The sequence below is a fragment of the Eumetopias jubatus genome, unplaced genomic scaffold (genome assembly GCF_037043125.1).
Source record: "Eumetopias jubatus isolate StellerSeaLion01/CBP00866 unplaced genomic scaffold, mEumJub1_p1.0 scaffold_7, whole genome shotgun sequence".
Classification (NCBI taxonomy): domain Eukaryota; kingdom Metazoa; phylum Chordata; class Mammalia; order Carnivora; family Otariidae; genus Eumetopias; species Eumetopias jubatus.
Genome location: NW_028274813.1, coordinates 4661823 through 4730656, shown reverse-complemented (window position 1 = coordinate 4730656; position 68834 = coordinate 4661823). Strand labels below are relative to the sequence as shown.

The 68834-nt window shown below is 59.0% G+C and overlaps 1 protein-coding gene and 1 long non-coding RNA gene across 3 annotated transcripts; both read left to right on the top strand.

Annotated features, from left to right (window-relative positions):
• The first annotated feature begins 27175 nt into the window (after positions 1-27175).
• LOC114204887 (uncharacterized) lies at positions 27176-30920 on the top strand. Of its 2 annotated transcripts, XR_003608260.2 has the most exons (4): positions 27176-27321; positions 28416-28762; positions 28856-29190; positions 30541-30920. It is a non-coding gene; the product is annotated as an uncharacterized LOC114204887 (long non-coding RNA). The 2 variants fall into 2 exon arrangements; XR_003608258.2 differs by having other exon boundaries at positions 28416-29190.
• A 26642-nt stretch (positions 30921-57562) lies between these two features.
• DLK1 (delta like non-canonical Notch ligand 1) lies at positions 57563-65486 on the top strand. The gene is made up of 5 exons (XM_028101826.1): positions 57563-57633; positions 58929-58992; positions 59474-59604; positions 62577-62718; positions 64553-65486. The coding sequence occupies exons 1-5, from the start codon at positions 57567-57569 to the stop codon at positions 65298-65300; spliced, it is 1152 nt and encodes a 383-aa protein (XP_027957627.1). The 5' UTR covers positions 57563-57566; the 3' UTR covers positions 65301-65486.
• The last annotated feature ends 3348 nt before the right edge of the window (positions 65487-68834 follow it).

Here is a 68834-nt window from a genome sequence, read left to right as displayed (position 1 = left end):
CACATAAGCCACTTTACTTCTCTGAGCCTCAGGCTCCACATCTGGAGAATGGGCACAAAAAGCCCTACTTAGCAGGACAGTGGTGAGGGAGAACGCAGATGAAGTGTGTAAAGGGCAGGTGCACAGTAGGTGCGGGGTAAGGGATAAGCTCCCTGTTCTTCCTTCTTTCAAATCAGTGCCCCCCCCCCCCCGGCCTCTGTTCCACTCGGGACACACAGGCAAAGTCCGTTCCCGCCCGAAACTCTCTCAGGAGGCACGCAGCTCCTTACTGCGCCAGCCCCACGATTTCTCTGCCCCGTCCAAGGCTGAATGAGGCCTCCTGCTCGCTGCCCCTCCGACAGCAACCCCTTCAAGGCCAAGGATGGCCTCCTCCCTCAGCAGGCTAACACCATAGCCCTATCGTCTTGGGCTCCCCTGGCAGGCATGCCACTGCCGGCTCTAGGAGGGGCCTCCACACCTATCAGACAGTTGATGGAGTTGAGCCACTCTGTCAGCCCCGTGTTTTTTTAATTATTCCCTCCCGGCCACTGTAGACAAGGACGTCGTCTTCCAGGCTCCCTGTAGGACGCTGGCTCTCCTCCAGCCGAGCGTGCAGCAGTCTCCCGTGGCCTGCATGAGTTAACACCTCTCTCAAGGCGCTCTGGGTTCTCTTCTGGGGAGGAATTTACATCCAGCAACATCTGGCGGAGAACGAACGGGACATGGCGAACGCGCCGGCGAGGCAGCGGCTCCAATTAGGAAACAACTAGCTTTCTCTAAGTATGACGGGGAAAGTAATTCTCTGGCCAACGGAGTTTAATCAAAATGTTTTATGCAAGACGTATCCCTGACCCTGACAAATCATCCCCCTCTTGCTGGAAATTAAACAAATATATTGTCAGCACGGATTCCAATGAGCGCATAAACAGATGCAGGGCTGGTGGAGTCATGAGGTTATGGGTTTCTGCGACCTGGGGTGGGAAAGGACCAGGCGCGCAGCGTTTGTATGGCCCGCTGGGCTTTTAGCAGCTCCTGCGAGCCTTTCTGCCTCTTTGGTGGCATCTGCCTCCCCCACCCCCCTGGAGCAGTGCCCCGTCTTCTGAATCCTATCCTGAATTCCTGCGGTCTCTACTCCTGCCCCACCCTGTCCTGCGAGCATGTGCTCGGGCATCTGTCTCCCCTGGCAGACTGTGTTTGATTGTCTTCACACCCCTGGCACCGAGGACAATGCCTGGCACGCAGAGGACCTTGAACAACTGTTTGTGGGAGGAAGAGGGGGGGAGGAGGGGGGCGGGCGGTGTGGCACAGGGACCTTCCCTCAAGGGGTGGCATGGTCTACACCGCCCGGTGTCGGTCTGGGGAGCAAAGCTATAACCCTGCCAGGTTTTGACCCGGAAAAGTTCAGTTGTACCAACCAGGAGAGTGGGCGTGACGGCGGACGGCCTCAGCTCGGGTGGCAGTGGGAGTAAAGGGGGTGGTAGACACGTCTGGGGCAGACAAGCCTGGAGTTGGCGGTGATGGGAACAGAGGGAGGGGCAGAAGAAAGATGGAACGGCTTCATCCCAGAGAGGGTGCTGCTCGGCTGGCTCTTGAAGGCAGAGGGGCCAAGGCCCAGAGCAGTGACTTGCCTAAGGTCTCCCAGCAAGGATGTTAGTGGGGTAGCCTCCTGTGCAGGAGCTCTGAGTTGAACGCCTGCGGGTTCCCTGTTACACTTCCCCAGGTGTTCTGGTAGAGTGTAGACTCCTGGGTCCTCGCGTGGGTCTTTCCAGGGACCGGAGAAGGATCAGCCGGGGAATGTGAACAATTCCAGTCCTCCAGCCCCGCGCCTGGCCCTGGGGAGCTGTGGTTTCAGGGAGGCAGGAGGGCCTTGCTTCCGGGGCTGGGACAAACTTCCCAGGCAAGTCGGATGCCTGGACAGCCTGGGGGCAGCGGTGTGGACCATCCATTTATAAATGACTGTAAATATTAGTGCTTTCGTGACATGAGCGCTCACTTGTGTCAAGATGGGACAGCCGGCGGGGAAGTGGGGGGAGGGGATGAACGAGATCAATCCTGCCTGGCCCAGCCCTTGCCACCCCCTCCTCCTGGGGGGCCAGGGATTCCCACTGCTCACGGAGCATCTGAGGCCTGGGGGGAATGTGTGGTGCCCGAGGAGCCCGCGAACCCCCTTCCAGCTGCCCCCCACATCCTACCACCGAGATGCCTGTGTGTTCTTCTCTCTTTAAGTTGGTCTTGTTATCTCAACAGCTCTGACTTTCGGGGTGAAATGCAGCAGCCGCCCAGGCGGGCACTGCAGAGTGATGGATTCTGGGGTCAGACAGGCTGGCGTCCTCCTTACGTTATTGGTGGAGAAAAAGAGCTTGAGGTCACAATGACCCTCATCAATGTTCTGGCTTGGGGTATGAGACTGAACTGCTTGGGTTGAGCTTTTCCTCATGAGACACCAGGGAGAATTGGGGAGTGTAGGCAGAGACCGTGCCGGTGGCTGACACACAGTCGTGGCTTGGGTCTGGAGGGGCCTGAGGGGCGGTGGCGGGAGTGGGGTGGTGGAAGGTGCTGAGGTTGCTTCACACCCCCCAAGCCCACCTCCTTCCCCCCCGCCTCTCCCTGGCTCACGGCGCCCTGTCTTCAGCAGCCTGCATGGACAGTGACCACCATCACAGCGCGGTGGGAGGGCGGTGGGCGGTGGGTAGGGTGTTGAGGCTCTCCATTCTCCAGATGGGGAAAGTGAGCTCATGGAGCCGAGGACACGAACGAGCCTGTGAGACACCAGAGAAGGGGACATGTGTGCGGCATCTACCAGGAGGAAGATCTCATACCTGTTTCTCAGATGAGGAGACTGAGGCTCAGAGATGCAGCAGCTTCCCCGAGGTTGGCGGCAGGAGCCCCGGACCCCCTGCGTGGCCCCAGCCCGCCCCTGAGCCACTTTGATCTGTTCTGTGCATTTGGGGCACGTGTGTGAGAGCACGTTTCAAGAATCATGCTTCAAAGCAAAAGTGTGTCAAGGCACCAGACTCAGTCTTTCCCCGTTGGAGGGAGACCGAGGGTGAGCGTGGCCCATAGTGGGGCAGGGAGCCTCCCTGGGCCGTGAACAGGGTGCAGCTGACCCTCTCCGCCTGGGCTGGACATGGACACCCGCACGGTTGTTTAGGAGGGGTGGCTGGGCGCCCTGCCTGAGAAGTCCCCAGTCACCCCTTCACGTTCCAGGAGGCAGCCGGCCCCAGGGACCGGAATCTCCAGGCCTTCCCCGAGGCGCATCCATTAGCCACGGGCACAGCTGGAGATCCGCCGTGCGCTAGGAGGCAGGAAGCGTACCCACGCTCCTCGCCAACAGATCAAATGTTCCCTGGCTGGGCGGACATGGGGATTAGTTCTCTCTTGTCCCCTGAACCCTGATGCTTGGTCTCGTCTCTCAAACACTCTCTCCGTGGCAATGCCAGGCAGCTGGGCTCCCACGGATGGGGCAGCTTGGCCTGCAGCACCCGGAGTGCTGTGGCCAGATCTTCCCATGGCCTGTCCAGCCTGACCACCTGGCCAGTCGTGTCCACACCCGGGCCTCATCCACAGGGGGGCTGGGACAGGGGGCTCATCCAGAGGCTAAGGCGCAGCTGGCCTGGCCCAGGGGGTGGCCGGGGACAGCAGGGTGCAGAGGGCATTGCTCGGGGCAAGGGGGTGACCAGGAGGCGGACTGACCAGCGGGCATGAAGGAAACCGTCAGGATCAGGCTTCAGGAGACCGTGCTGTGATGGCAGCACCAAGGGACATCCCGAAAGCTGTGGGTTCGCGACACCCCCCCCCCATCCTTGCTCTGTCTCTCCGTCACACGCACAGGCCTGGGCTGTACCCTGGGAAGAAGGGGCCTGGCCCTGCGTCCAGCACCCTTGTCAGGTGGCTAGGGTGGGAGATGGTGCCGTCAGCACGTGTGATGGGAGGTGGGTGGTCCCCTGGTGCACAGCCCAGCATGAGGGCCAGACCCCGCCCCGGAAGCCCCTTCCCCGGGTGCAGGGTGGTGGGGGCTTCCCAGCTGTGGGGCAGCAACCCAGAGACGCGCTGGAACAGCGGCACCAGCTCCTACCATCTACTTGGTTAGTCTGCATGGGGCCTCCCGGCCCCAGAGTCGGGCCCTGTGGCCCAGGACACCCGGGTTTTGGGTTCTCTGCCCCTTGGCATGCCCATCGGCCTTCGGAATGGTCTCCGCCACAAGAAGCAGCTCCTCCCTCTTGCCCCACCTGGGGTCAGCCACCCCAGCGGGTGGCTGGGGCTGGCTGGGAGGCTCAGAGTCCTTCCCACCCAGACTCCTCCTACCCTGGCTCCTTCTCCCCGTGACTCCCTGGCCGTGGGATGCAGACCTTTCCTCAGATTCTCCGAGGGGCTTGGGGAGGGGGGCCTGCTGTCTGTCTGCGTGAAAGCCTTTGATTGGCTCCATTTCTGGGCTGCAGTGGCGCCGGTAAAACCCAGGTCGCTCTGGGCAGAACCTGGGCAGAGCGGCTGGGGGGGCCCCAGTGCTCCACGGGCCCTTCCCCAGGGGTTCTCAGTGGGTGCGCCTACCACAGGATGAGAGCTTTTCTAGAAGGCTGCCCTTGAGGGCAAGTGGCTTGCACACACATGGATTCCTCCCCCTGACCCCTGAGCTCTCTGTGCCTGGGGGGTGTCCTTGGGGCTGATCTTGCACGGTTCGGGGAGGGGGCTACGTGGGCACAGCAGCTTGTGGTCATTTCCCAGTGCTGGGGCTCCCAGGAGCTGGCGCCCCCGACTCCTGCATGAACTCAGGGGGACGCAGTGGCCCGGTGAGGAAGCGGCTTTGCTGGGGGTCAGGGGGTCTGGCTCGGTCCCGAAGTGAGGAGGGAGTGATGGACATGAGCTTGCCCCCCCCCCCCAGCCTGCCCCCGGTTCCTGGAATTTCGGTCCTGCCTCGTCATGGGCCACATCAGCGCTTCGGCGTCTGTCTTCAGGCCTCTCTTTAAGGAGGTCCGCCTGCTGCAAAGCCCCATGTGGGAGAGAATCATTTCAGCAGGAGGTCCCTGAGGCAGAGCGAAGTGTTTGGGGGTGGATGTGTCTTCCCAGGGTCTTCATTCACATGTGTGCCCCGTCCCCAGTGACAGCAAGTACTGAAGACCTACCAGGTGTTAGAGCGATTGTACAGACGAGTGAGACTGGGTCCCTCTGACACACACCCCCTTACCTGGGCGTGAGCCGCGTCCTTGCTGTGTCCTCGCCGTTCTACCTGACACACGGTTTCATCCTATCGTTCCGAGGGAGGAAGCCCTGTAAACATCCCACCCAGCTGGAGCAGACCGAGGAGGAGCAAGTACTTGGGCTGGGTGGTTGAAGGAGGGCTTCTCAGAGGAGGTGATGTTGGAGTTGGGTTCTGAGGGGTGAAGAGGAGTTTGATGGCCAGACACAATGAAAAAGAGCAGTCTGGACAGAGGAGCCTGCAGGTTGGGGTGAGGAGGAAGCCAGACCCACAGGCCTGGAGCTGTGGGAATGAGGCTCTTTCTGGGAGGCCCACTGCAGACCTTTCTGCCTGATTAAAACTAAGATTCAGGAGGGTGGCCTGGAAGCACTTTTCAGGTGTTCCCTGCCATATCCCCCTCCCTAGCCTAGGACCTGCACACAGTGGAGCTCTCTAAATTGTTGAATGGTGGCTGACACGTAGCAAGAGACAACTGGGGGGAAAAAATACTCCTTCCAGCCTCAGGATCTTTGCATATGCTGTTCCGTCTGCCTGTAATACGGTTCCACACCCTGCGTCCACTGCCATTTTCTCGTAGTGTACTATGTCTTGCTCCCATTGGATTCCCCTTGCCAAGCACAGGGCTGTCTGTCAGTAACTATTTGTTTCCCAAGTTCACATGCCCAACAGCCAGAAGTAGACATTTATTAAACGTACCATTTATTCAGTGAAGTTCTGGAAATGTAGAGGTGTGTGAGTACTCACACAGAGATCCTGGCTGATGTCAAAAGATTGAAGGGCATCCAGCAAGGAAAGGGGAAAACCAGGGAGAAAAATGCACCATGTTTCTGGTTTGCACACCGTTTCCAGGGCTAACCGAGAAATTGATAGGGAAGTGACTGCCTCTGTGTGCCGAGCCCAGGGAGGTCCCTGCTTCTGGGCACTAACGAAGCAGTCCTCCAGCCTGGGCCCCCATCTGCAGTTTGGCGGCAGTGGCCGCCCCGGGCGTCATCGTGAGGATTACTGATGATAACTCGGACAAAACCCCCACTTAGGCTGGTGCCTGGCGCGGGGCTGAGGCCCTAGAGGTGGCATGGTTACCGTGGCAGGAGGGAGGGGACACCTACCTGGACTCGGGAATGCCATTCTTTTCCTAGACATAGTGGCAGACCTGCAATAGGACACCTTGGCAGTTCGACAACACTGGCCTTGGGTCCTGAGCCCAAATCTGCCCCCTTGGGGACGCCCCCTTTCTCCTCTGCCTGGTGCCTAGCATCCCGATCTCGCTCCCTGGCCACTTGGAACCAACCCAACCCCCTCTTACCCAACCCAGACTCAGTTTCCTCACGCAGCAAATTGGGGCCGATTGAACGGGCTGACATTTGCCAGCAAACAGCGTGCCATTCTCTTGCCATCTGTTACAAGCGCATCTTTCACTTTCTGCAAAGAAGAAATCAATCTCCACGGCTTGCTGGCATTCTCCGGCTTGCTCATCGAGGGCAGATGCGGGCAGGACCCAGGGCTGAGCCTCTCCCCGCAGGGTGCCAGCCCCGCGACCTCCCCTGGGGCCCATCTCCGCGGGGGCGGCTAGAAAGGGAGAAGCAGCCTGACTCTCCCTTGCCCACTGTGCCCACTTCCAGCCCAGAAGCAATTTGCTTTCATTATGAAGGTCACGCGGAGTGTGTTTGCAGAAGGACTCGGCTTCCTAGCCGCCTGTACTGCAGGGAAAATTTTCCTTAATTATTTTTTTATAGCCTAACTTTTGTGTGAGAGGGTTTGTTATTATCCCTGCTTCGCTTGAGAGTGATAAGCCCGCAAGAAGAACCATAAATAAAACTTTACTTAATATTCAAAGTCTGCAAGATGGGATGATGGATGTGGGGAGGGGAGACACCTCCCCTCGGTGGTGGAGCATCCCCAGCTTTCTGCGGGAAGGCAATTACTTGGAGCTCCTGTAATCAGACCCGCTTCCTACCTCTGCATTTTGTTTTTCTAACTTTCTCATTTAAAACCCGGATGGGCTACGTTGTACCCCATTTGTATCGTGTCTAGCGAGATTACCCTGGGAGCCACTGTGCGGCAGGCCCCTGGGAATCCGCCTTTGAAACATGGAAGTGTGTCAACTGCAAAGACAGGGCCATGATTTGATCCCCAGATTCCGAAGCTTTGGGGACAAATTCCTGGCAGTGGAATTAATTTTTCTTGAGGAATAGGAGAGCTGTAACTTTTCCCTCTATTATTTCAAAACCGCCAGCCTGACTCTCCCCGGGCCTGAGCTGCAGCCAGTAAAGTAGAAACAGAGAAGGCTGCAGCGGTGGAGACCTGGGTCCTCTTGGCCAGGGGCTGCTGTGTGACCTTCTGCTAGTTCCTGCCCCTCTCTGGGCTGCAGTCACCTTACCCACAAAATGGAGGGACTGGACAAGAAAACGATACTAATATCACTCTTTTCTGAATCAACATTTTATTGAGCACCTACTGTGTGCCAGGCACCACGCTAGGCCCTCAGTGAGCATTATCTCAAGAAAGCCACAACAACCCGAGAGACAGGTCCAGGAACAATTCATTCAACAAATATTACGGAGGCCCTACTGTGGGCTCAGCATGGCTGTAGGTACTGGTGTACATGATCAGCCAGAGAGGGAAGGATCTGGCTCTCCTAGAGGTTCTGTTCTAGAAGGGGAGACAGAGAACAAACATGTAAACAAACAAGATCATTCCAGACAATGAGGGGGTGGGGTGCTCTGGAGAAAATAAAACTGGATGATATGGGGCATGGTGGCCAGACAGAGGTAAAATGAGAGAGATTATTGTGACAGCCTGTCTCAGGAGGTGATATCCAATCAGGGGTCAAAAGAGAAGGAGCTACCCAGACACAGGAAAATTGGGGAAAGTATTCGGGTAGCGGGCATAGCGTGTGCAGAGGCCCTGAGGTGAGTGTAGTAAACACCACCGATTTGCTCACTCAACACCACTCCAAGCCCCCACCCCCTTGCCGTCTTGTCCTATAGAGCCTGAAAAGCTAGAGCAATGCTTCTCAGAGGTCCCGTGGTTAAGATCCCACATGAGGGGCCCCACAGGGGACACCTCAGCACTAGGCTGAGGAGGGAAAGGCAGACAACATCAAAACAACTTGCTGGTGAGCATGGAGGCAGGCAGGTCTCCTCCTGGCTTCGCGGATGCTGAGCAGAGAGAGGTGATAGCAAAGGAGTTCTGCTAGAGCAGTAGGGGTCAGGGCTGCCTGTAGCCCCTGGCTCTAGCCTTGCCCTGCCCTTGGCCCTGACTTCCCACTGGCATCGCCCGCTGTGCTTCCCTGAGCACTCCCGTGCGCAGGGCAGGTGCAAGTGCCAGAGACTTGTGCCCTCTCCTTGGGCGCAGCCCTCGGCCGGCGATGGCCTCCACGGTTCCCTTTGGTGGGACGCGAGTTCCCTGCTGGACCCAAAGCCGTTGCCCATAGCAATGTCGGTGTTGGAGGGTCCTGTGCTGTCTCCCGCCTCCCGCTCTCCTTCCCCACGCCCCGGGCGGGACTTGCTGCAGTCGCCTCCCAAAGAAGCCACTTGTCCTTGGATTCTGATTTCTGGTCTGCTGCTGGGAACCCCGAAGAGCTGTGCCTGGTTGTCTCTCTTCGCTGTGTTTCCACGCAGGTGGAATCAGCTTTCATTTCCCTGAGATTCCACGAGGCTTCTCATCTCCCCTAACAACCCCTCCTGATTAAATTAGCAAGAGTGGATCCTGACGCGGGTGATTTGAGAACCCTGACGGATGTTCTAGCCGTCGTCATTCTCAGCACCCCTTTTGTAGGTGAGAGCACAGAGGCTGGGGGTTGGGGAGGCGCTGTGGCCCAGGCAGGGCTTCGGGCACCGGCCTCCGTAATCGCCCTCCCGGGTGCTGTTCTGCCTCTAACAGAGATGGATTCTCGGGCCTTGGTTCTGGGCTGGCCCATCTGGAGCAGAGATCCGTCATCCTTTGGTAAATGTGCTCTTTGAAAGAACTGAAAAGGTTAATGGGGCTTCTGCAGGCTCCCAGCCAACTGCCAGGTAGCAGCTTGGGCGGCCAACGATATAGCTCATTAGGTGACAGATAGATGAGTATGCAGCATTATCTCGCTCCTCAGGCCGAGAAGCAGCCACGGGCCTCCCCTGCCAGCCCTCTGCGGGTCCTGCTGATAACTGTGCTGTTTGCTGTGCTCGGAAAACACGCACAACACCTGATCTGTTCCTGGCCTGGGGCCGGGCGGGGGCTCAGGAGCAGCTCAGCCTCTTCCCAGGAGCCCAGCAGACAGGGAAGGCACTGGCCGGGACCCCTAATGACAGGGGAGAGGCGAGCTGGCCTGGGCCTCCCACTGCCTCCTGCAGGCTCAGGGTGGGAGCCACCGTGGATGTCTCGTGGCACAGGCGGTGGGTTGAGTGACAGGGAGGGGACAGAAAGAGCCTGGGCCAAGCTGTGAAAGCAGTGCGAGCCCCGCCTACCTCTGGGCTTCTGGCTAAGCGAGAAACATGCCTCGTTCCTTGAAGCTCCTGTTGGCTGGTTTGCTGTAACTTGCCTCCTAGATCATTCCTAATTTATAAACCTGCGTCCTGGCCCACGGAGGAAATCTGAACACATTTTAGAAGTTTAAATGGTTTGAGTTACATTAAGATCATTGCAGGTGACTGCTTCCCCCTCCACACCCCCACCCCTAAATTGGGCCATCTCTTGGTCTGAGCACTTTCCCGCGCTTCCCGATCAGCCTGGGGCCCGGCGTGGAGCCCGACTTGGGGAAGAGGTCAGAGTGCTCTTTGTTGAATGACTGAGTGAGGCACATGGGGTCACAGGGACGGGAGGCTGATGCGGTGGACCCCACACTCTTCCAGAACCGTGGTTGGGAGTGGGGGTCGTGTGGGCATCCTTGGGAGTTCTGCTGGTGGTGAGCTGGTAGACTGGCTCTGTGAGGCATAAGGAGCCCCAACTTACAGCATTTGCCAATTTGCCTGGCGTAAACACTCCCACCATGGCGGGTTCCAGGCTGCCAGATGCTCAACAAGCAGCTCACGAAATCTCTTGAAAATGTAACAGTTAGTTGGTCCTTGTGAGTTAGTGCAAGCCATCTCCTGCACATCACTCATTTCCCCTTCTTTCCCCCCCTCCCCCTCCTTCCTTCCCTCGCTCCCCCTTCCCCCCCTCCCTCCCCCTTTTCCTCCCTTTCCTCCTTCCCTCCCCCTCCCTCCTCCCTCCCTCTCTCTTCATTTTCTCCTCCAGCATTGCCCGAACACCAGGACGCACCCGTGCACGCTGGCTCCTGCCTGGGTGCTGGGACCCTGGTGGAGGTAACTACTAGGAAGCTGCCGCTCTAACTACACTCCAGTGAAAAAGAATTCGTTAGAAGGAGGAGGAGGAGAGGCGGCAGCAGCTGTGGCCCTGCTGTCCCGTCAAGAGCTATGAAACACTGAGGGATTGTACTTGGGGAGGGAGGCGCGGCGCGGCAGAGGAGGGGCCTCTACGCTGACCCCCGGGGGGCCAGGCTCCCCGAAGGAAGAGGCTGCTCAGCCGAGACTCCAGGGGGCAGGAACGAGCAGGCTGGGCCAGGACCTGAGGAGCTGGGGAGGGGAGAGGCCAGACTGTGGGCAGTGTCCACGTGCTGAGGGGCTTGGACTTGGTCCCAAGGGCAATGTTAAGCTATTTATTTTTAAGTGGGGCACGATCAGATTGGCATTTTAATATGCTTCCCCTGAGTGCAGAGGGGAGCAGGCAGGCAGGGGGGCGGTTCTGGGTTGGGGGGTGCAGGAAGCTTTGATGGGAAGCCTGGCTGCAGCCACAGGACCATAACAGGCAATGGGCGGGGTGGGGGGGATGTTGTGGGAGGGCCACCCAGCTCTGCCACGGCCACAGGATGGGTACTGGGCCATCTTCCAAGATGGGGGCAAATGGGAGGAAGAGAGAGATCTGGGGGAAAGAAGAGAAACTCTTGCCTGCCTGCCCTCCTGCCCTCCTGGCTTCACCTCTGGGGCAGGGGTGGGGGGGGCAGGGGTCTCCCTTCCAGGCCAGGGGGCCCTTGCCTAAGGCATAGCCTGCCCTCTGCTTGAGGGAAGTGTTAGGGATATGAAGGAGAGGCTGATCAGATGGGCCCTCGCGTGAGGGATGCAGGGAGGACACCCCATGTATCTGGCTTGGGAAAACAGGAGGCCCGGTTTGAGATCTGGGACAGACGGAGGCTGAGAAGATCAGCCAGGATGCTAAAGGGGCCCTGAACACAAGCAACCTGGACCCCTCTGGCCGGCTCCCACATGCCTGCCGCTGGGTCGGGGGACCCACAGGGGCGGCAGGGGCCCTGCTCGGGCTGTTTCCTGGGCACGGGGGTGCAGCCGTTTCCCAGGCCAGACAGGTACACAGGATTAATAAGGCCGACCCGCTCTCCCGGGGGTGTGCAGCGAGCGAGCCAGCCGTGCTCTGAGTGAACCATCCATCACTGCCCCCCTAATAACTCTGCAGGCTGCTCCTCGCCCCACCGCATTGCAAGCGAGAATCCAGGCCGCCGGCAGGAAGATGCCGCAGCCCTTAACCACCGTAATTATGAAGTCTTGGTGGAAAGAGATGCTTATCGTTAATGTTAAGTGAGCGGAGCAGGAGACCAGATGCCCTGCCCGTGCGCACGCGGCCGTGTGCAGCAATGTCTGCCCGGAAACAGCGAGGCTGCCAACCAGCCACTTCCACGGCGGGCACGCGGTGGGGGGACGGTGGGGGGCTTTCCAAAATTCAAAAGCACAGTTAGCAATATAGACGTACCCTCTTTTTATGAAAATTTTTATCTCTTTTTCTGATCCATAAAAAGTCTCAGTTCACCGTGGAATAGGTGGGAAAAGGTGAGTAAAAAGGAGAAAATGACGGTCCTCGAAAGTCCCCACCCGGAGGCAGGTCCTCGGGGTGGATATGTTGCTGTGGGTTTTCTGCCCCGACCAGTGCTGTGCATATGCGTTTGCTTTGCGTTGTTGTTTTTACATAATGGAGATGATTCATTGTATTTTTAATACGTATTCTTAAGTAAACCACTAGTCTCAGGTGTGGGGCTAAATGGAGGATGTAAATCTTGTCAATTTGACCGGTAAATCCAATTTACAAGGGGAGAAAGGAGAATATTTCACTCACTCGAAATCATTAAAGACCCCCCCACCCCCCACCCCCACCCCACCCCACCAATGGAGCAGGATTGACCACGTACTCCTGCCAGTACTCCTGACCACTACTCCTTCTGGAAGGCCCTGGGAGTTCAGGGTCAATGCTGGAAGCGCCAAGTTGCCAGTCAACCCGGGAGGACCCCACACCACCTTCCCTGGCTCCTGAGGTCCGGTCCTTAGGATGAAGAGCTGCCCCCAGCCGCCGTAGGAAACACGGAGGGTCCCTGGGGCCTCCGAGGGCGCAGGTGGAGCCCCAGGAAGAGGAAGGAAGCTCCCCTCCAGCCCTGGTTCTCTGTGGCTTAGAAGGGCAGAGAAAGACCTGAGGGCAGTGAAGTCTCTGTTCTGGAAAGGCTTTCTGGGTGGGGGAGCAGCTCAAGTAGCTGCAGGGAGGCAGGACTGCAGAGGAAGAGGCGAGTAGCCCTTGGTTCAGCGGCAGGGAACGTGGTTTGCTTTTCTCTGGAGTCTGCTGTGCCGAGTCCGCTGTGCCCGGCTCATTCTTTCAAGAATAAAGATTTATTCCTCTCCATGGTCACTGTCTACTCTCCCTCCAAACTCCAGAATGCCTCCTTCAGGAAGCCCTCCTTGGTTTCTGTGACTGACACAGCTCTCCTTCTCCAGGACCGCACCACTATGGAAATGCCACATTCGTGGGATTGACAGCTTCATGTGCATCACCACCCCCCGGCTCCCCAGGGTGTAAGCCCGTGGGGCTGGGGCTGTGTCCCCTGTGCCAAGCCCAGTGCCTGGGCACCCACTGGTTGAAGGAAGGCTTTCAGAGTCTCCAGACTCGGCAGCCCATTTGACAAGTGGAGGCCCCCCCCCCCCCCCCCCCGGGCACCTGTGCCCCCTGCCTGGCCAGACCCAGGCCTCTGCAGTCCCCTTCGCTCTCAGTTACTTTGTTGCCAAGTTCTGGGCACGGAGAGGAGGTTTCTAGCTGCTCTGGTTTTTCGTTACTTTCTTTTTTTTCCTGGTGACCTTTCCGTGTAATTAAAAGACCGCTATTCCAGGAGACGAGGCAGCCGGAAGCGGAGACGCTGATCTCTGTGTACGTGTGTGGAAATTTATTGTCTGGAGCACAGAATCCTGCTCGAGGCTCCTGTGCCAAAAACATTGGCTGCTTCACTCCGGGGGGCGGAGTCCCCAGCCCAGAAATCTTCCCCTCTGCGGGCCTACTGTGTGTGCGGCCCCTCCCACGTCCTGTGGCCTCTGAGGCTGGGGGATGGCTTCTTGTTCAGGGGGATTAACTCTCCTGAGCCCCTCAGCGGCCCGGTGGACACAGCACGGACCTGCCCTTGCAGGGCTGGTACCCCCATCCAGGCCCCTTCTTGGCCTGCTGTCTGTGGGGGGCTCTCCCTCACCCTGGAACTGCCCCCACAAGGCCACATCGAGGAGGGGCATGTCCAGCTGGGAGCAGTCCAGCCCAGAGCACGGGGGTATAGCTCTCGCCTGGGAGAGCTGGGTTCAAGTCCCGGCACCCCACTCCTTCATCACCTGATTCCAGATGAGAATAGCCCCTCCTCAGGTCCTAGCCTGCGCCCCATTAAGGGACTGTGCACGGTGCTCTCTCACCCCACCCTGGCCTACAGAATCCTGGGAAAGTTTATTTTCTGGATGGAAATCCTTCCTTGGCTATACCTTCCCAGTGCTGGTCTGGGGGCCCCTCCCTCCCCTGTGACTCTGGTCAGCATCTCTGGAAAACAACATCCCCCCACAGTCCCTGGGCCTCAGGGTGGAGGGTCTAGAGTCCAGCGGCCCGTGAGCCCCCTGCCCAACCAGGCCTCCGCCCCTTGGCTCTCTGCAGCCCGCAGCTGCTGAGGATAATGCACGCGCTGGCCCGGGGCCAGCTCCCCTAAGCCACGGAGAATTGCAATTTAGCAAGTTCCTTAAATCCGAGGAGGCCGGAGCCCAGAGCCGCATCTGCAGCGTGAAGGCATCCCGGCGGCATGAGGGGCCTTCCTTGTCCCCGTCCGCCTCCGCGCCCCATCCGCTTCCCACAAGCTTGGATTAGGCCCCAGCAGCTGGGCGGGGGCGGGGGGCCAGGGGAGCAGGGGGTGCCGGGCTGGGGGCCCAGACCAGTGGGGGCCCTGGGCCTCTCTGCCTCTGCCTTGCCACGTGGCCCCTGGTGGGGTGCAGCGTCCCTACGAGCCTTGGGCGTCCCATCTGTAAAGGGGGATGGAGTCCTTCTGCCGGTTCATGCGGGCCTGGAGGTGGCAGCCCCAGCCAGGCAAATGTACACCTGCAAGCCAGGAAAGAAGGGCGGGGGACCTCTTTCTGACAGACCTGGGGTGGCTCTGAGGGTGAAGGAATAGCTTAGGAAGGGAGTGAGTGGAGAGGGCCTTGCAAATGGGGGCCTCATGTGAGCAAAGACTCAGGGACAGGAGCAGGGATGGTGTGGGTGAGGTCTGATGGTCAAGGTCTTAAGGGCTGCCTGGGGGGAGTGCAGTGACCTGGTAAAGAGGGGGCGGGGTGGGGGTTCTGGGGCCCGGACAGATTGTGCACAGGCCCCTCCCCTGCCTTCACAGCCCGGAGACTAGTGATGTGGCATTTGGAGTCATCTCTATAGCCCATCAAAGCATCTGTGGGTGCCTCAGGCACATCCGTGCCCGGGACCATGAAAGGCCCCTTCTCCAAGAGGAACAGCATAGGTCTCAGGAAGCACAGGGCTGAAGGGCCAAATTACTTCCTCTAGCCCCTCTGGGGCCAGCCCAGGCTACAGGGGCATGCACAGAATCCCAGAATCCCACACAGAGACTTGCTTGTCTCTAGGGCTGGAGAGCTCACTATCTCACCCAGAGCCCATTCCTTCGTGGAGGCATGCTCATTGCTAGGCAAGAGCTTTTGGGCCCCAGTGCCTCTAGAGGTGGTAACCTGACCTTCTCGACCTCTTTCCTCCAGACCAAGCCTCAGGGCTTCTTTCTCTGCTCCTTGCAAGATGCACCTCAGTGCCCTCTTCTGAATAGGAGTCAGTTGTCAACTTCCCCCCCAACTTTGCATTAGTATCCCAGCTGCAGTTAGCAGCAGGCTCTCACCTCCCAAGCTATGAACACTATGCTCCTGTTAATTGAACCCTAGGCCATTGGTGTCTTTTTCTGATGGACCCATCACACTGTTGAGTCCCGTACAGAGTGGAGTTGGTCGTTCTGGGGTGGTAGTGGATGAAGCAGGAGGACAACACATCCATCTTAGGGAAACTGAGGCCCAGAGGGGAAAGGCCCAGCTCAAAGTTACGCAATGCATCAACAGCAGAGCTGGGAAGAGCGCCAGGTCTCCTAACTTCTGCCGGCCCACGTAGTATACAGTTCCTCCATCTAGACAGAAAGGCAGGCCTCCATCTATCCTTCCCTCCCTCCCTCCCCCCTCCCTCCCTCACTTCCTGAGAACCTCTCAGTTAAGCCAGAGAAGGTGAAGTCCATGGCCTTCAGATGGTCATGATTATTGGTGGAGGGGTGAGTGCAGAGGGGAGGGGACCCCGGCCCCACGTCCTACTAGCTGTTCCAGGGAATCCGCTGCACCCAGGGCCTCGGGGGCCAAGGTCCTGCACAGTTGACCTCGTCCAGCTCATTCTGCAAGCTCTGGGTGTTTCCAGAGATTGCTGGGCCTGTACATTCCTTTCTGCTGAGGGAGCTCCCCGGCAAGCGTGGAGAGGAATTGGCCAGCTCCAGGAGGCTTTGTGGTGGGAAAGGAAAGACAGCTCACGTTCATGGGGCGGCTAATGTGTACCAGGTGCAGGGCAGGCGTCTCTCCTGTGCCACTTGAGGAAATAGGCACCACATTCTCCTTCTCTGCCACGGAGGGGAGCGACGGGATGCAGGAGGTGACAGGGGTGCCTCCCTTCTGGGACTGTTACCAACGACTTAGTTCACGGAAGGGCCCAGCTCAGAGCCCAGGGCCAGTCGGTGTTCACCAGGTCTCACTGTTACTGTGAGCCAGGTGCCGGCAGACTGGGGACTCAAACCTGCGCCCACAAGCCAAGGTCCCCGCTTCATGGTGAGGACCACGCTGCTGCCTTTTGGAGTGGGGGCATTTCCCGCATTGCTCCCAGCCTGGTCCCTGACCCGGAGGCTCCCCGTGGTCCTGGGGCCTCGGTGGGTGGGTGGGGGCTACAGCCCCTGCCCACATCCCAGTGGAGAAGGTTCTACCGTGGGAAGCTGAAGCCAAGTGCCCCTGAACCCGAGGCTCCCCTCCCCTTCCCTATCCCTGCTTCTGCCAGAGGCCATGCGGGTGTCCTGTGGGCAGGCCGCCGCCGCCGCCATGGAGGGCTGGCCAGCAGCCCTTGAGTTTCCACCAACTAATAATTTTTACAAACCTCCAGCCTCGTAAAAAAGTGCACAGTGGCCTGAACAACCTTGGCCAGGAGCCTTGTGGGAAAGCGGAAGGTACTGAGGCCAGGCAGAGGCGATCTCGGCCAAAGGCCACTTCCTGCCTCTCCTCGAGATCTTGCCTCAGGCTTCAGACCCGACCACGTCCCCTGTGGCCCTCAGGAGAAAGGCTGTCCTGCTAACAAGACTCACACAGGCCGTCAGCCCTAGCCACCCTGCCCCCAACCAGCCCCGACACCTTCCTAGAGATCGCAGCTCTCTGCAGCCAGCTACCTCCAGGTTCCCTGTGCTCTCCTGCTGAGTGTAGGCCTTTGCATGTGCTCTTCCTTCTGCCCAGAATGCCCTTCCTGTCCCTCCACCAGGGATGCAGAAGTAATGACACCTACCATCCCAGAGGGGCTGTGGAAGCCTGGATGTCATGGGCTGTGCCTGGGGGCCTCAGAGAAGTGGCATTTGATCTACATCTGCCTAAAGGCCTTTCAAAGAAGGCATGGGGTGTGGAGGCGGGAAGGAAGGCAGGGCAGCTCCTGATGCGTTGGGCTTGATCCAGAGCGCCATAGGGGAGCGTCTTGGGGAACAGGCTGGGGACAGGTGGGGTTAATACTCAGAGCACCCAGACAGGAGGTGAGGCTAGGGGGCAGAGGGATGGAGGATGGGTGGGTTGGAGGGGGATTGCCAAGGCATTTTCGAGACTAGAGATTACCTGGACAGGGAGAAGAGGGAGGCTAGTGATGATGGCTTTCTGGTTCGGTCCCTGGTCCCAGGAGAGGGGTGCTGAGTCTCAGGTGCTGGGTGTGTGATTCTGGGGGTGTTTGGTGGCAGAAGGGTCCACAAGGCAAGTGGGCCTGGGTGGCGGAGGGGGTCTGAGAGCCACGGGCACGCCGGTGGGCTGAGAGGCCAGGACAGTGGTCGTGGGCGAGCGTGGCCAACAGAGAAGGGCCAGGCAACCAGGTCGACCCTCCCCTGGGAGGCAAGGCCACGGGCAAGAGCCAGGCCAGTGAACAGTCTGGGAGAAGTCCCAAAGAGGCATAAAGAGAAGCAGGTGGGTCCCAAAGCTGGAGGAAGAGAGTTCTAACGGGAGGGAATGATCTGGGGGTGGGCAGCAGCAACAAGGGGGTGGAGCCGCTCTGTGACTAGGAAGTGGGGAGCCGCTAATGCCCCCCCCACCCTGTGACCCTGACGCTCAGGTGAGCCCCCTGAGGGTGGAAGTTTCGCTCCAGCCCCTCCTCAGCCCTCCATCCCCTGCCAGCGAGCGTCCATGAGGAGCTCCGGGTCTGCTGGACCGCCCTGGCTCCAGGGAGGCAGCTGGGGTGGGGGTGGGGGGTGGGGGGGGAGATGCCATTGCCCCCTGCAAAATGGCAGCATGACCGCACGCTCCCTGGAGCATGGCCACAGTTTCCCTGCACCTGTAGGAGGTGCTCAGGGCCCCGCGGTGGCCGCCTCGGAGCTGCAGACAGAGATCCGAGGCTCCCGGCAAGGGAGCCCTCTCCGGAAGCCTGATTTATGGGCCCGCCCCCTGGCGCACATGGATCTGGCCCTTCTCTAAGTGCGTGTTCAATCAAATTAAAAGTGCCTGAGGTCAGAGGAATCATCAATTACCTGAGTCTCTTGGCAGCTATCCTTGTGCTCTCTGCGCCAGAGAGGCTGGGAGCTGCACCCTTTTCTCTCCCACCCACAGACTGGCCTCCGGGAGGGCCCAGCGGCCTCAGGGAACCCGTCTGTCTGTGGGGACTCCGCGTAGGTGAAAGCAGGACCGGAGGCCCATGTCCCCCGAATCCCGGCTGAAGGGCCTTCCGGTGCTTGACTGTGGAGGGGAGGGGGCCTGTGCGGGCTGCAGTGCGGGGTGGGCCGCCAGGACTTCCCATGAGTCTTGCCCCTGGCAAGGGTCTTCCTTCAGCGGGCCTCAAAGACAGGCCCCGGGCCTGGGCACAGCAGGCCCACAGTGGGAGGCTGGGAGAGCGGGGGCCCACCTCCTCCCCTCCCTGCACGGCACTGCCCGCTGGATCTCAGAGTCTCTTCTGGAAACCTCTCTCCAGGGTCAAAGAGAAGGGTCCGTGGCTCCGTGAGGCTGGACCAAGCCACGGCAGTGTTATCCAGAGGAGCCAAAAGGTGCAAGCAGCCACATGTCCACTGACGGAGGAATGGGTACATAAGATGCAGTCTATCCATAGTCTATCCATACGATGGAATATAGGCAGCCTTAAAAGAGGAAGGGAATTCTGATGCCTGCTCCAACATGGACGAAACTTGAGGATATTATGCTGAGGCAAAGAAGCCCAGACATAAAAAGACGAAGACTGTCTGATTCCCCTTGTATGAGGTCCCTGGAGGATTCACGTTTCTAGAGACTGAAAGTAGATCGGTTTCGGGGCGGGGCGGGTGGGGAGGGCCCCAGGGCTGGAAGAGGGGAATGGGGGCTGGTGTTGAGTGGAGACAGAGTTTCGGTTTGGGAAGATGGAAGGTTCTGGAGACGGGCAGTGGTGGGAGCTGCCTCACGGTGGGTGTGAGCTTCGTGGCCCTGAGCGACACGCTTTGCGGCAGTTAAGATGGTAAATGTTACGATATGCATGTATGCGTATTTTACCACAATATAGAAAAAAGTTAAGATTTGTATCTCATTAAGAGTTCATTAAATCAGTGTGGTTCAAAAGAAAAACAGACGTCGCAGTCCAGAGGGTGTCAGTGGCGCGGGCCAGTGGCCCGCGCGTCCGTTTTCTTTTCTTCCTTCTCCCCGGCCCCCTGTGCGCGTCAACGGCCACCTCCTTAGGGAATGAGAGCATAAAGCCCAGGGGCCGTCTGGGCCTGGCTTGGGAAGACACGGTGGAAGGTAGGGGTGTTGGCGACACCCCTCCAGCTGGAAAACCACAGCGATGCTCTCTGTCTGCTGCCCACACGGCCGGGCCTGGAGACAAAGAGGCAATTACGAGATGTACCAGAGTTGTGCGCTCCCTGGGCCGCTGTAATACCAGACACTTTGGAGCCCTCCACCTGTCTCGCTGTGCGGCTGACACCAGCCTTTAGAGAACACGCAGGTTGGGGAATGGAATTAATTTCCTAAAACTGGATGTCCTGTCGAAGAGTCACCTCAGGATCTCTTGCCGGGACGGAAGTAGAGACGGCCGTTTGGTCTTGGCTCTCCCGACAGCCTGCCGCTCGAATCTCTAGTTCTGGGTGAAGCCTAGGAAGGTGCCTTCTCTGTAGGGCGCCAAACACACCTGACGAATTGGCAAAATACATCGTCTTCACGACAGCTCCGGTGCCAAAGAAGATGGGATGGGATTTGTCACAAGGGCCTTGGGAGACTTGAAAATTGACACAGCCCCTCTGGAAACCAGTACGAAAGCACAGATTTACAAAAGTGCCGGGACCTTTCCGTCAAGCTGTCCTCCTTCCGGAGACGTGCTCCCAAGAAAACCACCCAAGAGAAGAAAAAGGCATCTTCGGGGAGTTGCTCCCTGCAGTGGGGGCTAGAGTCTGACAAACCAGAATCCGCCGTCCCGTCTAACGATGGGGGTGAAACGAAGCCGACAAGGAGCCAGAGGGAGGCCGAGTTCAAGGCTGTCCCAAGTGGTCCCCGCACTGAAGGGAGAATCGAATGGGCGGGGCCCTAGACCCCGGTGACGATGCCACCCACGTGAGATTTTCCCTGGAGAATGTTACTGGGTTAGTCACACTGTAGCTAAAATATGTCAGGTGCTCTGCTCCAGAGTGAAAACTTCAGGGATTAGGCCTGTGCGCGCGCGCGTGTGTGTTCATGCCTTTTTTTAAAAAACAAAACAAAACTGGAGAACAGAGATCGTTAATGGAACACAACAAGATAAAAAGGCAGCGAGCAGACGTGGTGTGCTTTCACTACACAGACAGAAGGCAGACAGGACGGGCCGAGCCCAGGAAAGTGGAGGTGGCGGGGTGGGGGTGGGGTCACGAAGTGCTTCTCCCTCTTGTCAAAATTGGCTTTCATGCTTAATGTTCTTATAACTTTTTTTTTTTAAGGTGAAAAAACAAGAAAGCTGCACCCAGTATGTGTTCAGACTTGTGGGCTTGGCTCACACTTTCCACCCTTGCCAGGTATCCTCTGAGGCCTCCTGGGATCCCTCCAGCCCCCCGCCCCCCCCCAGGCTGGAGGGGACCAATCCTTCCTGCCCACCCCCCCACCCCCCCGCGGTCCACCTCAGGCCACGCTTCTGCTGCCCTGGCCCCATCAGTCATCTGGGGGAGGGAGGGGGGTAGCAGGGGCAGGGAACATCAGTGCAGGGGGGGAGCCGGCTAGCTGGAGGGGACTGGGGGCTGCTCTGGGGCACAGGCCCCCCCCAGATGACCACACCCACCATCTCTGTACCCCCCATGCTAATGACATGTGCCTTCCCCACAGCTGCCCTCGCCAGGCCTGTAGACTCCTTGCCGAGAGGGGGTAGGGGGCTTCCTTCTGGGCCTGAGGGCCCCCCCCCTTGCCTGGCAGCCACCCCTTCCTGGTCCTCCCTTTTTCCTGAATGCCTTGAACTGGTCATCACTCTGGGGCCCCAGAGCGCAGGGGGGGCTCAGGCAGGTGCCGTCTCTCAGGACCTCCCTCCTGGATCTGACATTCAAGACCTTTTTAATTCTAAAAGAGATGGATTAGCCCCGAGGAGAAATGATCTCGGTGTGGGCCGCTGTGGACAGGCTGCCAAGGAAGGGGCAGCGGGGGAGTGAGAAGGCAGAGGCGATCCGGTGTCCTCGGGGAGCTGGGGAGGAAACAGTGCTGAGCTCCCCGTGGTGGCCCCCGACTTGCTGTGAGTGTGGTCTCAGGGGACTCATGTCCCCCCCCCCCTCCCCCCCCAGGAGACCCAGGCAGAGTCGGCTGAGGCCCCGGAAGGTGGCAGATGTGGCTGTGTGTCTGAGGATTGCAAAGCAGGGAGGTGAGGTTGGGACATGGCCCCGTTCAGGACCTGTTAGTCGCAGACATGCCTAAGCATATTGTCAAATGTGAGGAATTAAGGGTCTCTCTCAGGCAGGCGCCAGTCGGGTGGGGAGATTTTCCAGCAGCCCTCCTGTGACCTCGGTGTGGCCGGTTCCCGTGGCTGCCAACGTGACTAGCTCCGGGAGCCCCCTGGGAACCACATCCTTGGCTCCATTGACCCCTCTGCGGTCCTGGAGCCCTGAGGACACCTGGACATGTCTGCTTCCCCCCCATCACATAGCACTGTCACCTGGGCTCCCAGGCTGCCCTCCGCCTCTCTCCGTCCTTGCTGTCATGGCTCTAGGCGAGGCCACGTTGTCTCCCAGCTGGGCCGTGCTGCCTCCCAGGTGCCCCCCCCCCTGAGCTCTGTCCACCTCTCCAGTCCACTCTGAGCTGGGATGGGCTGTCTAGATCCCCTGGGCCCCAGCAGCCTCAGGGTACAGCCTGTGGCCATGGCCCCCGGCCTCTCCCTCTGGCCTTGCCTCCCCCCTCCCACAGCCCCCTCCTGGCTACACCATCAGCTCCTCAGACTGTCTTTATGTTCAGGCCTTCCCATCCCCAACCTCACCCTCCACTGCCTGGCTACCTCCACCCTTCCGGAGGCTCAGCCCACCCGTCCTCTCCTTCGGGAAGCCCTCCCTGACCGCCTCCCTCATGGAACTTTGCACCCACGTCGGGGCGAACTCTCTCTGTGTGACCCCATCCCCACCGCAGTCTAAATGGGTTCCGTTCAGAGCAGTGGTCAGTGAAGGACTGAAACGTCAACAGCTGCGCATACATGAATGAGAGAATGAGTGATGTGGGGGTAGGAGGTGCCTCCGCAGGCCCGGGGGCTGGGGAAGGGCGCAGCCCACCAGGCCGTCCTCCCCACTCCCCCTCAGGGTCATAGGGCCTCTGTCCGATTCATTCCCCGGTGCCTGGCTTCCCAGCAAAAGGCAGAACCGTGGTCTCTGGAGTCGGTGGCAAGGCCGAGGCTCCAGCCCCTCTCCATCTCCCGTGTCAGCGTGGGCATGACTTACGTGCCGCCCGCCTCAGCCCCTGCCTCCCTGGCTTGAGGGGTGGGGGTAGGGCAGAGACCAGTGGCCGGTGGGCACCAGCGGGGAGGGAGACCCCCGCATTGCTTCCCTAAGGCCCTGAGGGCCCTTGGGGTGGGGGCCGCGTCCCTGGGGGTGCTGATGCCGCCCCCTGCCCTGTGTCTGTGGAAGCCGTGAGCGCCAGAGCGGGCTTCACATTAGTATTCCCTGTACAGACGCTTGCAAAGAAATGACTCACACACCGGTTGACTAATTTGAAAGTAAGCTGTTTTTGCTGCAAGTGGAAAGGTTCAGTGAATCTTAAAAACTAAGCGATGGAGATTTTATTCCTTGTTCTAGACCTTTCCTTCTGCAGGGAGGGTGGCTCTGCCCCCAAATGTCTTTGGTTGGCTTCCCTGCAGCAGGGACAGCGTCTAACAGGACAGACCCCACTGGGTGCGTCTGCTACACAAAATGCGCCTTTGGGGGATGGGATCAGGGGCCTGGGCTACAGTTCTGCAGAACCAGGCTGGGGCTCTGGCAAGCCCACCTGCCCAACACCACTCCTCTGGTGGGGTAGGGGACTGCCAAGAGGGTGTGCACCTCCCCCACGTGCTGGGGACTTATGGTTATGAGGGGCTACTATCCCCCCATTTTACAGACAGGCAGTGAAGAGGCACAGAGAGGTCGGTAATGCATCTGAGGTCACACAGCTGCTTTGGACAGAAGGTGGGATTACAAACCTGGCCATGGGAGGTAGCTGGCTTTCCTAATTTGGGTCACCCCCTCCCTCCAGGGTTAGAGAGGAGAATGAGGGCCAGACCTTTTGCCCTGCGGGGATGACATTTGCATCTGTCTTGTGGGAAGTGGGACTTGAGGGGACACACTGCAGGAAGCAGGGAGCCCCAGGGTGTGTGTGTTGGGGGAAGTTGAGAGCAGCTGGTGGCCCAGGGTGGGCGGTGACAGAGAAGGGAGCAGCGAGGTCAAATTCACGATATGCCTCCAAGGTGGATCCAACAGGCCTCTGACATTCATCGGGAGGGAGTGAGGGCCAGGGCCTGCACGGAATTCCTTGTCCCCTTCAGGACCTGGTCTCCCCTGACCCAGCCCCGGCTCTAAGTGGTCCACACTCGTGGGCCACCCACTTCCCTTCCTGGCTTTCCTCCTCGGCTGCACTACCCAGGCATATCGTCCATGGTAGCAGGGACAAGGGAGGCCCCAAGGCTGGTCACACGCCGCCTGCCTGCCAAGGGCCAAGCACCGAGCCCCCCGACCTCAGGCAGCTGCTCGGGCCGAGGGGTGCGCTGGAGCCCCTGGGAGACTTGACCTCAGGAAGAGAAGTCACAGAGGTGGTCAAGGCCAGAGCGGGGAATTCCCCACCCCCTGGGCTCTTCGGTCACTGCCTGTAACGCCCTGTGTTCACTGAGGGACGCTGGGGAAGCAGGTCTAGTCTTGGGCCTCAGCCTGCTCTGCAGCCGCCTCACCTCCCTGGCAGCAGAATGATGGGCAGAAAATTGAAAAACTTAGCCAAACTAGTGTATTACTTTCCTGGCGCCCCCGCCTCCCCTCCGCCGAAACAGAAGCCAGAGATAACGCTCTCCCAAATAGGTTTACCGAAGTCAACCCATTACAAGTGCGGACAAGCTTGGAGATAACAGAAGCCTGTGAGTTCTTAATATCCTGCCCGGCACGCCGGAGGAATAAATGAGGGACGGGGCAAGACAGCCCCGACTGCAAATACTCCGCTACGGCCCTTGGCCATCCATCAGCCCCGTGCGCGGCAGACAGTGTCGCCGGCCCTGGGTTTGGGGAAGTATGGTCGCCATAGGGATGGAGTCAAATGCATCCTTTCAAAAATAGATCTGCTTAAAATTCATTAACTTAGACAACTCCACCAGAAGAAGCAATCAATTCCTTGAACTCTATAATCATGCTTCTCCCAGGGACCTCTTCCTCAGTGTCGGTGAAGCTAATAAAGACTGGGTCCCATGGAAGGAGAGAGGCAAGAAGTCTAGCCTTGACATTCTGCGGCCGGCTCGGGCCCAATTACTTTCCCATGTGTTTGTCTCTGGAGTGAGTCACTCGTCACGCCGGCCAGGGTCGGGGGCCCGCTTGGCCCCTGCCAGGCGCCGGGCTGGGCCAAGGGTGCAGAGCAACCAAGAAATGGTCTCGCGCACCAGGAGCCACAGTTGAGTGGGGAGATGCGGGGACAGGCGTCTGGGCTCACTCTTGGTGATCTCATCTTGCACGGGGCCATAAATCCCGCTCACTAGCGGACAAGTCTTGAATTTATATCTGTAGCCGGGACCTCCCCACTGAGCCCCAGACCCCATTATCCAGATGCCCTTTCTCCATGTCCTCTGGGGTATTTAATGGGTATCCTAAACCCACCCTGTCTGAGCACGGCTAGACCTGTTTCAGGTTCTTCCAGCAGCTCAGGCCAGAGACAGGGAGCCCTCTGGGATTCCTCTCTTCACCTCAACCCCATATCCAGCGCCATCTGGGGGCCCGTGGGACCTGCCGTCCAAGAGCAGCCAGACTCCAGCCGTGTCTCTGGGCCTTCATGGGTGCTGGGCTGGGCTGGCCCAAGCTGTGCCCATGGTACCTGGATGACTGTGGAAACCCTACCTGCTTCCACCCATGCCCCTCCCCCTAATCTCAACCTACTAGCTGGAGGAATCCTATTCACATATAAGCCTATCCTCTGCCCGAACCCTGCCAAAGGCTCCTGGGTCACCTAAGACCCTATGAAGCCCTCTGAAGTCCCCGTGCCTCCCTGGCCTGGCCTCCTATTACTCTCTACTTCCCTCACTCCACTGCAGCCACATTCCTGCCCCAGGGCCTTTGCACTTGCTAGCCTCCCATGTAGAGCTCTTCCCACAGGTGGTCTATGGGTCTGTACTTGGCAGGAAGATTTCCCTTGTCACCTTGTCTGAAAGTGTCCCTTTCCCCTGGCACTTTCCACTACCTGTTTGACGCACGCATCTTGTTTGCCGTCCGTTGGTCTGACCAGCAGAATGCATGAGCCACAGAGCCAGAGGGGGGCATACTGTGTGGTCACTGCTGAGTGCCCTGGACCTCACCTGGAACATAATGGGTGCTCAGGAAGTGTGCAGTCAGTGAACAGATGAGTGAAACTTGTCTCTCCTTCCAGAAGGCTGCCCCCACCCCCTCCTTCAGGCTCTCATTACAGAGTCAAGTGCTCAGCCCCCTTTGGAAACTTCTGGTCATGGCTTTACTACTGGGGGACAAATCCTCTCCCGTCTGGCAAGCCAGATGCTGGCCCCGTCTGACTCCTCCTTACCCGATGCATCTGCCCCTTGCAATGGATGGTGTGGACTCTGGCTCAGTCAACTTCCCACTCTATACGCTGGCCACGTCAGCCCCTGCCCCAAGCTTCCCTTCTGGAACCTTCCATTCAACTCTTCCCTTTCCAACCACCTGTGCACCCCTTGGTTGTTCCTGGGAAACCTCATCTCACCACTAAAACCTCTTTCTCTCTCCCACACCCCCCAACCTGCTTCTTCAGCATCCACCCCACCCCATGGCCCTGATGGAAATCTGGGGACCCTCGGTGCCTCCCCACCCACCGCCCTGTTCCTGCTTCCCTCCGCCCCCTCCCCTAGAATCTCAGGCCAGCCTGCAAACCCCACCACGAGGCTGGGCACTGAGCTTGTGGGGTCCATGAGGGTGGGGGCTGCTGGAGTAATGAGGGGCCATTTATGCACCCGATGCACCCCATTAAGGTGAGCAGAAGTACAATGCAGACTCAAGGCAGGCGCAGCAAACCTGAAAGCTTCCAGGCTGCGTGCCCTGTGCTCTCTGTTGATACAATTCCGTTCGATCCACTTAACAAACATTTACCCAGCACATGCTGCCAGCCGAGCACGGGGCCAGGCCCCATGGGAGGCGCCCCTCTGCTGCTCCCTGCCTCACCCCCTCCTCCCTGTCTCTCCAGCCTGCTCCTCCACCCCTTCTGGAGGCTTCTCCGGAGACCACCTCCACCCTCAGCCTCTCTGCTTTTACACCCCGCTGCGCTGTCTACACCCCACTCTAGACGTCTGTGATGGAGGGTAGGGCCAGGGCAGCAGGCTTCCTCAGCACCCACGCTGACGGTGGCCACACTGCCCTGTCCCATGAAGGGGGCGTTGCCCGGAGGAAATGCTTGCTCGGCGCCCGGGGCTGGGCGGTGGTGGGGGGCTCCCGGTGACCAGAGCACGTGGGCCCCAGAGGGCAACAGCAATCACGGTAACCCCACAGTCGTGCCTGCCTCCCACCCCGGACTCGGCTGGTGCTGTGACCGAGCACATCTAGGGCTCATATGGGAGACGAGGCCAGGAGCAGGCACCTGGCTGACAGCCGAGGGCCTGGGACGCAGGGTGAGAACTGGGGCCGGCTCTCGGAGCTCCCGGAGCTCCCGGAGCGAGCCCCCATTCCTCTCTGCTCCCCTCCCCCCCATGGGGCTAGCTCCAAGTTGTAATAATAATAACGCTAATCAACCCCGAGCTCACGCTTTCCTGCATGCGGGGCGCCCACCCGGGCCCGTTTGCGAGGATATCCCGAGTCCTCTTATCACCATTGCACAGATGGGGAAATGGAGACACAGAGAGGGTTAGTATCCTGGGACGGTCGCACTGCTCGTGCGTGCCAGAGCCCGGGTTCAGACTCTGGGGGAAAGTGGCCCGCAGACGTCTTTGGTGTGGACAAGTGAGCAGACACGCTGAAATCGTCCCCACAGGCCTCTGAAGAGGGGGTGAGTGACCAGAGCCGAGCCCTGGGCCAGTGGTGCTGGGGTGGGGGTGGGTGGCTCTCTTCTTCCCAGCTTCACCCTTGGCCCGATGATGAGAAGTGAATTTTCTTAGTTCCCTGCGCTCGTGCATTTATCAAACACTAACCGAACACCTAAGCATGGGGGCTTTGAGGACAGTTGAGGCCGGCCCTGTCCTCCCCAATGTGGATGCCGCCCGCCCCCCCAGCTGGGAGGAAGATGTCTAGAAGCAGCTGCAGAAGAAGCAGGTGGTGGGAGCTGCGCCTGTGGCCCCCACAACAAGGAGGAGGCAGGGTGGGGGGGGGCAGGCTGAGCTGCCTGCAGGAAAACCCTCACGTCTCCTCTGCTCTGTCTGGGAGACTCAGGGCTAAACCGCCTGGGGGGGGGGGGGCTGCGGCGCAGCACAGACACCCCGAGGCCCAGACTCACCCGCCTCCCACTTTGTTTTCCCTCCTCTTCTAATTTATGTGGTTGCTCTGGTGTCACTTCCTAAGCCTTCCTAAAGCCTCTGCAGAATGAAGTGGGGATTAAATAACCCAACTGTTGTCAGCCTCAGCGCGGTAGGGCCGCGGCTGGGACGGAGGCTCTGCCCGCCATCCCCGGCACATGGGCCAGGAGGTGATCAGCAAAACTCTGAGCACGTATTTGTTCTGAGACTTGATTTTTTTAAATGCTGGCCCGGAGGCTGAGATTGTGTCCCCACTCACACCTCCCCTCCTCTGTCCCCCAAACTTTTCTAAATCAAATGCACAAAAATTGCGTGTGGCGGGGATCCCTCTTAAATTGTGGAGCAAGTACGCAGCTTTGAAAGGCTGGCTTCCACGTCAGCCGGCTGTGTGAGCCACTCGTGACCGTGACCGCTCAGATGAAAAGTGCCTGTGTTATCCGCATTTTTGTCCTTTGTTCTGTAGCGTGTCCCTCACCTTCTCTCTGAATAAAAATAAAAACTTGACCCTGAGTTAGAAAGCCAGGGGGTCCCTCCTGCCCCTGCGAAGCCTCCTTCCCCCGCCCCCCGAACCCCCCCAGGTTATATCTGGAGAGCAGAGCAGCTCCGAATGCGGCTTCCCATTTCTTTCCAGATTTTTCTATAAGATGAGAATCTTAAACTCTGACTGTTGACAAAACCAGTCACCTGCCCACCCTTCCCGACAAAGGCTGCAATGTAGCTCTTGATGGATTCGGGGCAGCAGGGCCATGATGAGCGTCCCATCTTTGGACATCTCAATACCTTCTACACTCCCTTAAAAAACTTACATTGCTGAAAACCCCAGCCCTGTTAGTTTACCACCGAGTATCTGCCGCATCGACATGTCTTCATATAAACATAGCCATAAACCCAACACCCAGAGACCAAGAAGAAGGGCCCAGATCACCAGCATCCCTTTGGCCCGACATAAAGAACCTGAGCCAAGTCACGCCTGGACTGGTGAGTTGAGTTAGTGGAATTAACGGAGGGACTGTGTTTCTCGGCCACCTGTTAGTGACACATTTCTGAGCAAGTTCCCACCTGCTTCCCCAGAGATGGAATCACCTTGAAGGCAGCGGTCTTTGAGCCGCTGTGTGATTGTGCTTGCCTGCTGCGCCGAGGAGCCCGGCGCTTTCTCTGTTCCTAGCAAAACCCTCCGGTGCTGCCCCTTGCCGACCGACGTGCATGACCCGCTTGCAAATGTCGCTGCGGGGGGCTGCTTTCTTGCAGTTTCTGGTTGGAGAAACCACCCAGGTTTTACCAAGGACCGGGCTCACGTGGCAAGGATGAAATCCACCTTTTAAACCGGAAATCCAAGAACACCCTCCACTGTCGGGTGGCCGCTGCTAACTACGGGCTTGTGTTTGTGCCAGGGAGAAACAGCTCCGGTAAGAGCCAGCACCGAGCCAGCGCCTTCTGGGCGCCATGGGGACCGGGCTCATCGAGTTCCACGGGCATCCCATTGGGGAGGGACTATTTTTATTTTTTTTAATTGAAGTGAAATTCACATAACATAGAAGGAACCCTTTTTCAGTTGCACTCAGCATATTCATAATGTTGCACAGGATCACCTCGAACCTATTTCCAAAACATTTTTATCGCTACCAGAGGAGACCCCCCCACGCAGGAAGCAGAGGGTCCCTGTTCCCCTCCCCCAGCCCCTGACAACCACCAGGCTGCTTGCTGTCTCTGGCTTTGCCTCTTCTGGACGCTTCACACAATTGGAACCATGCAGCCTGCGGTCTTTGGTGCATGGTTCTTTTGCTCAGCGTGTTTTCAAGTTCCATCCATTGTGCGGCTCGGGCCACGGTTCGGTCCTTTTCACGACTGAGCCGTATTTCATTGTGTGGATGGACCACATTTTGTTTATCCAGTCATCTGTCGGTGGGCACCTGTGTTCTTTCCATCTCTTTTTGGCTGCTGTGGGCATTCGTGTGCATGGACTAGTTTAAGGGGCTACTTATCGTCCCAACTCACAGATGAGAAAACTGAGACACCCCCCCAGACTTGCCCTACCTGCCCGCAGCTGCACAGTTATGGCCTTGGGGTCACTGGGGAGAGGAGTTCATGGCCACGTGAGTGAGTCTTCTCAACATACGCTACATATCTTCCCTGCTTCCATTCTTTCTCTCCACATTCCCTGTTTTTAATCCACGACCCTTTTCCCCAGTTGAAGCACCATTTAAGATTTGGAGAACTTTTAAAAAGGTAAACCAGGGATGTTCATAGAATCTCCAAATCCCTTCTTGTCAGTGCCCCGGTGTCATGTGCGTGTCTCACCTACGGGGCGAAGGCTTGACCCTCAGACAGGAGCAGGGCAGGAAGCATGGCCATCCCACCCATGCACCCCGGGGCTCGGGGCCGTGCCAAGCCCCAGTGCCCAGCCCAGCTGGAAGCCAGGAAGTCCACAGTTAGTTCTGGGGAAGGGACACCTGCCAGGAGGTGGAGGGCCGTCCCCCGAGCAAGTGTAGCAGGTGCTGCCCGTTGGTAGAATGGCCTGGCAAAGGTAGCAGGCAAGACCTGGGCGTGACATGGTAAATCGGGCTCCTTGAGCTCCGGGCAGATGGGCTTTTAATGATTCTCCCCTATTATTAATATTCCCTACTTGGGGAAAAATAGGCATAGATTATGCAGCTTGCCCAAGGTCACACAGCAGCTCAGTGGCAGAGGTGGGTTGGGGGCAGCTGGGAAGAAAAAGGGGCTTTAGGGGATCCCAAAACGACAAACTTGTTTTTCAGAGGCCAAGTGAGCTGACTCAGGCCCTCAGAAGGGCACATTTTCACGACCTTCCTCCCCATGTGTCTCGGCATGAGCGACGTTCCGGAAGGGATGGGCCGGGTCCTACGCACCCTCCTGCCAGCAGCCAAGGCTGCCTCTCTTCCCCTGGGCTGCAGAAGTTCAGAGAAACTAGGATCACGCAGAGGGCCTTTTCTGCCCCTGATGGCCTGCTTTGTTCTTCTAACAGCTTTATTGAGGCAGAATTTATATATGTAATAATCACCCATTTTAAGTGTGTAATTCAATAGTGCTTAGTAAATTTGCAGATTTGTACGACCATCACCACAATCTAATTTTAGAGCATTTCCACCACTGAAAAGAAGCCTCTGTGCCCCCCTAATCTGCCTTTTGTATCTTCACTGCAGGGGGGCCATCTCCCCACTCTGCAATAATGCCGGACCCTCACTGAGCACTTGATCCCTCACCAGGTCTAAGGCCTTCCCAAGGACACATCCATGAAACTGCCACGGCAGCCCAGTGGGGTCAGGTCTTGCTGTGATGGTCCGCTCATCACCACAGAAGCAGACGCAGAGCATGACTAGGTTCCCTGCTGTCGTGGGGTGAATGGTGGGCCCCCCAAAAGGTGTGTCCACGTCCTAACCCCCCAAATCTGTGACTGTGACCTTATGGGGGAAAAGGGGTCTTTGCAGATGTCACTAAGGTAAGGATCCTGATCATCCTGGATTCTTCGGTGGGGCCCGGAATCCAGTGGCACCAACCCAGTGAGAAAAGCAGAGGCTGTTTTTTCAGAACTTGCTCGAACGGGGCGTCAGGCAAGGCTGCTTTCTCTGGCAGCCCTCACAGGTGCACCCTGACGGAGCCATGGCCGGGAAAGCTGGAGGGGGCTCACCGGGAGTGGGGCATCCTGTGTGATTATTAGGGGGCACGTGTGGCTTTCTCTGGTTGGTTCTAAATCGGAGGGGGACACACATTAGGGCAGCTGTGCGTTCCCGATCGTGTCCTGACCGCTCAGAACTGACTGCCAGAGAAGTCATCATTCAGCTTCCTGGAGGGTCACCAGGGGTGGCCTGCTGGGCTCCTGGAAATCCGACGCACCGCAGCCTGGCTTCCTGGGCCCGTGGCTGGAGACAAGGCGTGGAGCTCCCGGGCAGGTTGCGGCAGGCTGTGGCCCAGAGTTCTGTTTCGGTATGTGGTCTGGCCACTGTCCCTTTATATATTCGGTCTATGCCGGGTGTCCTCAGGAGCGACCCATGTAGGATGGACAGGGGGACGGAGGTCAGGTGGGGAGGGAAGCAGAGAGGGAGGCGTGCAGCCCCAGGCCGAGGACGCCGGAAACCACCAGAAGAAGCTGGAAGAGGCAGGAAGGATCCTCCCCAGCGGCCTTCGGAAGGAGCACGGCCCTGCGGACACTTTGATTTTTGACTTCTGGCCTCCAGCAACGTTGAAGAATACATTTCTGTTGTTTTCAGGCACCAAGTTGGCGGCGATTTGTTAAGGCAGCCGTGGGAAATGAATGCTCTTGCCCCCAGGGTTACACGGATGGGGATTTTTGCCAAAGTCCCGAGTGGGGGCTCTTGACCATGCTGCCAAGGTGGAGGTGGGCGAAGGTGGGGCTGGAACAGCAGGAGGGACTCAGAGAGAGACCGGCGACAAGGTTCTGTGCTGGTTTGAAGTCTTACCCGTCTGTTTGCTCGTTCTTCCAATATTTGCTCAGGTCCCAAGATGGCTTTGATGGCTCATGGGTCAAAGGTCTGAGTGTTGCACCAGACCGGGCCCCGGCAGAGCCCCTCAGCCCCGAGGGCATTGCCTTCCGTCTAGACACCTGCCAAAGCCCTTTCCAGGCTGTCTGCCCTGAAACTCCGGGACAACAGGCTTTCCTCAGTTGTCCTCACTGAGATCCAGTGTCCCTCACTGACCTCACCTACGAACTGAGATGAAATCCAGCTAGCACACCAGTGACACTGTTGACCGCCTTGTTTAATTCTTCCCCATCTCCGTTCCAGAATGGCCTCAAAATGGCTTATGGAGTGACACCCAAACATCAAGTTAACTTGGAAGGAGGCTGGGAAAAAAAAAAATAAAAAAAAGAAGAAGGAGGCTGGGACCTGGGGAGTCAGGGCAGAGGGAAGGGAGCCAGCACCTAGAGGCCAACGTGAGGACCAGCGTAGACCCCTGCGGCAGGCCACAGGGCAGGGGCTAAGCTTCCCAGCAGCCAAAGGGGAGAGGGGTCAGAGGCAGTGTGAGGTACCAGCAAAGTGAGGGCTAGGCTGTGTCTTGGAGCAGGTCACTGGCCAGACAATGGCATAGAGTCACAGTGCTGTTTGGGGCACAACCCCTCAGGCTGACCCCTGTCTCTGCTGGGCTGGCGGGATCTGGCCCCGGGGTTGGGGAGATGGTCTGGTTTTGTTTGTCACTGTCTTTTCCTTTGGGGCGCTCTCGGTACCCATCAGGGTGGCCCACCTCGCCTGCAGGGGTAAGGATGTGGCCCAGGAGACCCATCAGAGTCCGGCTGGGACTTGCTCCGCACTGAGGGAGACGGGGGATCGTTGATGCCCTGGACAATCACGAGCTATGCAGACAACGTAAGCGGGAGGGGGCTGCCCCATCTTCCAGGACACCCAGAGGTGGCCATGTGCTTCAGGAAGGAACAAGGCCAGGGCCCCAGGGTGGGCAGGGTTGAGCAGCAAGGAAAGGCGGTTAGGCAGAGGGAGCGCCCCATTGACACCCGCCCTGCTCCTGGATCCAGCCGTGTGTGACATCCTGACATCTTCTCCCAGACCTCCTGGTGATGTGGGTCAACGAAGTCCTCACAAAGAGCTTTACACAGATTGCTGTTGTGAGAAACAACCTGGGCTCACAGCGGTGTTTACCATGGGAAGGAGGAAGGTGGGGAAAGAGTGTTCTTTGGTGACTGCTAATTCCCGTTTCTCTCATCCGTGGCTTTGATGGCCTTTGGGCTGTGCTCCCTGAACTTGGGATCCAGTGTCCCTCACTGACCTCCCCCCGTGGGCGACGAGGCCGACACTGGGGGTCCAATTTAGGCCATCGGTACTGCTGATCGCTGGGGGTGGGCCAGGCCCTGTGCAGGTGGGTTTTGGGGAGGGGGCCGTAGTAAGGATCAGAGTGGGCAGGCACTGATCCACGGAGATCACAGCGTACTGGGCGAGGGTCACCAGAAGCCCCCACAGGAACACAGCATGCCCCCTGCCCCCGTGAGAGGCCACTGACTTTCACTAGTACAAGAATAAGATTATGGGTTTTTTTTTCCCCTTAGAAAATACTTTGTTTCTTTAGCAGAGCACAGAGGAGGAGACAATCAAGATGTTTTTAAAGCCTTTAATGTTTTGTTTTTAACTCTCCGTGATCTCCCCCCCCCCGCCCCCGCCCCCGAATAAGGCTTCTCAATCTTGGTTCTGTTGACCTTTGAGACTGGATCATTCTTGGTCATGGGGACTGGGCTGGGCATCGCAGTGGCCTTTATCCCCTGGATGCCAGTAGCATATAGTGTACTTCCCCACTTCCCTTTGTGGCAACCAAAAATGTCTCCAGACCCTGCTGAATGTCCCCCCTGAGGGGACAGAATCGCTTGGGTTGAACACCGCTATCCCAGGGACTTCTGCCTCCACAGTTCCGACATAGGAAACACACAACACAGCCCGAAAGAGGGAGGAAAGAGGTAAATTTTGGGGGGGTGATTTTTTTTTTTTATCGTAGTCAAATATACATAACATAAAGAAGAGCTTAAAAAGAGCTCTATTCAGTGGCATGAAGCGCATTCACTGTGTGGGTGGCCATCCCCAGCATCCATTTCCAGAACTCTGTCGTCGTCCCAAACAGAAGTTCCAGACCCGTACAAAAGTGCCCATCCTCCGACACCCCCCCACCCCCTTTTACTTCTGTCTCTGTGGACCTGACCACCCCAGGGACCCCATCCAAGTGGAATCAGGCAGGCTTTGTCCTGGGACTGGCTTGCTTCCCTCGGTGTAACGTCCTCGAGGTCTGCCCCTGTCATAGCAGGTGGCAACATCTCCTTCCTTTGTAAGGCTGAAGAATATTCGGTGGTGCGAACAGACCCCGTGCTGTCCCATTGAACCACAGATGGCCGTTCGGGCTGCCTCTGCCTCCGGGCTACTGTGAATAAAGCCCCGATAACAGGGTGTGCCGTGTCTATCTTAAGTCCCTCCTTCCAACTCCTTGGGGTGTACCCCCAGAAGCGGAATTGCTGGGACATAGGGCATTCCTATGTTTAACTCTCAGAGGAGCTGCCGTGCTTTTTCCCATAGCAGAAGCAGCATTTCACATTCCCACCAACAGTGCACAGGCCTCCAATTTAACTCTCAGGGGAGCTGCCGTACTGTTTAGAAGTAAATTCTTGACTTTTGAATTTCACAAGAGGCTTTTGAGGTTCAGATGCAGAGGTGGAAGGAGAGTGGGGGGCAGGTGGGCAGCACATGGATACGGAGAGTCTCTAAGTTATCACCAAGTCCCCAGCCTCGGGGATCGGGTGTGGCTGGGGGACGCGGAACTGAGGGTTGGCTTTTGCCACCAACAGGATGGATCCTTAGTAGAGTCAAATTGTAGGAAAACAAAGTCCTCCTTCTTGCCTGGCTGAGTGTGTGGCTTGAGATTTGTACTGTTACCCTGGGCCCCAAAGTTCTCGGCTGTGGAGCGTGACCATGGTATTTTTAGCCTGGAAATATTTGCAGGATGGGAGTTGCCCAACACCTACATGGACCATAAAATAATTTCCATCAGGCAGCCGTGGAGCACCTCACTTGGGGCCCTGTGAGTGCCTGCAAGTCCTCCAAGATCAACACGGCCCCCAAGGCCCGCCAAGGCCCTGAACAAGGAGGGCTGCTGTCTGGGGCCAGACGGGCGGCCGTCAGAAGCCGCGCACCGTCGCTCTGGAACAAGGCCCGCAGTCAGGCCCGTCCATCTGTAGGCCCCTTTCTTGGTGGTGGTCAGTGGCGGGACCAGGTGTGTGGGAGGGATTGATAAAGGTCGTCTGTCTGTCTGATTGGGCCCATGTAGACTGAGCGGGACTTCAGTGGCCCCCACATAAGGGAGCTGGTCTCTGACAATCATGGGTCACCCCCAAAGGTGGAGTCCGATCGTCTACACAATTTCTCAGAACCCTTCGGGGAGGAAGGCTGCAAGCTGCCCCCCCCACCGCCCCGCCCTGCAGAGGAGGAATCTGGGCTCAGAGGGAGCTCGGCCCCATCAGCGGCTTCCATTCCCAGCCCATCCCTTGCCCTTACCAGCTCCGTGCCTGGGCTTGGCATCCCGTTGGCTCATTTTGGGCTTCATTTCTACTGGTGTCGTTGCGGCACAAAGAGGCCAGGGTGCAGGGGCAGGCTGTGAGGTTGGGGAGGGGTGGGCAGCAGCTCCTGAAGACCCCGGGTGAATATGACTTCTTGGACAGGTGCTCGGTGAGGCTCGGCTGTCTCCCCGCCCCACCGCCACCCGACTCCAGGGTGACCGTAAGGGGGAGGAGGCTGATGACGGACTAAGTGCCCCATAGCTGTGGGTTTCCGTCCCGGCTCCCCCACGGACTGGCCTGTGTGCCCTAGAGCGAGGCCCTTACCCCCTCTCAGCCTTTCTGTCCCTGGACACGTGGGACCTTCTGTCAGGCAATGGGGTCAGCGATGCGGGTGAAGCCCCCACAGGACGCCTGGCACAAGGTACGAGTGCACAGTAAGTGTCCCCTGGAGGTGGCGCTGGGGCCCACCATCACCAAGGCCACAGGGGGCGGGGGCTGGTGTTGGGTTGACATGGAGGGAGGCATCTGCATGGGTCTTCCAGAGAAGAAAGATCCTGGAGGTTTTCCAGAGCCAGACTCCCCCAGGGAGAGGTGCTGAGGGTCGAGGTGGGCACCGAATTCCCCTGGAGAGCCGATGCCAACACTGCGGCCCCTGTCTGCCCCACGGGGCGCCCCCTTTGGTGACCGTCTCGGATGCCACCCCCACAGTTCAAAGGGACAAAGGGAGCACGGGTGCTGAGCTGACGTCTTACCCGGAGCCCAGGTGTGTGAGAGCTAGAGGGCCGGTGGAGGCAGCCTCAGTCCTGATCCAGCCCAGCGGATTCAACCCACGCAGGCACGGGCCCCGACCCCAGGGCCGAAGACCCAGAAGTGGACACGAGATGCCGAGGGCCACCGTGATGACGTGGTTGGTCTGGAAGGATTTCAGGAGTCTGGGCCCGTGCCCACGGCAGGGCTTTCCTCACCGCAGGGCAAACTCACACGGTGGGTCGAGTCTGTTTAAAGGGGCCTGGCGGGGACCCCAGCTTTCTGTCAGCTGCTGCCACTCAGGTGCCTACACCGTCTCTGACACCTACCCTGGGGGGCGGGGAGGAGGCTTGGAAATGTTGCTTGCCAGGGTGGGGCTCCCCTGGCCTTCAGAATTCCCCAGGGTCCCGGGAGAACAGACAATGGAAGAAGGGATGTGAATCTCTTCCCTCTTACACAACATGGGGACCAAAGGAGCCATGGATGTGGTGCCTGGTGGATGCCCAGCCGAATCCGATCCCTTCCTCCTTCCTAGGAAGTAGGAACAAACCCCTGGCCTGCTTACTGGTGGGATGGCTGTGAGCATCTGAGGAGCTATGAGGCTTTGTTGGCAGGAAAGGGTGAAATAAAGCGTGGAAGGTGGTGAATCACTGAGAAAGTGCATTTGAGAAGGACCCGGGGAGTAGGTGAAGGAGAGAGCTGGGGATCTGGCGAAGGACACTCAGCAGAGGGAGGAGCCTGTGCCAAGGCCCGGGGGTAGGAGCCTTCCTGCTGCCTGAGCTACAGTAAGGAACCAGTGTGGCGGGAGGGGAAAGAGGCAGGAGAGAAGGGCTGTCAGGTTATAGGGAAGAGCCAGACCACACAGGGCCCTGCTTTGTTGCCCGGCAGGGGAGAAGCAGGGGGGCCGGCAAGAGGTCATCGCTTGGATGCAGATGTGTGTGGCTGGGGGCTCACGTCGGTGGTAGCTTGGAAACGGGAAGACAGCACTGGATTCTGAACACATTTTGAAAAGCAAACCCACGTGACTTGCTGATAGCTTGGATGTGGGGTGTGAGAGGAGGAGAGTGGTCAGCATGCCTCCGAGGTTTCTGGCCTGAGCAGTGGGAGCACAGAGGTGAGTGCCCGCCTTGTGGGCCCGTGAAGGTGATGAGGGGGCGGTGGAGACATGCGGCGGCCCGGCTGCTGAGCTGATCTCCAGCTTCCCAGGCGATGGAGGCTCCCGTGGCTAGAGTTTGCACTACCCCTCCCAAACCGAGAGGAACTGAGGCTGGAGGGCTGGGGGGCCAAGGGCTCAGAGTCCGAAGCGGGGGAGGACAGGATCCACCTGTGGGCAGCCCCCCGGCAGGGCCCCGGCAGCCAGCAAGCCGGGCGCCCTGACGGCCTCACCTTCCAGAACCAGTGAAGCCTTGGGACATATCACTGCATATGAAATGCTGGCCAATGAAGCTCAAAACGTCTCCTCTCCACAAACGTGGCTGTGCACACACACACTCACATGGGGGTCAGGCGTATATTAATATCCACGAGGTCATTGGTGATTTGTGTGTTTCTCTTCGTACTTGTCTCTCTAAATTTTCTAAAATAAATTCGCATGACTGGTAGCGCCCCCTACCAAAGCAGCCCTCCTTGGTTTCCCCTTAAAAGATTTTTATCATCTTAGACAGAGAGATTCTACTTTTGAAAAACGATTGGAGGGCGCCTGAGTGGCTCAGTCGTTAAGCGTCTGCCTTCGGCTCGGGTCATGGTCCCAGGGTCCTGGGATCGAGCCCCGCATCGGGCTCCCTGCTCGGCGGGAAGCCTGCTTCTCCCTCTCCCACTCCCCCTGCTTGTGTTCCCTCTCTCGCTGGGTCTCTCTCTGTCAAATAAATAAAAAGTCTTTAAAAAAAAAAAACGATCTGAGGGGCACCTGGGTGGCTCAGTGGGTGAAGCGTCTGCCTTCAGCTCAGGTCACGATCCCGGAGTCCCGGGATCGAGTTCCCTCATCGGGCTCCCTGCTCGGCAGGGAGTCTGCTTCTCCCTCTGCCTCTCCCCCTGCTCATGCTCTCTCTCTCTCTTAAATAAATAAATAAAACCTTAAAAAAAGAAAAAAGAAAAAACGATGGAAAGGAATCCATCTGAAACAGGAAGACACTGTTCAACAAGATGATGCCAGGACAGTGCCCTTCCGGGGCAGTGTGGCTCTCCCCCTGGGGCGACCCGAGTGAGAAGCGTCCCTGACCAGCTGCGACCACGGTGCCCGCGCTGCCTCTGCTATTTGGTAGCCGTGGATACTGTGTCTCTGTTACATTTATATAAACAGAGGGAAATACTTCTGCATGAGAACTGACGAGAAACAAGATCACAGATGAAGTCACATCCCTGGCAAGCAAAGCAAAACCCAGGGAAAATGAACAGAAAAAAGACTGGAAGGAAATGCCCTGTGGATGTTGTCTGTGTAGAGAAATCACGGATGACTGGGTTTTCTTCTCAACTTTCAGACTTTTCCCAAATTGTCTGTAAACCGCATGCATTGTCTTGAGAAAGAAAAACAACTCCAGTCGCTCCCATTTCTACACACCCCACCCAGTCCTCAAAGCCCATCCAACACGCGCGTCCTTGCAGATGCCCCGCATCCTCCTGCTCGAGGTGCCCTGTCTCGTCACCACCATGTTGGTGTCCAACGGGGAGTCAGGACACGTCTGGATTCATCCTTCCTGTCCTCCGGGACCCTCAGTCCAGAGGGGCAACAGGAAGAACCAGAGGTGACACCCGCCATCCGTGCCGCCCCCGGGAACACCGAGTGCACACCGGGCAGGCTCTGGGATGCAGCGCAGGGTGCCAGAGCCGGGAATGCCCCTGGCAGGGCCGAGGCTCGGCCCCCTTCTCTGTCCTCACCTGGTCACCTGGTCCAGAGCCTCCCGGAGGTGAGAGCGGGCGTCAGTTACTGGCCAAGGCCTCTGGGTGGCTCCACCTGCCCTAGGCTCGGCGACTGTCCCTGTCCTGCCTCTTACCCCTCCCAGCTGGCTCCTTCCCGGAATGGAATGTCTGTCCTCCCTGCCAGCCACAGCTGAGGACCCGAGAGCCACGGGGCTGGGGAGGCCTGCAAAAGTTTCTGTCCTCGTTCTAGTCTGGGTGGCCCCAGCAGGGCAGGGGGATAAGATGACCTTTGTGAACCCCAAATCCCGGCATGTTGGGAACAGAACTATGCGAGAAATATGCTCACTTTGGTGCAGAGAAGGTCAAGGATCTGGGATATGCGCCACCTGGGGGGCTGGACGCAGGTGGGGAGACCCTGAACACTTTGGGGGTGGGCAGGGCGGATCCCAGGCCGGAGTGGGAGGACCGGGCGGTGGGCTCTCCTCTCCCTCCGCCCTCCTCCCTCCTCCCTCCCTGTCCCACAGGATCCCATAGCCTCTGACTTCTCTTCTCCGGCTCTCTGCCCTACCGCACATGCGGGTGCATCTGAGACCAGCCGGGGCACCTCTCCTGTGCGCCCCTCCAGCCAGGGTGGCCGGACCTTAGGCCGTCATGACACCAGGAGAGCCGTTTGGCTGGGCTTTGCAGCGGGGTGATGGGAAGTCTTATTGACCAGGCCCTGCAGTCTGGATTTTGTCTCATGCAGCTGTCTGTGCTTGCTCCCAAGAGGGGTGAGAACATCCAGCCACCTGGCTGAGCTTGCTGGGAACGGACGTCAGGGGCAGTAACTGGAAGGCAGTGGGCCGCCATGGGGGCCTGGCGGGGGGAGAACAGCTCCACGGGGCCCTGGGGTGCCTTCCCACGGCACACAATTGCAGACCCTGTGACTGGAGAGACCTAGACCTCTGTTGTCACCGCCCCCCTCCCCCGCCCCGGAGCCGCGGGGTCACCCCTGGCCAGGCCTACCAAGCCCTGGGCCGTACCCCTCAATCCCACCCAAGAGGTCTGCAAGGCCCATAGGAGCTGTCGCTTGCCGGGAGGAGACGCGGACGGACAATTGGGAGGAAGGAATTCAATGTATTGTCATCTTAACGCTCACGCAATGAGGTGTGAAATTCTGTGTTTCCAAAATTTGTTATCAGCCACGCTCCCTGTCCTCCCGCGCGGGCTGCATTGAGAAAATTCGGGAGAAGCGGTGTTCTTCTCGTGACATGAGTTATGACATGCTTGTGGCTCCATGGCTGGGAGAGCTCGATCGAGGGGGATTTATCACTCCGGAGAGAGCCTTCAACAGGCTTCATTAGGCTGAAAATGATAATGAATATCTTCCCCTCACCTGTTTTCATTAATAACGGCTCCCCTCTTATCTGCTTGCCACACATACTATTCTTTCATGAAACACACGCACCCGGCCCGGAGGAACACGGGGTGACCGGGGCGGAGCAGGGGGTGACCCGCGCGCCCACCTGGCTCCCGCCCCTCCTGCTGCACGTCTGCGCCGGCAGGGGGCGCCGCGGGCCCGCCCAGAGCGGGGGTGGGGGGGGCGGGGGCGGAGGGCGGGGCAGTTCTCTTGCCCTTCAGGGGACGCGGGGGCTGGGGCAGTGGCCAGCTAGACGTGGAGGGAGGAGAGTCAGGCCTTCTGGAAACTTCCAGGCCTTTACCTATTCCTGGATTCCTCCAGCCATGCTTGAACCTTAGCCAAACGCAGACCTTCCCTGGGCGGCGGTATTTTTTCCCCTTTCTTAGAGGGAAAGCAGGGCTGTGGGCCTGAGCACCTGCAGGGGAGCGAGAGGAGGGGCGTGAGAGGAGGGGCGTGAGAGGGGGGGCCAGGGCCAGAAATCACCTCCACTTCTCCTCTGGGCTGCTGACTGCAGGCCCTCCTCCGGGTCCCAGGCCTGGTCTCCCTCTGCTCTCCTCGCCTCCCCTCAGGGCCCAGCGGTGGCTGTGCCTGCTGTACCCACTCCCACAGTGGTCGCTGCAACTTTTTAAGGTTCTGACCTTGTCCTTCCCCTCCTCAGGGCCTGTATGAGGCTACCCCCTGACACTGCCCAGCGGCCTGGCATTCGAGACCCTGACTGGGCAGCCCCTCCGACCTTCAGCCTCAGGGACAGCTGCTCCCCTCACTCCACCGGGTCTCTGACAAGGCTCCCAAAATAGCCAGGCACGTTGGCGCCCTGGCCTTCCTTGGCTCGAGCTTGTCGAGCTGCTGGGAAGGCCTCCCCCTCCCCTGCATTTGGCAAACTCATTTGTACCCTTCAAGGCCCATCCCCAAGGTCACCTCCAATGGAAGCCTTCCAAAGAAAGGTTCTCAGGCCCTGTGTGGGCCACCTTGGCCCTCTGGCAGCTCGGCCAGTGGGAGAGGGCTGCCCGTCCAGCTCAGGACCAGGCCATGCTGGGGGCTTTGGGTCAGCGGTGTTCTCCTGGGCACTCTAGGCCAAGTGGACTTCGGGGTTGGTCCCGATGTCATTTCCACCTTGCAGGGCAGGACTCTGAGGCTCAGAAGGGTGTCAGCAGCCTGCCCGGGTCCCACAGTGTGTCAGTCTGTCTGTGCTCTTCTGTACGATAGCCCTCCCTTGACGGAATCCCAGCTTCCTCTAGCAACAGGGAGCTCACTTCCCTGGGCCTCGCCGAGGGCAGACTCGCCTGGCTGGAATCTGGACAAGGGGTCCCAGTTCGGCCACCGTAGGCACCCAGGAGAAGGTCCAGACTTGGCCCCCAGTTCTGCTTTGCAGGTGAACGTTCTGGGCTCCCCGTCCTTGGAGGCCCATGGATAAAGGGACAGCCTGGCCTTTGTGTTTCATCTGGCTCCGACCGACCCTTGCAGGATGGGCTTGCGTTTTGACAAGTGACAGGCTTGAGGAGGGGTCCTCAGGTGGAGGGAACAGCACGAACTGAGGCCCGACGGTGGGACCTCACGAGTGTGTGGGAAGCAGAGAGTGGCCAGTGGTCAGCATGGTGATGGCATCAGGACAGGAAGGCTGGCCGGCCCTGGGAGGGACCTGGGCGGGGGCTGGGGGCCCTCACTGCCGGCCTGGGTTGCCTTGGGCCGACGGGGAGGGCTGGAGGCGCCACAAAGGGGCCAGAACCGGACGCAGGAGGGGAGTGGGCGCCAGGGTCCCAATGGTCTTTGGGTTTTGTTATAACCACCTCCAGGCAGGGGGCAGATGTGTGGGAGGGTGCTCAGGTCTCGGCTGCAGGGACAGTGGTGGGCCAGCCCTGCTCTGGCTCAGAAGGCGTGTATCTGCACAGGCCTACTCCCCACAGGCCACAGGCTCCTGGCGGCTTGTCCCCGGCCGGTGGCCCCCTGGGCTGCCTTGCTGGGCCCTCTCCTCACTTGCTCTGCCGTCATGGTCCTCCCCCTTGCTAATGAGTTGGTAAGTGCGCAGCCCGAGCCCTGTGCTGGTCTTGACACCGTACGCTTTCCAGCGCTCAGCTCCAGCTCCGCTGCTTCCCCGGCACCACTCGGAGAAGGAAACCGGCAGCCTCCCTTCTCTCTAGGAAGAGTCACCGCAGATGTTTTTACAAAGTCGGGGCCAGGGAACATAGGAATAAATGCCACGATTCATGTTTGCAAACCCCTCCCTGCCAGCTTCTGTCTTGACAAGCGAGGGGGGCTGGGAGGAGGCCGGCAGATGTGGAACCTGGGAACGTGGCCAAACGCTTTGTTCAAGACAGTGTTCCCGATCGCGGGCAGAACGAAGCGGCGTGCAGAACGGGGAAGCTCCGTGACAATCAGGGGCTCCGGGATGCCCGCAGGCCGGCCCACTGGCCAGTCATCGCCTGGCCTCCCCCAAGCAGGTGGCCTGGCTCTGAGGAGGGGTGGGGGGGGTCTAGCGGGGACGTTCCCCCACCCTTGGGAGAGGCTCAATTACCCCAAAGGTCAGGGGGCACATTCCTTATTATTGTAATAACAGCAATTAGTAGGAGTGGTGATAACCGAGTCCTGGCTTCCAGACTCTGCCTCCCAACTCAGCCCCACAGCTTTGCCGGAGCCCGAGAGGGGCAGCTCAGAGCAGGGGTCCTTAGCCCCAACTTACAGATGTGGACACTGAGGTCCAGTGGGGTTCAAGACACCCATTCAAAAGGTACCAGTTGGGCAGTGGAGGGTAGGACTGGGTGCCAGTTTCCCTTCTGCTAACTGTGGAAGTAACGCTTGGTGTGGGCATCAGTCCAGTGGGGGGGGGGTGTAGGTATTTTCAGGGTTAGGGGCGTCTCTGAGGTCATGTATGGAGGGTGATCACATCCTCTGTTTTCCTGCAAAACCAGCGCTTCCCGAGGAGAATGGGCTGCCTCACCTCTTCTGTGCGTGGGGAGGGGGGGCTCCCTGACATTTATTGAGCACCTACTTTTTGTCTCTGTGGGACAGACTACAGTTTACAGGGGCTCCTTCCCACAGAGGGGAGGAAGACTTTTGTTTTCAGGGAGCACCCTCAGCAGCCAGGGAACCTCCTGTCCCTGAGCGTCCAGCTCCCTGGCAGGACGAGGAGCAGGAAAGGGCCAGGGGCTCTGAGACCAGGAGGCCCAGAGGAGACTGTTTGGGGCCTGGGGGTTTGGGCTGAGGCTTGAAGCCATCAGAGGGGGAGGAGGGAGAGCGGGAGAAGGAAGGACTCCTTCCTGTGTTCTGTGGGGAGCAGAGCGGCACGCACAGGTCCGCCGGGGTGTGCATGGGGGCCACCGGGATGGGCCGCGTTCCGGAACGAGCGGACTGCAGGGTGGAGAGAGAACTTGCTGGCTTCTCCCAGGGCTTCTGATAAACGGCTACAGTGCTCCCTCCAGCAAAGGAGTAGGAGGGAGAAGAGTGAAGCGAGGGATCTCATGGGACCAGGAGAGAGCACCTGGCAGGCAGCGGAGTGCCCAGAAAAGAGAGTTATGGAGAGGGCGCCTGGGCGGCTCAGTCGTTAAGCGTCTGCCTTCGGCTCGGGTCATGATCCCGGGGTCCTGGGATCGAGCCCCGCATCGGGCTCCCTGCTCCGCGGGAAGCCTGCTTCTCCCTCTGCCCCTCCCCCTGCTTGTGTTCCCTCTCTCGCTGTGTTTCTCTCTCTGTCAAATAAATACATAAAATCTTAAAAAAAAAAAAAGAGTTATGGAGAGCTCATCTGTGAGGGGGCTGCCTAGAGGAGGTAGCAGGGTCTGAGATGGAGTGAGGCTACCAGGAGGTGTTTGTGGAATGGGCCTCCTCCAGGTATTGTGGACTTTCTGACCAGTCCCGGGGCCCAGATGCAGTGCGGTCCTGCATTTACAGGGGTGCAGGGGTGACCCGGGACGGAAGGACCCATGGCCTTGGGATGAGACCAGCCACAGAGGCTTCTCTCCACAGCCCTAGAGCCGTGTTTTAGTTAGTCAAGTTCTCAAATCGTTGTTTACTGCTCCCCACACATGGAGGATTGATGAAAAGCTGGGCCGAGTTAAAAATACCAGGGACAGGGATGTGCAGGGAGCCACGGAGACAGGCGCCCCGACAGTGGGGAAGCAGGAGCAGCTCCTCATCAGGGAATCCCTGCCCACGTCCTGTCCGTCGCCCAGCTGGAGGGACACAGGACAGCCACCTGCAGCTACGCCAGCCCCACTCCACCTGTGCCGAGCGCCAAGTGCAAGACCGGACCTCACGACCCTGGGCGCCACCAAGGTGTGGGCAGGGATGAGGTGCAGCCCCTCCCCCACCACACCTCCAGGAGCTTCCAGGCCGTGGGCAGTTGGCGTGGTGTTGGACATAGGCAATCAAGCAGCCACCAGCCTTGGCAGGAGCCCTCGGTGTGAGTAGAGGGGCAAGGAGCCCCGCAGGTGTTCATGGAAGGCCTCCCTGGAGGAGGTGACCCTGAGCATGGGACGGGCGTGCGGGGTGGGCACGGGGTAGACATTTTGAATGAAGCCCAACCTGAGCCAGGGCACAGAGGTCAGAAAGCACGGCAGTTCAGGTGGGTCCTGCTCACGGAGAGATGCTGGAGGCCGGGATGAAGCACTGGCCTTCACGAGACAGGCATGGGGGCAGTGACAATAGCAGGGAGGCACCCCATGAAACCCTGAGTGCCATCCCCAGGAACGGGCTCTGTCTTGCCCGGGGCCTCCCCGAGGGTTCCAGAGTCAGCAGGTCCTTGGACAGGGGTCACAGAGCCCAAACCCAGCTCCACCGCCTTTCTCAGAGGGAGTGAAGAGGAGGAAGGATGCCGTGACTCTTTCTGGGGACCCTAGATGGCCGACTCCTGGCTGAAACCAAACTGTCATCCTTGTCACGAGACAAGCATTAATGCCTCCAAATATTGGCACCATGCCACACACAGTCCCGGTCACCGGGCCTCAGTTTACACGCATGATGAAAAACAGAGCTTTCCTATCAAACATATGGTGCCATCCATCCATCCATCCACCTATCCATTCATCCCTCCATGCATCCATCCACCTATCCACTAACCCATCCAGCCATCAATCTATCCATCCATCCATCATGTATTCACTCAACACACATTCTCTGGGCCTTTACTATGTGGCCAGGACACAGAGGAGAATCAGACATGTGCTCTGGCCTCCAGAGCCTTCACCCTCTACCTCCTGCTACATGAAGCGGCTCATTGGTGTCTAAAGCAGAGCGTGACAAATGCTAGGTCCTGAGGAGTAAATAAAATCAATATAAAAGCACTTTGAAAGTTAAAAGCACAATTAACGCACGTGCTCTGCCTATAGGGACAGTTGTCAAGTGCTTTCTGGGCCCTGGGCCGCAAGGGGGCTTTCTCTGCCCAGGGTCAGGTGTATGGGCACCTGAAGCGCCTCCTATACCCAGACGGCTGCTGTAATTCAATTACGGCACGTCTCGCATTAGTGGAGGTGTCGGTTCGAATCCTCATCTCCCTACCAGACCAGGAACCCACAAAGGAGAGAGACCGTGTTCTCCTCATTCAATTAATCAATTATGCCCTCGCTCGGCATCTGCAGCCTCTCGGCTTGTAAACACCCTCCAGTCTCTCCCGTCTTTGACTGCAGACACACACACACACACACACACACACACACACACACACACACACACACACACACACACACACACACCCGTTTGGCAAAATGTGGACATTTCCTCTCTCTCTCTTCCCATTCACAACCATAGTGTATTGTCGCCGATGCTCACCGCCTGTGCGCCCACAGCCTCTGCAGCCTTCCCCGGCGGCCCCGGGGCCGTCCACTTGCCCCCCCAACGCCCATCCCAGTGGTTTACTTCTCAACCTGGGTCTTCGCAGGTGTCCCCGCAACCCTGGGGACCAATGGCCAGTTCCTTTCTCGCGTCTTTTTCTCCCTTGGTGTCTGAGATGCCTCTCCATTTTTGTAAAGATGGGGGGTTTGAGGGTGTTCCTGGGTGTTCAGGGAGGGGCTGTGTGGTGAAGGGTGCTGGGAGGGTTGACGGGTAAGCAGGTGAGAGGAAGCTCGTGGGCTCTGGGCCCCATCTGTCTTCTGGTAGCTTCTGTGTCCTTTGTGAGCACCTCTCCTTGCTCATCCCTTAAATGCCGCCGCGCCGCATGGTGGGGTTTCCCTCCCACTGAATCTCTTGATCCCCTTCTCCGTGGGTCTTCCCCCCGCTCTCCCCCCCCAGCTCCCTCTGGAGTTCCAGCCATGTCCTTGCGTCTCAGACTGAGCCCACGACCCCTCTCCTGTCCCCTCACCCTTCTCCCGTCTGGCCCGTGGCTCCCGCACCCATCCCGGCCCCTGGAGCCACAGGCCCTGACCCGGGCAGCGGGATGGGTGCACCACCCCAGAGAGTCAAGTGCGGAAACTGAGTCCTGGGAGGGGATCACTCAGGGTCTTATCCAAATCCTGACACCCGTTACCCAGCCCACAGCAGGGATGCTGCCAACGTGGAGCTCATGCAGGCGTCCCCACCCCCCGGCCGAGTGTGGGGCTCAGCTCATGTGGTGGCTGGGGGTGCTCCCTGCAATCAGGGTGCGGGAGGGTCCTTCAGCTGGGCATTGCTGCCAGGTCAGTGAGGGCCAGGGGCACGAGAGCCCCAGCCAGGAGACCCGGCTTCGGAGATGGAGATGATTGGGTTCGGTGATGCTCTGGGCTGTGGGAGCTCTCTGTCTGTTGTCCTTCTGGCCCTGCTCTGTGTCCCCCGGATGCCACCCAGGCAGCTACAGCAGCTGGTCCCGCGCCCTCTGCCCCCAGCGTAGTGAGAGGATAGGAGGGGTCGCCGTGGACCTGAGCGACCTCCGCCACCTCCTCCTCCACCAGCAATCCTGGCTTCCAGTTCAGGCGATGGAGCCTCCTCGACCCTTAGGCCCCCACTCCTCCAGCTTCCTCACACCCTGCCCACATCTCTGTAAATAGCCCTGTATTAAACCCTCCCCGAATTAACCACCTTGCGTGCCACCATCTGTTTCCTGCTGGGACCCTGCCTGAATCCCGCGGGCCTCCCTGTCCCTCCAGTTGGGTTTGTGGTCCCCTTGTTAGCGCGAGCTGTCAAGCAGGGAAGAGACGGGACCCAGATCCCCAGCTACGGACGGAGGTGCTGGGTCAGGGGAACAGCAGGGCCTCGGGCAGGTGGGCCTCAGGGCCGTGTTTAAGGAACCCTGAGCAGCCTTTTCAGCTCGCAGGGTGCCTTCCTCCTGCGGCCTCAGCAGCATCCCCGTCTCAGAGATGCGGCAGGACCAGACCCGGAGCCCCAATTAGGGGCCAGGGCTGCGCAGAGTCTACTTGCACGCAGCGCTCGCCGCCCCAGAGGGAACGAACAGTGGCCCAGGGAGGCTGAAGCAGTTCCCCAGCCTGCCCCTTCCCCCTGCGCCCCTTCTCCCTCCCACTGCCCGCCCCCCCCCCACTGCCGTGGTGCAGAGGAAGTACAGAGAAAACCCACCCCCCGCGTGGTGCAGAGGAAGTACAAAGAAAACCCACCCAAGATCCTTCCCCACCATCCCTAGTTAGCGGGGAAGAGCGGGCCGGTGAGACCGTGCTGGCGGGGGGCCGCCGCACACCGTGCCCGCTTCGCTGGGGGCCCGTTGCTGGCCGCAGACTGCCCAGGCTGTTGCCCGCCGCTCGTGGAGGAAAAGGCAGAATGAAGTAAAATACAATCAGAAATAATTGGCCCGTCTGAGAGAGGCAGGGGAAAGGTGTTGAAAAGAAACTCATCTAAAGGCTGGAGGAAATCTTTGCCAGGAAGAGGGGCTCCCCAGGCTTTAAAAGACCATTTCTGATCCCCAAGGTGCCCCTACTCCCGCCAAATGCTTCCTCATCGATTCCTTGATAAGATGGTGCGATTCAGTTCCACAGATGCTTAATGAGAACCTGCCATGTGCCTAATTCTGGGCGAGCAGCCCTGGGAGAGCTGAAGGGGGTGGGAAAAGGCAAGACTCCTTTCCCTCCTTCTCCCTTCCCTCCCTCCCTCCTCCCTCCCTCCCTCCCTCCTCCCTCCCTCCCTCCCTCCTCCCTCCCTCCCTCCCTCCCTCCGTCACTCCTTCCTTCCTTCCCTCCTTCCTTCCTTCCTTCCTTCCTCTTTCTCCTTCCCTCCTCCCTCCCTCCCTCCTCCCTCCCTCCTCCCTCCCTCCTCCCTCCCTCCTCCCTCCCTCCCTCCCTCCTCCCTCCCTCCCTCCTCCCTCCCTCCCTCCCTCCTCCCTCCCTCCCTCCTCCCTCCCTCCCTCCGTCACTCCTTCCTTCCTTCCCTCCTTCCTTCCTTCCTTCCTTCCTCTTTCTCCTTCCCTCCTCCCTCCCTCCCTCCTCCCTCCCTCCTCCCTCCCTCCCTCCCTCCTCCCTCCCTCCCTCCCTCCTCCCTCCCTCCCTCCCTCCCTCCGTCACTCCTTCCTTCCTTCCCTCCTTCCTTCCTTCCTCTTTCTCCTTCCCTCCTCCCTCCCTCCCTCCTCCCTCCCTCCTCCCTCCCTCCTCCCTCCCTCCTCCCTCCCTCCTCCCTCCCTCCTCCCTCCTCCCTCCTCCCCCCCTCCTCCCTCCCTCCTCCCTCCTCCCTCCCTCCTCCCTCCTCCCTCCCTCCTCCCTCCCTCCCTCCCTCCCTTCCTCTCCCACCTCTCCTTCTCTCTACCTTCCTTCCGCGAAGAGTTAAAATAGGACCATGCTCTGGACCATGCATTGAGAAAACCTCTCTCTGACTCCCGTCTTATAGACACCAGGGAGTTGGAAGGGCCAGATGTGGCCTTTGGTGACAGAGTCTGGTGGCTTGGACCAGGGAGTGGATGGGAGAGCCAGTGGAGAGGTACAACCGCCAGGACTTGGGGCCTGCGTGCCCACGGACAGGGGCAAGGCCGAGGGTGGAGAGTCCAGATCTTGGGCACCTGCAGAGCCCCTGGGGGCTCTCAAGGAGGCCCAAGGATGACAGACGGAGATGGGCATTTCGGAGAGGTTTCGGGCAGACGTTCCGAGGCAGCGGGGCTGCCCCCACCCCCCGGCACCAGGTTTGGAGTAACAAAGGTGGAAAGAGCTGGATGCCGTCGTGCATGTGGCTGAGCAGCGCGAGGCCAGGGTGGGGCAGAAGAAGGAAAGGGAGAGAAGGTGGGGAGAGAATTGTGCCCGGCCCCAGGACGCAGTCGTTTCCCAAACTCCACTGTCCCTGAAGCAGTAAACGGACGACCACGCCCTCCCTTCCAGCTGGAAACCTATTCTAGTGACATGACTGCTTCTCTGTTTTGAGTCTGCGGACCCTCTGGCCAGACCTGGGGGTCCCTCAAAGCACGATTTCCCGTCAGCTCTGCCGGTCGTGCTGGCAGGGCACCCAGCTTCGACCGTCCCGTCCTGCTTTGCCAGTGCCTTGCTGTGTGACCTAGGGAGAATCGCTCAGCCTCTCTGGACTCCGGCATCAAGTCCTGTGGCTAATAGGGTCCCCTACTGATGGAGAGGGAGGACAAACATTTTTGGGGCAGGGATCAAATTAAGGCTCATCACGAAAGACCACACTTGGGTTTGGGCACCTAACAAGCCCATGTGTGTTTTTTGGGGTGGGGGGGAGCTGGGGTCAGCTAGGGCTGGATGTCCCCTGCCCCCCATCCCCAGCTGAAGCTTGGCTGCAAACAGCTAGGTAGGGCCTCTGGAGGCGCAGAGCGTCACCATAGGAACAGGCTCTTGGAGAGCATGCAGAGGAGCCAGGCGCTGGGGGAGGTGGGCAGGGGGGCGGGTAACAGTGGGGGTGCTGGCTATGGTCTCAGTGCGGCTGCTCCCCACATTCTCTGTTCCTAGTCAGAGAACTGAGAGGTCCCGGTGGGGGAGAGAAAAGGTGGGGATGCCACTGCAGCCTTAGGGCCCCCCTCCCCTCCGGAAGCCCAGTGTGGGGAGTCAGCAACCCCAGGAGCCCAGCCATCAGAGGTGGCCAGAGGGCACTGACTAGAGAGGGCCACCTGGCCTCGGCCAGTTGCTAGGACACAGGACCCCTCCAAGGGGCCCATGGTAACCCTCAGAGAACACTTTGTGCCTTATTCATTTATTCATTAATTCACTTAATCCACAAACACCTCGTGGGCAGCGCTGCAGGCCCCCGGCGGAGGGGCAGAGGGCCCAGGAAGGTGCCCCTGGCCCTGCCGAGGTCAGACACACGTGCAAAATCCATTAACGCCAGGTGGGCAGATGTGCCCGAGGCGGGAGTGGCTGGGACGAGACCAGAGGCTCACCGGTGTCCAGTCCTGGGCCAGGACCCACGGCAGGTGGGCTGGGAGCTTTGGCGGGTGGGAGCTGGGAGGACGGGGTGGGAGGGGAGGCCTCGGGGGAGGAGGGGAGAGAGGAGCAAACACATGGCCCTCCCACCACCCACCTGCCCATCCCAGGGCCCCACCTGGGCACAAGGCCGTGCCTTCCTTCGCAAGCGATCCCTAATGTTTAGGATGTAGTAGCACGGGGGAAAACATTTTTGAATATAATTGAATGTAAATGCTAATGCCTCCTTACAAATAAGAGAATAAATATAGTACGGGAACATCTTAAATTCCTCGAGAGCCTTGTGTTTTCACATCCCTCAACTTGACAGTTGCGCCAGGCCGCGCCACAATAAACAGCTCTTTTCCTAGGCCCAGCCAACAGAGATGGAGAGGCCGTGATCCTGCTATGGTCCCCCGAAAAACTTGTAAGCTGGGGCTAGGATGGGGGTCCTCCTTCCAGCGGCTCAGGGCTTGAGAAAATGATTTCTCCCATTTCCGCTCGATCAGGGGCACTTGGTCGGTGCCTCTGCAGGGCCCGGTCGGCTGCGCCGTCCCGGGAAGGTGGGTAACCAGACACGGCGGTGATGGGTGGGAGCAGCTTGGCCCAGGGCCCAAGCCTCAAAACAAGTCTGGGCAAGACGTGTTCGTGGGTCGACCCCGGTATGAGAAAAGGGAGACTTGTTCCCTGGATTGTTTGCCAAGGTAAGGGAGGCTGTAGAATATTCAAGAACTGTTAAGAGGGCTTTATATCCAAAATGCTGAAAGTTTTGTCACCCTTCTCCTCCAGCCTAACTCCGCTCCAGCCACAACGAAAAGCCCACACCGTGACCACCTCAGGGTGCCTGTGTGCATACAGAGGGACTCCCATAATGGCACACCCTGGTGACCTCCTACACATCCCCCCATCACTCAGTCCCCAGGACCCCCACCCTCCAGGACGTACTCAGTCTCCCTTCCCACGCAGCCGCTCCCCCTTGGCTCGCCTCCTTCCCTCGACGGGCCTACATCTCCGAGGTCTCTAAGCGTGAAGAAGTGTCCCCAGTCCCCCAACCCCTGGAGGTGAGGGGCCACCCTGGGCTCCCTCACTGAACACACCCCCATCAGAGTGCCCCACCACCACCACCACCACACACACACAGTAGGAGCTCAGCCGACGCTCAGTGGAGGAGACCACATTTAAAGAGGTGCGTCTCCACTCTATGGAAAATTAACTTCTGGGAATTTCTGATGAATGAAGAATTAATGTACTTTCTGCCCAAGCCTGCATCGACAGGCGAGGTGATGAAAAGACTCCTTTTTCCTCTGGTTGTGATCCCCTCCCTCCCACCTTGGGGGGGGGAGGGGGCGGGGCGGGGAGCTGTTTCTAACCCCTCTGGAGACCCCACCAGCTCCCCACGCACACAGCATGACTCAGTGGCGCCCTTTAAGAGGAGAATTTGATTGATGACGTGGACAATTAGACTTGTGAACGTGGCATCCGCGTCGATGGCAATGGCGAGAAAGGAAGCGAGAAAATCTATTTTTGCACGCTCCCATCGATGGGGCTGTGAGGCGCTGGTGGGGTGCGGGGGAGAGGTGCGCCCCCGCGGCCGGCCACGTGTGCCCCGGCTCCCTCGCACACCCCGAGGCCCACAGCCCTGGCCGGGCCATCACGCGCCCCTCCAGGCCCGAGCCACGAGGCCTCGCCGCTGCCTTCCCTGGGCTGAGCACGCTGCCACTTCAGCCTGAAGAGGCTTCTTTCTGATTGAACTTGAAACCAAGCCGTCGTGTTCTCAAGCCTAAATGTACCCGGGTGCGCCTCTCCTTTCCCTCCATCCTCCGCCCCCGGGGCCCCCTCCCCTCGGCAGGAAAAAAGAAAATTTCTCTCTTCAAAGACGAACTTTAGCTAGGGGGAAGAATGGGAATCGTGGCTGCTGGGCATCTCTTTGGTGTTGGCGCTGCAGCCCTCACAGCCCCCCACGCAGGAAGGGGAGGGGAGGGCAGGGCTCTGATGGTGCCCTTCGGGTCTTCCCACTGATCCCCGCCACCCCCTCCCCCCGGCCCTGCTCTCTGTTGCCACTGCCCTCGGCTGAGCAGAGAGCTGGGCCCTCGGATTCCCAGGACACGCAGGTTCAGATCCCAGCTCTGCTCCTCGTTAGCTGCACACCTGTCCCGGGGTCTTCAGGCCTTCTCCTGCTCATCTCTGAAACGGGCCTCCCCGTCCTGACCCAGCCCAGCTTTGAGGAGGCCCTGATAAGATGGCCTCTGCTGGGGATGCTAAGCCAAAATCTAATTCCAAGGGGACAGGCAGGGAGAGACGGAAAAGGCAGGCCCCGCTCGCTGGGGACCCTCCTCACTCTGGGGCTGCGGCCCTGTGGTGGGGAGATCCCTGACCTACAGGGCCCAGATTTCAGTTCTAGGTCTCCACCCAGGACAGCTGAGGCCTTGGGCACTGGGCCTCCCTTGTTAAATGAGCAGTCTCTTTGGGAAGAGCTCCATCTCAGGCAGGGCTGGGCGAAGCTGTGTCCTCTTTCAAAGGGGTGAGGGAGAAGGCGTGGTGTTTGGGAGAGGGAGGGGGAAGAGGGAACAAAGGTACCTGGGAGTCTTTGCTGGGCCTTAGTTTCCCCGGATAATGTCCCACTAGGACTGGACCAGCTGGGGGTCTCTGCAAGACCTCCAGAAACCACAACTCCTTCTGGGCAGAAACAAAGCCTCAGGTTTTGGAGATTCTCAACTGTAGGGGGATGCAGAGCAGATGTCAAGATGGGGTGGGGGTGAAGACTCCCCCCCCCCAGCTGCCTTGTCCCCGCTGTGCACGCCCAGGACTAGCTGGTCTCAGAGGCCCCTCCAGCTGGACCCTGCTGGGCTTCCTTGATCAGCAATTCTGCCTTTAATCAAGTGGTCTGGTGCAGGCTGAGGGGGGGAGGGGAAGATGACGGGGAGGGAACGGTCTGGAGATAACATTTCTTTGGTTCGCTCAGAAAACTTTCACCCCTCACCAGCTCCCTTGCTGCTAACTGGAGCCATGCCTCTGGGCAGAAGGAGCAGAGGACTCACCCGGCTGGGGCTGCAGGTAGAGCCACTCAGCTTGGCAGGGGGAAGGAGCCTGGGTAGCATTCCAGCCCCACGGTGGGCAGGCTTTGTCCCTGATACCTGTGCAGACCATGAGCCAAGCCCTGCTCCGCTGACCAGTGGGCCAAGCGTTTCCTGAGGGTGGGGGCTGCTTGCCTCCTCTGTGATCCCCTCTGTTTTTTTGTTTTGTTTTGTTTTGTTTTTGGAGGGGCGGGGTGGGGAGGTGGGGGGGGCACAGCTAAAGGAGGGGGTCGTCCTGACTCCTCCAGCCCTCAGGGTCTGCTTGCAAACAGCAGGCGGTGCTGACTTCTCCCCAAGGGACCTGCTTGGCATTTTCTGGCTTTCTGTGCAGACTTTAAGCTTGTGACAGGCACCAACCTCCCCTCTCCCCCCTGCTCCTACGCTACCCTTTCTCACTGTCTGCCTGCTGAAAAGAAATCTCCAGTCTCCTGAATTTACAAACACTTTACCGAGATCAGCAGAAACCAACAGAAAGCCCCAGGCTTATAGGTCTTGAAACGCAAGAAAGCCTTCTCCCAGCAGTGGCCCTGCAGGGGGCTCTAAAGAGGGCCAGATCTGAACCAGCCCCCACCTCCGGGTCTCTGGAGCCTCCTGGGGGGGAGGCCCAGTGGCAGCTGTTGGAGGAAGGGCAGGAAGGCGCCAGGCCTTGTAAGTACAGTGGTTTTCTACTTACGAAAACCCAAGTTCCCTTTGGGGACAGGTGTGGCATCCCGGTTTATAGACAAGGAAACTGGGCTCTGAGGGGGAAGTGACTGGCCCAGGGCCCTCAGCAGGCAGGGGATGGAGCTGGGATTAGCGCGCAGGTGCCAGCCAGCCAAGATACTGCCCTTTCAGCCTAAGCCCCTGACATTTGGACACGGATGCCCTTGGGTGAGACTGCCCTCCTCAGGCCTCCCTCCCCAGTTCAGGCCTCCCTCCCTTTCCAGAACTGGGGAGGGAGGCGGCGACAGCGGCAGGAAGGGACTGAGATGGGAAAGGGAGGGGTCTGGATGAGGGTGCACTTGACGGTCGCAGCGGGGGGCCCCGTGGTGCTCCACACAGTCCACACCTCGTGACTTGGTCTGGGAGGAGGCCCTCGCCCCAGGCCGCTCAGCCCAGAGATCCCCCGACCCTCCTTAGAGTCTGGCTGAGAACCCAGCCCTTCCCAATCTGCCCGCCGCGTAGGATAATTTTGGAGGCTGAGGTCAGGGTCCTGGGAGGGAAGAAAGGAGGGGGGATCAGGGAAGCTGGGGCGATCTCCATGCAGTGGGCAGTTGAACCTCCAGGTCTGGCCTGCCCGCCACTCTCGTTGGAACCCCCTGGGTCTTGGGCAAAAGACCTTCCAACTCTGAACTCTAGTTTCTTCATTTGAGAAGAGTCCCCGGAAGAGACTGGGGTAATGGAAAGGAAGGGGTGCAGGGTGGGTGACTGCTCCCTCCAGCCTGTCGCTCAAGCGATTCCCAACCGCACCCCACCCCCTTCTGGGTCTCCCGCATAGAACGCCAAGGAAGAGGCACCTGCCACAAGGGGAAGGGGCTGGGGGCTTCCCAGCCTCTGTGGAGTCCGCCCAGTGCGGCTCCAGGGTCTCCACCCGGGGCGTGTGCCCGCCCTCCCACAGCTGTCTTGCTTTGGGAGCACAGACTTAGGGCCTTAGGGCCCGTGGGCCAGGGGACTCCCTGTGGCATCACTTCCCACGCCCATCTTGAGGATGGAGAGTATGTCCTCAAACCTGCCAGGGCCCCAGGAGATGGTCTGAAGGCCAAGGCCCCCCACCCCATGACCCAAGTGGCAGAGATCACGCACCCACCTCACTGTGGTAAAGGGGAGGCTATGAAGTGGGTGGGCACCCACCCCCTGCACCTGGGATCTATACCCAAACTAATCTATGCCAATGAAGCATACATAAAGGACCCATCTAAAGGTCATGACCCCCTGGGACCCTTCCCCAGGAAGTTAAAGACCTTTCATCTCCTTCTGCCACCCCCCACCCCCACCTACCCTTCCCTATTCCCACTCCCCCCCCCACCCCCAGCGCCCTGATCAGGACAGGGGCTGGAGGATCTGCCCAGCACGGTCTCTAAACCCAGGCTGGGGGCTCTCCCCAGGAGCTCTTAGGAGAGGAGGATCTCTGGCAAGATCAGCGTCCCCACCCCCCACGCCCCCCACCCCCCCCACCCCCCCCACCCCCCCCACCCCCATGACTCCTCTGGAGGCCTCCCAGTAGGTCTGGAATATGTGCCCAGTGCTTGGTGTGCAGCTGCGTGAGTGTGAGCGGACTTGTGAGCTTGCCCACACGTGTCCCGGTGTGTTTGTGCTTGTGCTGGGTGACAGTACATTCGTGTTTTGATGAGTGTGTAACCAAGAGCCTGTGATTTGTGAGTCTGGGGGACTGGGTCCGTGTGCTTGTGAACATCACCTACGTGTGGCCCTACACACGCGTGCGAGAGTCTGTGGTTTATGTGTCTGCATGACTAAGGCCCTGACCCCGTCTGCCCGTGTGTGAGTGGGAGTCTGTGTGTTTACAAATGAATTCGTATGTTCAGGTGTGCACGTGGCTCTGCACGTGCCCCTGTGTGGACAGACGGGTGGGCACATGGTGAAGGAGGCCCAGGGTTTCATAACTGTGTCCGCGGGCCTCTCTGCGTGCCCATGCCTGAGCCTGTGACGCTCCCGACTATTTCTATAACCTGCGTCCGCCTGCCAGTGTGTGCCGGTGGTGTAGGGTGTGTCTGCCTTGCAGTGTGCGTGTGTGTCTGCATTTTCCGGCGTCGTTACGGGCTGGGGGTCGGGGGGGTGTCAGGCTTCTCATCCGTGTTTTCCTGAGTGCGTATGCGGTGCGAGCGCGTTCTTCGTCCCCAGAGCGTGCGTTTGTGTTTTCCTGGCCGTGTGAACCATGGCATGCGTGCTCGGGACCTTGGCGCTAAGTGTTTTGGTGCTTCTATGCGTGTTTCTGTATTCTGAGCGCGTGCTGGCGTCTGCCTGGGGTCTGCGGCCCAGCCCCGGTTCGGTCCCTGCCACTTGTCCTAAGCGGGCCCGTGTGTGCGCGCCCGCGGGCCGTCCTGTGTCCCGAACGTGTGCCCAACGTGCGCGGGGTACCTGTGCCCGTCTAGCCAAGAGCGCTCCGTGCGCGCGAGCGGCTTTCCGGGACGCCGCAGTGGTGGGGGGCGGCCCCGCGAAGGGCGGGGGTCACCGGGACTGGCCGGCGCCGGCCCCGTGCGCGCGGAGGCGGGGGCGGGGGGCGGGGGCCGCGGGGGGGCGGCGGTACGAAAAGGGCGGCGCGCGCGGCGGCGGCGGCAGCTCGGCGGCGGCGGCGGCGGAGAGCGCAGCGCGCAGCCCGGTGCAGCCCTGGCTTTCCCCTCGCCGCGCGCCCGCGCCCCCTTCCGCGTCCGCAACCAGAAGCCCAGCGCGGCGCCCGGAGCCGGACCCGCGCCCGCGCCGCTCCCGGGACCGCGACCCCGGCCGCCCCGCGATGACCGCGACCGCAGCCCTCCTGCCCGTCCTCTTGCTCCTGCTGGCCTTCGGCCACAGTGTCCATGGTGAGCCCCCCCCACTCCGGCGGCCTGGCTCGCGCCCCCTCTGGGGAAGCCTGCGACGCCCCCCCACCTCCCCGGCCGCCCGGTGCCCCGCACGCCCCGTCCCATGCGCCCCAACTCCGGCCCGTCCCGCCTAACCCTAAGCCCCGCACGGTGCTGCCTCGCCCTCCCCGCCACCCTCGCATATGCCAAGCCCGGCCCTGGCGTCCCCGGGAGGGGGGCAGGGGAGGTGTGGGACCCCCACCCCCCCCACCCCAGCCCCTTCCCGCCCCGCAGAAGTGGCGCTCGCAGGGGTGTCGTGCGCGGAGACAGGAGGTATGGAGAAACGAGGTGATGCTCGGGAGCCCTGTGTGGAAATGCTCTGGGGTGCAACTTTGGGGTGTCGCTGCGTGCGCGTTCAGGAACAGGTCTGTGGGGGCTGTGGGGGGTGGCTTTGCCGTCGCAGCACCAAATTCCCACCGAGGAGCCCAGCGCAAGCCCCTCCTGCGTGGCGTTTGTCTCGGTGAGGGGCTGCGACACTTCTGTCTGCAGCGGCCATCTGTCTCTGACAGTGAGAGAGTTGCCCCTTCCCGCAGTGCCCCCCGCCCCCACTGCACCAGAGCTGATGGGGGGGCCGTCTGGAAAGCTGGGGAGCTAGTTGAAGTGAACACACACAGTAGGCACCTACCAGAGTGTCTGAATCTCTAGATAGCGTCAGAGTGGCAGAATCTCTTTTGCAAAAACCCTTGCGTCTTTTTTAATATGAAGAGTCTGGGGTAGGGGAACTTGGGGGAATTTGACCTGGGTGCCTGGTTTAGCGGGGATCAACCTTTAAGAAAAATCCTGATGCCTTACCTGCGAGGCTGCCAGGTGAACCTGTCTGGCCTTTTCCAAAGCCAAATACCTCCAAATCTGCTCCCCATATTAGGCTCACTTTGCAAAAGTGAGGGCTTGGCTGAGGGCCCAGGGGTCAGAAGCTTTCCATTCACTGTCTCCCTATCCCCTGCTTTTAGCATTTGAGGTTTCGTATTCTGGGGGGGGAGGGTCTGAGGGGGTGGAATTAAATGTCTGACCTGCTCCTAGGAACTAAGTGGTTTACTGTGGTCACTCCATAACCAGGAACATGGCAGAGATTTTTCTTTCTCTTCCCGTCCCCCCCCCCCCGAGTGGGCTGATGTGAGACACCTACTGTGTGCCAGGCTGGTAGGAGGGTGTTTGGCTCCCTCCGGGGAGGCTGTGGGCTGCTGGGGAGAAGACAGGCTTTGCCTTGGCCTCTGGGGCCTCGTGGGGTGAATGGTGTAACCTTTCTTGTGACTCAGGAGCTGAATGCTTCCCGGCCTGCCACCCCCAAAATGGATTCTGCGAGGATGACAATGTTTGCAGGTAATGGGGTGGCTCCCCAGAGGCATCTCGTAGGTGGTCAGGGCAGAGTGCTGGGGAGTCGTGGTGTCAGGCAGGAAGGGGGGCTTGGCTGCTGGGCTGCAGCAAACAGCTGTCTCGCCCCCGCAGGAAGACTGGTGGGGGATAGCCACGGGTAGAATGGGGCAGGGGGTAGGGGACAGCCGCGGCTCCTGTCTGCCGTGTCAGCAGGGGGGGTGTTGGGAAAGCCCCTCGCAGGGTGAGACCACTGCCGGCCACTGCGGCAAGACGCACTGCTTCCCCGGGCTCTCAGGGACCCCTCTGTCTGGTCCTCTGTTGATACTCTTCCGTTCAGGTGACTGGTATTTGCTTCCTGGGACCCACTTGGCCTGGTACTGTGCAGACACCCCCGAGGGATCTTGGCTCCACAGTAGGCAGCCTGAGCTCCCTCTGCACTCCTGCCCCCCTTCATAGGTCCCCATCTTCCCCTCCCCTCCCCCCGCAGGTGCCAGCCTGGCTGGCAGGGTCCCCTGTGTGACCAATGCGTGACCTTTCCTGGCTGTGTTAACGGACTCTGCGTGGAACCCTGGCAGTGCATTTGTGACCACGGCTGGGACGGGAACCTCTGCGACATAGGTGGGCACCCCACCCCACCCCTGCCCTGGGCACCCAGCCACCTCCTCCCAGCCCGTGGCGGCCTCCCCTCCCCCTCCCGCCTTATTCCCACACACGCAGGGCTCTGTATGGTAATGATCTGTTTATATCCTTCTCGCTGGTGCCCCCAGAGCCTCCTCACAGGTAGGGACTTAATTTTGCTCCCCTCTGCTCGGCCAGCACCAGCACCCAGAGAAGGCCCTTTGTGGGGCCCAGCAGGGAGCTGCCTGTTGAATAGAGTCACGACATAAGCACACGCCCCACAAAGCTGAAAGGGTAGAGGCCTGGGTAACCTCTGCGGGTCACTAAAACTCCGAGGGGGTAAGGGCTCGGGGTGGGGGGGTCACAGAGCTAAACCTCCAAGAAATTCACACGGGAGGCTGCAAAAGCACTCAAACAAACAAACAAACGAAGGGGTGGGGGTGGTGAGCGGGGGTGGGGGGCCAGGAGCTGAGTCAGGGCCGGCTGGCCCGACAGAGCTGGTGTCCCTGGTCAGGTGTAGGGGGAGGCTGGGGTTCGGGATGGGCTGAGAAGTGGTCAAAGTGCAGATTGGTGTGATCTGTTGATTTCATTAATTTATGCAAACTTTGTCCTCCATTACCCTGAGCAAATTGAGAGTTGGCTGTCCCTGCATTTTTAGGCTGCAAAATGTCCATCTGAGTCCATCCTGCTTTGGCAGAGCCTGCCCTGAAGCTGGGGCAAGCTGAAGTCCTCGAAAAAACTCCCAGCAGCGTAGGGCAGCCACCACAGGGCTTCTGTCCTTCGGTGCTCAACATGAGCTGGGACGAGGGGTACCGTTAGGGAAATCGAGGCTCGAGGAAGTCAAGGGCCGTGCTTAGGGACACAGAAGAAGTTGTCAGGAGAAAAGCCAGCTAAAATCCCTTCTCCTAGCCCCAGAACTGGGCTAATTCTCAGCTGTGGCTCTTCCTAATCCTCTCCCTTAAGGAAAAGGCAAGAGCGTGTTTTGACCACCCACCCCTGCCCCCCATCTCCAGGGCAGCGGGCTTTCCTAATTGAGCCCACCCCCCACCACATTGTCTCAGGTCCTTAAAGGCCCCGCAGCTGACTCATGCTCTGACCAGCGGCTCTGCCGGCCCTCAGCACCGCACCCTCTGAGCTGCTTTGGGACCCACAGGATCCCCGAAAAGCCACCTCTTGGGGTCAGGGCTTTTAGCCCGGAGCCCACCTTCTTTGGTGTCTGGTTCAGGACTGCCCCCTCCCTGCCCATGGAGTTTTCCAGACAAAAATGTTCCCTCCTCACTGGGTTGACAAAGCCTCGCAGCCTGGGACTCCGGGTCCCAAGGAAACAGCCCTCCGGGTGATTAGCGGCTCTCTCCCTTTCTCTGGGTCTCTGAGGCTGTCAGGGCCCCAGCTGCTGCCCCAGCAGAGACCCCCGGCAGCTTTCCCCTTGCCCGGGCTTAATCTACCCTTCCCTTGGGCTGGAGGCCCGGGAGTTGGGAAGAATGGCTCATCCTCTGCTCGTGGGGCTGGATGCTGCTGGGAGGGAAGGGGGGGCGGTGGTCGCCAGCTCTTTAGCTTAAATTTAAGATTCCCAGTGACGGGGTTGCTGGGCGCACAGGATCGGGAGCCTTCTCCTGCTAGCTGTACCGGCCCCTTCCCGTAGTGATAAATCCTCTTTATGTTTCCTTATACTGAGCCGGGCTCCCGGGGAATGCCTCGTGTGCTCTGGATAGGCCATCAGCATGGCGGTCAGGCTGCTCCTTATTGACTGATTGCCATTCTCCCTCCACAAGGGTGCAGGTCTCCTTAAAAGAGGGGAGAAAAAATTCGCACATGTGTGGCCTCTGCATCGGGGACCCCCACCCACTCTGCCTTAACTTGCAGCGTCTCTGGTTGGCCCTGGCTTTGTATTGGGCAGGTGCCCCAGGGCAGCTCAAATGTGGGAAACCAAAGCTAAAAGGTACCCCCTGCCCAGACGTACCAGGGAGAGTGGGGAAAGTGAGGCACAGAATGGGGAGGAGCTGAACCCTGAGGCCGGCTGGAGCCGGGCCTAGAAAAGGTCCCTCCTGGCCCTGCCTGGGGGCGGGGGTCTCCACTGGCAGAAAGCCCCTGACCCAGGCCCCTTTGTTTAGCTGTCCCTGACTCGGCCGGGCCCTGCATAATGAGTGCGCATGACGGGAGGTGTAAAAAGGCGGCGGAAATATAGCAGTGTTCATGGAAACCCACATGGACAGGAGAGCACTCAGATACTTCTAATTTCGCTGCCTTCAAAAGAAACAGCCTTTCCACCATGAGCCCCTCCGTTCAGATCCTGAGCGCAGAAAGAGCGACCACCAGGAGGTGGAGGTAGTGCTGGGGCTGAATCAGGTTTCTTGATTCCCGACAGGGTCTTCAAATGTCTCCATTTCTCCCCCGCCCCTCTGTGGTGGGGAACTTTGAAGGGCAGCTGGTGTTTTCTTAACAGCTGGGCTGTGCGGTTGCCCTGAATGGCAGGGACACCCCCCCCCCCCCCCCGCCGCAAACAGGAGAAGCAGGATGTGAAAATTTGTCTAGGGGAGGCAGGCACTGGGAGCCTTGGCCTGGCACACACCGTTTGGGGGGAGAGAAGGGGTCTGCAGTGAAGGTCATGCTGCTGGACCGGAGAGGGGACCTGGTGCCAGGAAAGGGGGACGGCTGTCCTGGGTTGAGGAGCAGCGAGCGGTCATGACTTTTCTGGCCCTGTGACCTACCCCAAGGGAGCCCCTTCAGCTCCCTGAGCTGCTTACCCACTGCAGTTTCGGGGGGTCACTATACGTTCTTCCTCAGGACCCCATTTGCTGACCATTGACAGTGGCCACAAACAGAGCCATCGAGGCAGCTCGCTCGGGGTCCCTGCCCTTGACCAGCTGGAGCGCTCTGTCCCTGCCCCCATCCAGAAAGCTCTCCTTCCAGCCTGTCCCCCTCTCCCTCCCTGGGAAGGGGTGACAAAGTCTGCTTTTCCCTCCCCACCCCAGACGTCCGGGCTTGCGCCTCGACCCCCTGCGCCAACAATGGGACCTGCGTGAACCGCGATTCCGGCCACTATGAGTGCTCCTGCGTCCCTGGGTTCTCGGGAAAAGACTGTCAGAAGAAAGATGGGCCCTGCGTGATCAATGGGTAAATATTCTTTCCGACTCTGTGTGATCTGATGAATGCTGCTTTGATTCCTGCTTCACATCCCTAAAGACCCTTTCAGCCGAGCCCAGTCGGACCTGTCGCCTGACAAAAGACCGAGTAAGTGCCCGTCCTGCAGCCCCGCGGGGGGCCGTCCCAGATCAGGGTATTTAGCGGGGAGTGTGTCATTTCCATCATTTCTGAAGGGACCCCGAAGGTGATTTCATATTCCCTTGATGCTCCCAAGTCCCGATGTGCATGCGTGATGGTAGACTGGGCCCGCCAACCGGAGCAGGGGAACAGGGAGCCGCACCGTGTTCTAAGGGCAGCCCTGGGGGGTGGGGGGGTGGGGAGGCGAAACTCTTTGTGAAGCCCAACTCACTGCATTTTAGGGGGTGGTTTTGGGGAACTGGCAGGCTCTGTAGCTGGGTTTTCGGGGATGTCTTGGGGGGATCTGCTAAGGCTCAGGAGTGGGGAGAGGGGCCTTTGGCCAGTGGGGTCTGGGGGGGGTCCAGCTCTCAGCTGCCCTCAGTGGGGCGGGGGCTCTGGGACTTCTGAGCAGTGGGCACAACAGACAAGAAGGGCCACTTGCTTTCTAGCAGCCAAGCCATTTCCGGCCCTTATCTGTTTAGCTACCCTGAGCCTACCCAGCCGTCTGCTGGGGCTTAGGCAGTCGGTTGCAAGAATGCAAACTGGAGCCGGGTCCCGGGCCGGGAGCTGGGGGGTGGGGGAGACAGACCAGGCAGAATAAGCTTATCTTGACCTGACATTCCAGGGGGCTGTGGAGGACCCTGGGGCCAGCAAAGGCCACAAACAGGCATTTGTGCAGCATCTAAAGATCAGTGTTCAGAGAGGGTCAGAGGAGAGGGGGTCACAACCAAAGTCTGCGTCTGCTTCTTAGTGGGATGGGAAAATACAGAGAGAAACCTTTAAAATATTTTGTTTTCTCTCCAACCAACTTGAACCAGTCTGTCAAAATAGAGCCTAAGGTCCTTGAAGTTCCTTCAGAGCCCAGCTCCCATACAGCCCTCACCCCCAAGCGGCAATGCTGATTTCGTTGTGCTTAGAGCCCCTTTCTTCTCTGGGTTTTGGCATTTATCAGATGACAAAGGGTCTGCTCGTTTAAAAGCACTTACATTAAATGCTCCTGTGCTCTGCTCTGAGCAAACAGCTCCGGTCTGCACGCCGCAATTGGGTGAATGGCCCACGATTAAACAGCCGGGCACAGACGCTGGCTGGGCCAGCAGATAGACGGAGGCTTGCTTTCACTCTGAGTGTCCCCAAGGGCTTCCTGTACAATAGTCTGCAGGCTCTCCGCCGAAAGTGACAATACGAGTCACCATCAGGGTGGTGGTGTGGCGCAGGGAGCTTGTGTGGGGGGGGGTACTGAGGCCCCCGGCTCTGCCCAGCAGCCCAGGGATGGAGCTGAGGGAGGGGGCTCGCTCCAGCCCTGGGTCATCACTAACTTTGCCTCTCTCAGCCTCAGTTTCCCCACCTGTCCAGTGACTAACCGTCAGGCCTCTGGTCGGAGAGATGACATAAGAGGTGGGAGAGGAGACGGGCGTCGGCCCGGGAGGTCAGGCGTGTTCCAGGCTGGCAGCTGGAGGGGGTGAGGCGCGCACCCCACCCCACAGGCGCGCCTCCGTCCAGCTCGGACCGCCCAGGAGCCCCTCGTGGGCAGGGCTGGCAGCGCCCGGTGTCTCCCTGGCCGGTGCTCGCTCGCGCACCGGACGGGGCCTAAGCACCTACCTGCTGCCCCCTCCAACCCCCCCCCCGCAACATCATCCTAGCCCAGCCCCCCGAGGGCCCTTTACCGTGTCCCCCTGTTGTGTTGCAGTTCCCCCTGTCAGCACGGAGGCACCTGCGTGGATGATGAGGGCCGGGCCTCCCATGCCTCCTGCCTGTGCCCCCCTGGCTTCTCAGGCAATTTCTGCGAGATCATGGCCAACAGCTGCACCCCGAACCCGTGCGAGAACCAAGGCATCTGCACCGACATCGGGGGCGACTTCCGCTGCCGATGCCCCGCCGGCTTCGTGGACAAGACCTGCAGCCGCCCCGTGAGCAACTGCGCCTCCGACCCGTGCCTCAACGGGGGCACCTGCCTGCAGCACACCCAGGTGAGGTACGAGTGTCTGTGCAAGCCCGAGTTCACGGGCCCCCTCTGTGGCCGGAAGCGCGCCCCGAGCCCCCAGCAGGTCACCCGTCTGCCCAGCGGGTACGGGCTGACCTACCGCCTGACCCCCGGGGTGCACGAGCTGCCGGTGCCCCAGCCCGAGCACCGCATCCTGAAGGTATCCATGAAGGAGCTCAACAAGAGCACTCCCCTCCTCTCCGAGGGCCAGGCCATCTGCTTCACCATCCTGGGCGTGCTGACCAGTCTGGTGGTGCTGGGCACCATGGGCATCGTCTTCCTCAACAAGTGCGAGGCCTGGGTGTCCAACCTGCGCTACAACCGCATGCTGCGGCAGAAGAAGAACCTGCTGCTGCATTACAACAGCGGGGAGGACCTGGCGGTCAACATCATCTTCCCCGAGAAGGTCGACATGGCCACCTTCAGCAAGGAGGCCGGCGAAGACGACATCTAAGCGGCGCCCCTGCCGGCCCCTCTCTGTTCTCGGGGTCCCGCAGAGCTCACTATATGCGGTCTGTTCTCCTCTTTGTGGTGGAATTTGCTCTATTTTGTGTCGAATCTGGTGAACGCTATGCTTACCTATATTACCTTTGTGTTGCTCTGTGACAAAGTGCCCAAAGCATCCTCTTGCTCTCTCTTAATGCATGATCGAAAAATAATAATAAGAATTTCATCTTTAAACAAGTAAGAGAAATAAGTATGTTATTCTAAACTCTAAACGTAAAATCAAAAAGACCAAAAAAAAACAAGGCAACAGAACCGGGACTCGGTGCCGACATCCCTCTCCGAGGGCTCTCGGCCACGGTCCTCGTGAAACCGTTACGAGTGCTGTGCATGACCACCCACTGTGAAAAAGGCTAAAATCTCTTTCGTTCGTTAATCCTCACACGCCACATCCAACGCGCACTCACATCAAGTTCAACACCGCAAACTTTAGATCTTTCAGATTGATTTGAGATTTTGCGGAGTGCAGCGGCCGTGTGTCAGGCAGAGAGAGCCCCGGGTTGGCTGCTGGGGGGGCCGGGACCTCGTCCCAGCCCTGCCACTAACTCGCTGTGTGATCCTTGGCGAGCCCCTGTCCCCACCCCGGGCCCACCTCTTCCCCCCTCGAGGGAGGGGCTGGAATGCAGTGACCATCGAAGTTCTCTCTGGCTCTAAAACTCTGAACGAAGAACGAAGGGGTATGAACCAAAACAGTTCCTGACCCTAAAAATTAGGATCTGATGAAGACAAAGTCTCATCCCGGGATCCACAGGTTTTGGCCTATCCTGGATGCACACTTGACGTATTGAGATCGATCCTAACTGCATTTCTCAAAGTGGGGAGCCTCCTGGCTCGCTTTCGGTTTGGAAGCAATTGGCCCCCTTTGAGTCACCAAGTGCAGTCTGGAGTTGCCACTTGGGCAGCCCCAAGCCACCCCCAAATCCCCAGCACTTTACCTGCCTTCTACCCTGTAGATTAGAGATGTCCCTTGAAATTTAAATGCCCCTCGAACCACAAGTGCCCCCTGGCGAAATCTGAGCAGCAACACAGCCCTCACCAAGGTTTCCACAGGGTTTCGTGGGAAATTGTCGCTCGTGGGGCGTCTCCTAGTTCTGTGGTCAAAGGTCCCAGACCTTGGTCTACACAGCTATGGATTTGATTTGTGTTGCTGAGTTAATAACTCTCAGATCCCGAAAGACCTAGCCAGCTTTTGAATTATAAATTTGACTTTTTTAAAAAAGAGCATCTATCTTTTTTGTGAAAATAGAAAGAAATGGGACAGAGCTCTGTTTGGCTTTCCAGCCCTTTAGGGTTGGGCAGCTAAACAGCCCTCGGGTACCAATGAGAAATATTTTGCTTCTTAAATTATTTGGATAGGAAGCTATATTCTTAGCTTTATTGAGTATTACCTGCCGTGTTTACCGTGCTCCAAGTATTTATTCCCAAGTCATCATCACCATCTTCCTGATCATTCAGGTCATCTCCTCACACACAGACATGCGTCACCGTCACCATACAACCATCGACCTCATTACCTTCAGCCACCGACCACTGTCCCCTGTCCCTCGTCATCCTGAGTCAGAGCATGACCGTTCATCTCCTCCAGCTCTCCGTGCCCCGTCCAAGCCCCTGTCCCCGTCGCTCCCAGTCCCCAAGCCCCTCCCACCCCCACGCCCTGGTCTGGTCCTCTGCAGGCAGAGGCCTGTCACCCCTCGAGCCCTCCCCCCAACCCCAGCGCTCACCCAAGTCCCTCACCCGCCTCCGGGCAATTTACCCTCAATCCCAAGACCCTGTCACCTTTGCTGGCCACCCCCTCCCACCCTAAGCTCCCGTGCCCCTCCCTTCCTACCCTCACACCCCGCCATCCCACCCCTGGACTCGGAGAGCGCCCACCCCACATCCCTCCTCCCCCATGTCATTCAGTCATCATCTCATCTCATTTTGAGTTCGTTTTGAGAAATAAAAAATTTAAAAAGACAAAAAAAAAGAACTGTTGGCATGGCCAGGCGGGTGTCTGGCACCCCACCTGGCCTCTCTCGCGTGAGACCTTGACCGAGTCCGCTAACTGTTCTGACCCAGTTCCCCAAACACGAAATTCCGAGATTGGCCCAAGTGATTCAATTCTCTGTTACCCTCTTTCCATCTCCGTGCTGTCGAGAACAGCCTGTTCCCCCCCCGCCCCCCCCCCCGACGACAAGGGGAAGTATCCCACTGTCTGTCGACCCTTGACCCCCTCCCCATCCATTCACCAACTCATCCACCATTCATTCATTCGATCAGGAAGCATTTCCAGCACCTGCTGCGTGCAAGGCAGCGTGCGGGGAGCTGTGCGGCACGCAGGATGAGGGCAGTCTGGGGGGGGAGCGGACACACGATGTCCCCAGCAAGCCAAGCAGTGCAGGTAACATGCCGTGGGAGCAGGGAGTCCTGAACAGACGCCCTTAAGCCTGACCATCTTACCCTCCCACGTGACAAATTATCTATTACCAGCACCCGACGAGGCCACCCCACCCAAATTCCACAGCGCCCACTTGCACACATCCCGCGAAACCAGAACAGTGTCCGCAGCCTCGACACGGTCCTCACGTCATGCAGAAATGGTCCATTCCATCCTCTGTGGGGTCACCAGATTCTGCTGAGAGTGTCGGGATCTCTGGCTGCCCATCCACACCTCGTGTGTGTTTGGAGTAGTATGTAGTTTACGAAATAAACGGAAAAGCTCAAAGACAGCTGTCGAAGACATGATCACCAATTTGGTCCCAAAATTGAGAGAGGAGGAGGCGTAATGATCTTTTCTGTAACCAAAATATTTCAAAAATGTCAATGACGCTCTTTTTAGCTTTCCCGTTTCCTAAAAACCAGACAAGCAAAAAATTTTGTTTATTGAAAAATAAACAAAACCCAAGGGCTATTGGTGTGTTTCTGTGATTTGTTGTGCGCCGGGCTTTGTCCCTTCCCACTGGTGGCCTTAGCCCCGGGCAAGAGGGGTCAGAGGTCCATGTTTCGGAGGGCCCTGCGGTGGCCCTGGCCCTTCCCACGTGTCGAGGAGACCCCAGGCGAAGGGCTGAGCCCACCACGCCCCTTCCGGATGCACTCTGGGTGCCTGGAGCACCGGCACTTCCTGCCCCATGGGCCCCACCTCTGCCTGGGTCTGTTTCCAACTGTGGCTGTGGGTGGGTGGTGTGGAGGGAGCTGCTGGGGCTCCGGGGGGGGGGGGGGGAGGGGGGATGGGGTAAGGGGTTCCATGCACGAGCGCACCAGAGGGGAGCGTTGGCTCTCCCACCCACCAGGTCCCAGCCCAGAGCTCCCGGGGGGTCCCAGAATGCCACGCTGTTCTGGTCCTTCCAGAACTTAGTGAAGGTGGCACCGGATTTTGTTTGGTCGTGAGAGGGACTTGGAGGCTTCTAAACCTTGGCACATCCATATACGAACCCCATTTAGACTCCTGACCTGGGCCCTGCACGGGCCGGGAGGGACCTGCCTCTCTGCCAGCCCTGGCCTTGGG

What these genes read in the sequence shown, in the direction of transcription:
- DLK1 (XM_028101826.1), top strand. Translation starts at nt 57,567, where the DNA reads ATGACCGCGACCGCAGCCCTCCTGCCCGTCCTCTTGCTCCTGCTGGCC. An exon ending in GAGGATGACAATGTTTGCAG is followed by an intron (nt 58,993 to 59,473) that starts GTAATGGGGTGG and finishes CTCCCCCCGCAG; the next exon opens with GTGCCAGCCTGGCTGGCAGG. An exon ending in CGGGAACCTCTGCGACATAG is followed by an intron (nt 59,605 to 62,576) that starts GTGGGCACCCCA and finishes TCCCCACCCCAG; the next exon opens with ACGTCCGGGCTTGCGCCTCG.